Raw genomic sequence first — 60,948 nt, forward strand, 5'->3', positions numbered from 1 at the left:
ATATTCTCCCATACTGCAGGATGTCTTTTTGTTCTGTTGATGGTGTTCTTTGCTGTACAGAAGCTTTTAAGTTTGATGTAGTCCCATGTGATCATTTTTGCTTTTGTTTCCCTTGCTTGAGGAGATGCATTCAGAGAAAAGTTATTCAGGAGATTTTTGCCTATGTTGTCTTCTACAAGTTTTATGGTTTCATGACTTACATTCAGGTCTTTGATCCATTTTGAGTTTACTTTTGTGTATGGGGATAGACAATAATCTGGTTTCATTCTCTTGCCTGTAGCTGTCAAGTTTTGCCAACACCAGTTGTTGAAGAGGCTGTCATTTCCCCATTGTATATCTGTGGCTCCTTTATCATATACTAATTGACCATATATGCTTGGGTTTATATCTGGGCTCCCTACTCTGTTCCATTGGTCCATGGGTCTGTTCTTGTGCCAGTACCAAATTGTCTTGATTACTGTGGCTTTGTAGTAGAGCTTGAAGTCGGGGAGCATAATCCCTCCAGCTTTATTCTTCCTTCTCAGGATTGCTTTGGCTATTTGGGGTCTTTTGTAGTTCCATATATTTAGAATTATTTTCTCTAGTTCCTTGAAGAATGCTGTTGGTATTTTGATAGGGATTGCATTGAATCTGTAGATTGCTTTAGGTAGGATGGCCATTTTGACAATATTAATTCTTCCTATCCGTGAGCATGGGATGTGTTTCCATTATTGGTATCTCCTTTTATTTCTCTCATGAGTGTCTTGTAGTTTCCAGTGCATAGGTCTTTCACTTCCTTCATTAGGTTTATTTCTAGGTATTTTATTCTTTTTGATACAATTGTTTTCCTGATTTCTCTTTCTGTTAGTTCATCATTAGTGTATAGGAGTGCAACAGATTTCTGTGTATTAATTTTGTATCCTGCAACATTGTTGAATTCGGATATTAGATCTAGTAGTTTTGGAGTGAATTCTTTAGGGTTCTTTATGTACAATATCATGTCATCTGCGAACAGTGACAGTTTAACTTCTTTTTTACCAATCTGGATGCCTTTTATTTCTTTGTGTTGTCTAATTGCCATGGCTAGGGCCTCCAGAACTATGTTGAATAAAAGTGGAGAGAGTGGGCATACTTGTCTTGTTCCCAATTTTAAAGGAATAGCTTTCAGCTTCTTGCTGTAAAGTATGATGTTGGCTATGGGTTTGTCATATATGGCCTTTATTATGTTAAGGTACTTGCCCTTTATACCCATTTTGTTGAAAGTTTTTGTCATGAATGGATGTTGAATTTTGTCGAATGCTTTTTCGGCATCTATGGAGATGATCATGTGGTTTAGGTCCTTCTTTTTGTTGATGTAGTGGATGATGTTGATGGATTTTCTAATATTGTGCTATCCTTCCATCCTTGGAATAAATCCTACTTGATCATGATGGATGATCTTTTTGAATTCGGTTTGCCAATATTTTGTTGTTATTTTTGCATCTATGTTCATTAGGGATATTGGTCTGTCATTTTCTTTTCTTTTTGTGATGTCTTTGCCTGGTTTTGGTATTAGGGCAATGCTGGCTTCACAGAAAGAGTTTAGAAGTATTCCCTCCTCTTCTACTTTTTGGAAAACATTAAGGAGGATGGGAATTAGATCTTCACTAAATGTTTGATAAAATTCAGCAGTGAAGCCATATGGTCCAGCGGTTTTGTTCTTAGGTAGTTTTTTGATTACCAATTCAATTTCATTGCTAGTGATTGGTGTGTTCAGCTTTTCTGTATCTTTCTGGGTCAGCCTTGGAAGGTTGTATTTTTCTAGAAAGTTATCCATTTCTTCTAGGTTATTCAGTTTGTTAGCATATAATTTTTCATCGTATTCTCTCATAATTATTTGTATTTCTGTGGTGTCTGTAGTGACATCCCTTTCTCATTTCTGATTCTGTTTATGTGTGCAGACTCTCTTTTTTTCTTGATAAGTCTGGCTAGGGGTTTATCTATTTTGTTTATTTTCTCAAAGAACCAGCTCCTGCTTTCATTGATTCTTTCTATTGTTTTATTCTTCTCCATTTCATTTATTCTGCTCTAATCTTTATTATGTCCCTCCTTCTACTAACTCTGGGCCTCATTTGTTCTTCTTTTTCTAGTTTTGTTAATTGTGAGTTTAGACTGTTCATGTGGGATTGTTCTTCTTTCCTGAGGTAGGCCTATATTACAATATACTTCCCTCTTAGCATCACCTTTGCTTCATCCCACAGATTTTTTCATTGTTGAATTATTGTCATTTGTCTCCATATATTGTTTGATCTCTGTTTTATTTGGTCATTGATCCACTGGTTATTTAAGAGCATGTTGTTAAACCTTCATGTTTTGTAGGCTTTTTCATTTTCTTTGCGTAATTTATTTCTAGTTTCATACCCTTGTGGTCTGAGAAGCTGGTTGGTACAATTTCAACAATTTTGAATTTACTGAGGCTCTTTTTGTGGCCTAGTATAAGACCTATTCTTGAAAATGTTCCATGTGCACTTGAGAAGAATGTGTATCCTGCTGCTTTTGGGTGGAGGGTTCTGTAGATGTCCGTTAGGTCCATCTGTTCTAATATGTAGTTCAACACAGTAGTAGGAGCCTCTGTCTCCCTACTTATTTTCTGCCTGGTTGACGTGTCCTTCAGAGTGAGTGGAGTGTTGAAGTCTCCTAAAATGAATGCATTGCATTCTATTTCCCCTTTTAATTCTGTCAGTATTTGTTTCACATATGTATATACTCCTGTGTTGGGTGCATAGATATTTATAATGGTTATATCCTCTTCTTGGATTGACCCCTTTATCATTATGTAATGTCCATCTTTGTCTCTTGTGGCTTTGTTTTAAAGTCTATTTTGTTTGATACAAGTACTGCAACACCTGCTTTTTTCTCCCTATTAGTTGCATGAAATATCTTTTTCCAACCCTTCACTTTTAGTCTGTATATTGAGTTTGAAGTGAGTCTCTTGTAGGCAGCATATAGTTGGGTCTTGTATTTTTATCCATTCAGTGACTCTACATCTTTTGATTGGTGCATTCAGATCATTTACATTTAGGGTGATTATCGATAGGTATGTACTTATTGCCATTGCAGGCTTTAGATTAGTGGTTACCAAAGGTTCAAGGCTAACTTCCTTACTATCTAAGAGTCTAATTTATCTCACTTAGTATGCTATTACAGACACAATCTAAAGGTTATTTTTTCCCCTCCTTTTTTTCCTCCTCCATTCTTTATATATTAGGTATCATATTCTGTACTCTTTGTCTATCCCTTTTTATTACCTCTGGTGACAGCTATTTAACCTTAGGCACACTTCCATCTATAGCAGTCCCTCCAAAATACACTGTAGAGATGGTTTCTGGGAGCTGAAATTCTCTCAGCTTTTGCTTATCTGGAAATTGTTTAATCCCTCCTTCAAATTTAAATGGTAATCTTGCCAGATAAAGTATTCTTGGCTCAAGGCCCTTCTGCTTCATTGCATTAAATATATCATGCCACTCCCTTCTGGCCTGTAAGGTTTCTCTAGAGAAGTCTGATGATAGCCTGATGGGTTTTCCTTTGTAGGTGATCTTATTTGTCTCTCTGGCTGCTTTTAATAGTCTGTCCTTATCCTTGATCTTTGCCATTTTAATAATTATATGTCTTGGTGTTGCCCTCCTTGAGTCTCTTGTGTTGGGAGATCTGTGCACTTCCATGGCCTGAGAGATTATCTCCTTCCCCAGATAGGGGAAGTTTTCAGCAATTACTTCCTCAAAGATATTTTCTATCCCTTTTTCTCTCTCTTCTTCTTCTGGTACCCTTGTAATATGACTATTGTTCTATTTGGATTGATTACACAGTTCTCTCAGTATTCTTTCATTCCTAGAGATCCTTTTTTCTCTCTGTGTCTCAGCTTCTTTGTATTCCTCTTCCCTCATTTCTATTTCATTTATCATCTCCTTCACTGTATCTAATCTGCTTTTAATACCCTCCATTGTGCTCTTCAATGATTGGACCTCCATCCTAAATTCATTCCTGAGTTCTTGAATATTTTTCTGTACCTCCATGAGTATGTTTATGATTTTTATTTTGAAATCTCTTTCAGGAAGATTTATTAATTCAGTCTCACTTGGTCCTTTCTCTGGTGTTGAGATTTTGCTTTGAACCAGGTTCCTTTGATGTTTCATATTTGAATGTGGTGCCTCTAGTGCCCAGAAGCTCTACTCTCTGGAGCTGCTCAGACCCTGGAGTGATGTCAGGGGTCGTAGGGAGTGGTGCTGGTGCCTGGGGGGAGTAAAGACCTGTTTCCTGTTTCCCAGCTGTTATGCCTGTCTCCACTGCCAGAACCAGTGGGCGGAACACATAGGTGTAAGCCTCTATGCTTTGTGTTTGTAGCTGCCATAGGTGGAGCTTCCCTCCAGCTGGCCTGACACCAGGGCAGGGGCTGCCAGTTTGCAAGCCAGGTGCAGGATAGCATGGAAGAAGACACAGTGGACTCTGTATCACGGTGGGGGGCCTTGGAGCTGTGTAGCTATCCATGGGGATGAAGTGCCTGAAGATCATTTAAGTTCCCAACTTGCTGGGCAGAGTGCACCTGGATAATTTTGTCTACCTGTCCTTTCTCCTGAGCAGTAAGCTCTGTGAAATCCTTGCCCCTTTAGCAGCCCTCCCCCTATTAGGAGGTCTCTCAGACTGCCCACCCAGCTCATCTGGATATGAATTCCTGTTTTCCACAAGCAGCTGGAACCTCTGTCTCTCCAGGTATTCCCCCAACTTAGCTTTCCAACCTCACTAATCACTAGAGCACCATGCAATGTAGGTTTGTGCTCTCAGAGCAGATCTCCAGGGCTAGGTGTTCAGCAGTCCCAGGCCTCCACTCCCTCCCTGCTCTGTTTCTCTTCCTTCTGCCAGTGAGCTGGGGTGGGGGAAGGGCTTGGGTCCTGCCAGGTCACAGCTTTGGTATGTTACCCTGTTCCGTGAGTCCACTCTTTTCTCCAGGTGTATGCAGTCTGGTGCAGCCCTCTTTCCTGTTGCTCTTTCAGGACTAGTTGTATTAATTATATTTTCGTATTATATGTGGTATTAGGAGGAGGTCTCTGTCTCACCTCTCATGCCACCGTCTTTAATTCAATCCCTGATCATAAGTTTTGTTTAGATTTTTTTTATGTCTTCATTTACATTGTTTTGATTTATTTGTTTCTCAAAACTAGGATCTTACAGCATCTACTACTTTGTAGCCTAGCTTTTCCATCTAATGCTGTTTGGTAAACTACCCCCTTCACTGAATAGTCTGTTACATGTGGTGGTGGATGGCCACACTGTGGTCATCTTGGGCAGTGGATCGCAGTGGCATCGGGAGCAGAGGTGCTTGATGGTCAAGCCCCACCCCCTGCACACCCGTGGCAGCTGGTCAGGCCAGGCCAGGGAGGGTGACCCAGGGTACTGTACCTCATGGTGATGGGACAGATGTGAGCTGGGCCCAAGTCAGGTCCTTCCCTTGATCTCCCTTGAGATCACAGAGGACATGACCTTTCCAGAGGCTGCCCCTTCCTAAGCAGCCCTCCACAGCCTGGCTTTCCTGAAAGCCTGCTCTCCATCATGGTACAAGGTCCAGGCTACTGGGGAAGATGTCCCTGAGGGCCTTTCCTCCAGGGCTACTTGGGAAACGGTGGAGGGTGAATTCAGACCCCTGCACTCCCTGGATGAGGGGTGGGGCACAGACTGAAGAGGAAAGAGGAGGAGGCATGTCTGGGAGTCCCCCAGTGGGTCCAAGGCTGGAGAGAGGCAGAAACAAGTGTGCAGAGGTGGGGGGAGGGGTGCTAGGAAACATCTAGAGTGATTCTCTGCTGTATGGACAGTTAGGAAAAGGTAGGAGAAAGAGGCCTGAGCACTGCCTTTGAATTCCGGGGTTTGGGAGACTGAGGCACTCAGGATGAGTTAGGATGAGCAGGGGTGGGCCTGTGGTTCCAATCCCAGTCTCCCAGCCCCAGGCAGGGAGCAGTTTCCAGGAGCACCTAAGGCCCATCCTTCTAGCTTGACTACTGAAGCCTATGACACCACACTGGCCCTTCAAGTCACCCTCCCCCAGCCTCCTCCTGCTGCAAGACTGTCTTTCCTCTGCCTGTGTAGAAACCAGGCCAGAGGCAGTGGGTCTCTTGTCTCCCAGCGAGGCCAGCCCTCCCTCTGTACTCTGGACCCCATTCTCCGGCACCTTCTCAAAGTCTCACTCTTCCAGGATCTCTGAGGTCTCACCAGCAACTTATTTCCACTAGCAGATATGCTATAATGTCTCCCATCCTCAACACATTTGAACCAGGTTTCATACCTCACCCCTGACCCCACCATCCCATTCCCAGCAAAGTCTCTTGCACCTACTGTCTACACTCACCATCTACACTCAGGGCCCACCTCCTCAGCCCCTTTCATCCCTCTCTGGTCCGCCAGGCTCCACTGCTCCAGGGACTGTCTTCACCAGGGCCATCCGCAACCTCCACGTGGACAATCACACATGCACTTTTCTCTCTCGGCATCTCCTCCTCCACCTCTGAGCAGCACTTGACCAGCGGTCCACTTCCTTCTAGAAACACTCTCCTGTCCTGGTTGTCCTGTAGCTCAGGGACTGCCCCTCGGTCTCCTTAGCAGGTTCCTCTTCACCTTCCCAGTCGCTCAGTATCGGGGTGCCTGGGCTCAGCCTACAGTCACGTCTCTTCATCTACCCTCATTGCCCATGGGGCTTCCCCACACCCAGGCCTCCGGATTATTTGTATGCTTTCAACTTCCAAGTACTGACCACTCTGTGACCTGCCTTTTCCATCTGATGCCACATCTGATCCCCACATCGCTGCATGGTCTTCTGTGCAGTTTTGAATGGCTGCAGCTCACCCCACCAAGCTACCAAGTCCAAGCTCCTCCTGCCTTCCCGATACCTCCACACAGAGGCTGAAGAAGCCTCTCAGACTGAAGCCACCTGAATGGACCTGAAACTCCTCATTCCTCCCCAGTTCCCATGCCTTCTTCTCTTCCAGTCTTCCTTCACCTCACTGAGGGTCTCCATGACTCACCCAGGTGTCCAAGCCCATCCCCTACAACCTCCTGATGTCCTCCCTCCCCTCACCCACTTCTGATCCTCAGTGCATCCCACCCACTCCACCTGCTCCCCAAGCCTCTGTGCTCCCTGCCTTCCCGTCCACGTCACTGCTGCAGCTGCTCCTCCATCTCCCCGCATCCACCCACAATTGCTACAACTCTTTCCCCCATCCCAGCGGAGGGATGTGTCTAAAACACAAATCAGATAATACCACTCCTCTGTTTAACTCTCCTCAGTGTCTTCCAGTTGCCCTTGGAATAAAAGTGGGACTCCTGGCTATGGCCTGCAGAGCTGGGGTGCTATGGCCCGTGCCCGTTCCTGCCTGTGGCAGTTGGGCTGCCTCTCCCCAACTCCAGCAGCCCTGGCTCTCCTCCCAGCTTCGGGACCTTTGTTTTGCTGCCCCCCTTCTGTGGGAGCTTCACACACCTGGCTCCTTCCACCCTTTCATCTCCTCTCCGCAGAGAGGTCTTCTTGGATTATGGGCACCCAAAGTCTCCTCCCACCCCTGTGCTCTCAATCACACCCTGGTGGTTTCCTTCCTGCCACTTATCAGGGCTTTGATTACCTTTGTCTTTACATTTGTTTGTTTCTTCTACCTCTGGAATATAAACTCCAAGAGCAGGGACCCCATCTCTCTTGTTTACTCCTTTGCCTGGCTCATAGAAGCAACTTGCCAGGACTGAGGACAGCCACAGGTCTGTTTCTGTGATTCCCCGGCAGCCCCAAAGCCAGGCATCTGCCCCTGCCCGTGACATCATGACTCAGGCCCCAGGCCCCCATCTGGCACGGAGGCCACACCTTGTCCCTCTCCGGCTGGACTCTGCTCCATCCAGTTCCAGGAGCCTGAGGTGCTCCTAGCTGGCACCCCATCCCTCGACACCTTTCAGCCACAAGCAGGCCTCTCTCCCCAAATACCAGAGTCCTGCCCTGCCTCCCTTGCTGCCCTTCATGGAAGCAGAGCTCTCCTTCCCCAGAGTTCCTGACTAGGGCCTTGCTCTAGAGTTTCCAAGAGACCCAGGCCCACTTCCTGAGCCACGCTAGAGTAGCCTGGCTCCTTCAGCCTAAAACCTGTGTACCTGGATCCAGGCTTACACCCCACTCCTCAGAAGTCACTCTCAATGCCCTGAGAGCAAGCAAGTGGTAGGGCCTTCCCAAGAGACAGAAGAGCAGCAACCTCCTTGCCATACCTTTATGCAAAACCATCCAGTGACTCCACTCACCACCAGCTGATGTAGACACACATATCCTATTCCTTGCCACCACCACCTCCCCACCACACACACACACACACACACACACAGTTCATGCTCTGGCCATACCTAACTACTCACCATGCCATTTCACCCATGCACCCAGCAAGATTGCTGCTCCCTCCACCTGGCATTCCCTTCCCACTTCATCTCTTAGCCAGACTCCTATGTGATTTTAAGAATCGGCTGCACGTTGCCTCCTCTGGGTGATCTTCCCTGAGCAGTGTGTGACCCTTTATGCCTGAGATGTCACAGTACATGTATTTTCCCAGAGGTCCTTCTCTCCTCTAGGCTGGGGAAAAAAACAATCCTGGTCTTCAGAGATCCTAGTCCGATGGGGACATGCCCCTCAATGTGACAAGGGCAGTAATGGAAGGATGTGCATACAGGGAATCTGGGAGCCAAGGACCAGAATCCCCACCAGTCCTGGGCAATGGGGAGGCTTCTGGAGGAGGCAGAACTCCTGTGCAGACACAAAGGCAGAGCAGGTGTTTCCCACGGACAAGGAAGGAACGGGGGCGTCCAAGACAGGCAGAACAGCAGGTAGCCTGCCACCAGGGTATGACTCGGCCAGAAATCACAAGTCATTCTCTAAACTGAGTGTAAGTACAAGGGGCAGGACGTGGGGGAAGATAAGGCCAGACTCACAGGCAGGAGCCACACGTGTATGAAGTTCCTATGCCATTAAATGGGAAATATGGTGCTATTTGCTCCACTTGGATAAAAGTACAGGATGAGCCTCTCACCTCTCCACACTTTCATGTGCCCCAGCCAGGATTACTTTGCCAAAGAATTGTTTGGCACCTGGAGCTTTCTTTGTGCAGAAGCATCAGTTATGGCCCCCAGATCCCTTGAGGGTGGGGGTGGCCCAGCCTCTCCATCACCCCTAACGCCCCTCTTCCCTGGAGCGGCCCCACTTGTGAGGGCACTGCAGGGTGCAAGCTGACAAGGACGCCAGGGGCTGCGCCTTGTTTCCCTGCCCAAATATGTCACATGGATCTCTGTAGCAGGATGTGCCCTTCCCCAGCCCTGGCCTCCAGCCCTGCACAAGAGTGTCTGCTGTGCTCACACTGAGGGGGGAAGAGGCCCTGGGAAGGACAGGGCCTGGACTGAGCTGGGTGGGGACTCCATCTTGGCTGGGCATCGGGGCCAGGGCTTGGGATAGGATGTGGCTACAGCCTTGATGAAGCTGGGGCTGGGACTGGGGGAGGCAACCAAGGGACAGTCTGTCCTAGGCTGAAAGAAACCGAAAGACAAAGGGGCTGAGATCCAGGGAACACGACAGCCAGGGAAGGCAGGAGGTTTCCATGAGGCCATGGCTGGGGGCTGGCCCAGCGGGCACCTGATCCCTGGGCCCCTAAAGCTGGCTGCCCTGTGGACTCCCACAGGTGGGGAAGGCCCAAGCAAGGACCTAATCTCTGGACTCCAGGCCATCCAGGGCAATGTTGGCTGGGGTGGGGGCAGGGGACTAGGTCAAGATCCCCTGGGATGGCCTTATGGAAGCCAAGGATTGGGGTACAGGATGCTGGCTCTGCTCTTAGACCACAGGACTCTCCACCACAGATCCTAACCCCTCCAGGCTGCCTGGTCCTCTACCCATGGCCACCACAACACTGGTACTTCCCCATCCCCCTCTCCACCCCTGCCTTATTCCCTTGGTTCCTTTTACACCCCACTTCCCTTGTTAGCCTTGAGCTTTCAGAGGGCAGGCAGACGGGCCTATCATGGGTGCCAGGGAAGGTTTTTAAGTGAAATGCAGCACAAGGACTGGGCAGCTTCATGAACGGGGACAGAGGCAGGCCTCAGTTTCCCATCTTTGCTGAAGACAGCCAGGCATTGACCAGAGGTCTGAGGGCATGGGGTGGGGTGGGGCGGGAAGGAAAGATCAAAAATAGGGAATGAGAGGGCCTCTTGCTGGGTGGGAGGGGACAGAAGAAAGGACAGAATGAGGCAGGCCCTGCCAGCAAGAAACCTCAGCCCTCCATGTAATGCTCATGGTGGGCCCAGGCCCCGTCTGTTCTTACAAGATCCATGTGCTGCTCCCAGGCAGCAGCTGGGCACACATGTTCATGTGCCCACATGTACAGTACACGTGAGGCACGCATGGCAGCCCCCAGCTCCTCTGAAGCCTGGGCCTCCCTCCCACCTTCCGTTCCTTGCCCACAGAAGCCAGAATCTCCGGGGCCCTGGGTACCCTCTCCTTCTTGTCCCAGGCCCAGTGGTAATGCTGACCTGGGGCCTCTGAGCAGGTGCCCAAAAGACAGAGGGAAAAGGGGCCCACACCTCAATGCCAGAGGCAAGAAGAGGAGGGAGTGGGAAGCAGGGCTCTCTGACTAAGCTTGGGGCACCTGCTGGTGCTGGCACTGCAATGGCCCCGGGCTTCCTATTGGGTAGCTGTTGGCCTAGGAGACCTCCCACCCACCAGAGTCCAAAGAGCACAGGTGTGGCTGCCTCTTGGCCTCATCACCATAGGGCCTGTCTCTAATCACAGGGCCTCTGCCTGTGGCCACAGCAGAGAAGCCACTGTCCTGTGAGCACCAGCAACTGACCACCAGCCCTAAACTAACATCAGCCCCCTCGGGGGACCAGCTGCCAGACCTTATTGGAACCCAGGTAAGGTCCTGACCCTCAGGAAGATCCCAGAGCAGTGGTGGCAACTCGGTGGTTTGGCAGGCCAGGGTCTCCAGCCCTCTCCCAGATACAGCCAGAAACACTGCCAAGAAGGACTTGGGACTCGGCTGTGAGCCAGCTGATAGGAAGCAGGGCAGGGGAGCCGGGACGCCAGCAGCATCTTGGGTTGCTTTTCCCAGTGTCTGTGATGTAGACACCCCTTCCCTGCTCCAAGCCCCTAAGTTTGGGGGATAAATGGTGGAAACTCAACCTGCTACAGCCCTACCCCAGCCCACCCCTCCCCAGGAGCAAGGCTAGCCAGTACCAGCCTCACCCATTCCTGCTGTGGGGATCTTCTGTAGCAAATACTTCCTTTGACTTGCCCCAGGGGCCCACAGGGACCCAGAGGGAGCTCCCCGCATGGAGCGGGGGAGCAGGGAGCAGCACTGTTCAGGCAGAGCTTGTTTTCTCTCCCCTTTCTTTATACCTAGAAGCAGGAAGTATTGCCTCCTGGGGATGGAGCTGGGGGAAAGGCAAGCAGGCTTCTAACACCCCTACCTCTGAGGAGGAAAGGGGTCCTCCAAAACAAGGAAAACAAAGGTCCAGCACCTCCTCCACAATCCCTTGTTTACTAGCAACTCATTTTCCCAACACTGAGTCATATTATCAGATCCTTTGTTATTTTTGTAACAGTCCCAATAAACAGGGGCGTGGGCTGCTCTCTTACACTTTGCCCAGGATATTGCAGGGTTCCTGCATAATGCAGGCTCATCACATGGATGCATGGTCACCCACAAACCCGACACCCATTCATGATGCATACATACAAACCTCATTCAAATAACACATACCCTTGACCCACACACTCAACTATCTCCCGCTCACCCGCGACTCCACCCCCACTCCCCTCCCTCCCCGCCTGTACGCATTCACCACATTTACCTTCATTCCATTTCAACATGTATGGCTTCTAGACACCCTCTGTGCCAGGAAGGTGCTGGGAAGACAGTGGTGGCAAGACAAGTTTGTCCTCAGGAGGTCACAGTCCAGTGCCAGGCATTTTCAAACAATTAAGGCACAGGGTTTGCAGGAGGAAGGGCTGGTTTCATTCTCTATGAAATACTCACTTGTGACCTCAGGCCCGTTATCCTCTTTGAGCCTCAGCATCCTCATCTGGTAAATGGGATAATAACAGTACCCACCTGGAGAGGTTATTTTGAGGATTAAATGAGTTGATGAAGGTAAAGTCCAAAGAACAGTGCTCAGAACACAGGCACAAGGAGCTATAAACAACGGTAGTGAAAATTAATATAACATTCACCAGAGGCTTAGCACCAGGCTTGCAGCAGTAGCCAGGGTGGCTGTCATTGTTCAAAAGGAACGTATAAGGTTGGGTGTGGCATTTAGATGGCACTCTGGGCAGGGTGGAGTGTGGGGGTCAAAGAGGGCTTCACTGAGGACATGAACCTTGCGTTGGAATTTAAATGGTTGGGTGAGGAGGTGCTCTGGGCAGAGGGTTCAGGGTATGGAAAGTCAGAGACAGGAGACTTGGTAAGACATTCAGGGAAGTAAAGCTCATTGACAGCTCCCACAGAAAGCCCTGATAAATGCACATACACACGTATGAGCACAAACACCCATGCACACCTCCTGAGCGGGCCCCTAGCTTAAGAGCCAACACTGGCCTCTTCCAAACATGCAGAATTGAAACAAACTTGGACTATAGGCTTGCTTTGCATTTGGCTGCTGAACCTAATGCCTTCCCTCCAGAAGCTAGGTGCAGCCCACCCATCTGGCATCTTTCACACTGAGACCCAGGGTGGGCGGGATATAGTCCCAGGTGCTTTCCACATAGCTTTCCTGGGCCCATTGGAATGAGCTTTATTGACCAAATAATGGGAGGCCAGGGCTGCCTCAGGGCCTCCCAGGCCTAGGCAATATGGAGGGCTCCTCAGATCAGTGGAGGGCATGGCTGGAGAAGGCTCCAGAAAGTCCCCTGGAGCCAGGGGCTTTGGGCCTGGTCCTGGAGGCCCCAGGTCAGAGCGTGGCCCAAGCCTCAGGCCTGGATCAGGGACAAGCAGCAACCTCTCCTGCCCTGGAATTCCTCTCCTGGCCTGAAGACTGTCTTTTTGGTTCAGTTTGGGCTCTAGGGAGTCATTTCAGCAGTGTCAACATGTCCCGGCCCAGCAGCAGAGCCATTTACAGTAAGTGCTCCCTCCTGTCCCCTCTCCCTTCCCTCCCTCAACCTCTTGCCCTCCAGTCTCTCCCTCCCCACACTGACACCCCTCCCTGGTTGTATTTGTCTCTCCTTCTTCTGCCCCCATCCCCTTGCTCTGCACCCCTGCAGTGCAACGGAAGGAGTACTCGCAGAGCATCTCCTTGGAGCCCACTCACCTGCAGTACAGGGTGGAGGTTAGTAACCCTGGGGGCCCAGTTTTCTGATTCAACCCAAGTTTTCATATGCGCTCACAGCCCTGCCAAAAGCAGACATCTCAGACGAGTGTCTGCCACAGAAACCGACTGCCTGAGCCAGCCAGATTGGGGTGGGGAAGGTGGGGGTGGGGGTTGGTCTTTGGGTCTAAAAAGCCTAAATGAGTACCTGCTCAATCTGGGGGAGAAGGGGCAGCTGGGCAGGGGAAACTGGGGGAGAAGGCCAAGGGAAGCTGGCCTAGAGGTTGAGCAGGTGGAGAGGTTGAGCAGGTCCCAAGGCAGGAACAAGAAGCAGGGGGATAGATCAGGAGGTACAGGCAACCACCACAGCCCACCCCTGCCTGCCTCTGGACCCACCCCCTGCTGCACTGGTCCCCAGGGAACTGTTCTTTGCCCAGCTGGAGGCAGGAATGTGTGAGGTCAGCAGTCCCTGTGAGGATTTGAAAGAACCAGGGTTTGAGAGGAGAGATGTCTGGGCTTGAGCTCCCAAGGCAGGCCTGAGCCGCTCGGAGGCTAGAACGGAAGCTCTGGACCAGCCTGGGAGGATGACGCTGGCATTGCGGATTCTAGCTGAAGGGCTGTTAGCAGCATGGTGAAAATGCAGACTAGAAGGGTGGGGTAGGAAAGCACACACTTGGTCAGGCTGAAGCACCTGGGCTAGAAACTGCCCTGGGCAGCAGCAGATTGAGGGCTCTCACAGAGAAGAAGCAGGGAGGGACACCTTGGCGATGGCCTGGAGGCTCCACAGGGCAGGTAGGTCTTTCCGAGCTACTGGGTTGGAGCCAGGGGTTCATGGCAAGGGTGGGGGCTGGGAAGTGCTTCATTTTGGCCCAGCAGGCAAGAGCCAGAGAACTGGGGCTTTCTCCAGGATGTTGGGCATTTGCTCCTGCTGCCAGGTGGCCCTGAACATCAGGCAGTGGGAACTCCGGGAGAGGAGCTGGGAGCTGTGCAGGGAGCTGGGTGGTAGGATCCAGGGCAAAAGGCAGATAGCTTCCCCTCAACAAAGCTCTGGAGGGGAGGCCGAGGAGCAGGACTGTAACTTGTGAACGCAGCATTTGGTTGGGAGAAAGCAGAGGTCTCCTCCAGGAGACAGAATAACAGCAAAAACCTGCTGGAATGATCAGACTAGCATTGGATAAGGGCCTGAGTGGAGACCAAGACCACCTCACTAGGCAAGGTCGGGAAGAAGGAGGGGCTTGATCTTCTTCCTGAGAGTCTGGGAGGTGATGGACTAGCAGAAGAGCAAAAGGCATTCTGGGTATGGGGAACAACATGAGCAACACATGGCAACAGGAACACTAGGTCAGTGCAGAGAAGGACCAGGCTGGGATGGTGGATTCCCACAGGGGGCAAAGAAGCCAAACCCTCTATAATTGTTTATTTTTTGGGTGATTGAGCCTACATCTACCAACATCCAGCATCCTTAGCTAGCCTAGACTGTTAAAATCCATCACCATCCTATCTCCAGAGTCCTAACCCCCCTCATGCAACCCTTTAGACCCCAGGTTGAGAGCCCTATCCTAGCCCAATTATTACCACTGCCCCTCCCCACATTGGCCCTCAAAGGCTGCTCTATGGGCACTGCCTGGGACCTCCCTCACAGGGTGGCCAGGGACATGTCTTCCCCCTCTGCTGCCTTTTCTCCACCCCACCCCTGCCCATCCCCACCTGTAATCCCCATTTCCAAACCATCTCACTGTCCTGGGCCTCCCCCTTTCTCCCCAGCACCTGATGACCTGTAAGCTGGGGACTCATGGAGTCCAGGAGCCCAAGGACGCCATGCAAAAGCTGCAGGAGATGGACACTCAGGGCCGGGTGTGGAGCCAGGACTTGCTCCTGCAGGTCAGAGATGGCTGGCTCCAGCTGCTGGACATCGAGTCAAAGGTCAGCCCTCCCATTACACCCCACAGTAAGTTATAGCCAACTTAGGCTACGGAAACACAAGCACTGGCCATGAACCCCACCTTTCCAAGCGCCAAACAGCAGCCACTCCTCCCCATAGAGTACACACCCAAGCCTAGGAAGAGACCAGGGACAGAGGCACAGGGGTCAGGGGAGATGATGTCCCAGCCACAGACTACTAGGAAGGCTGGGGTGGCCCAGGTTTTGAGCTCCCAGGAGCCACCCTGGCTTTCAGTGACCTCACATCACAGCTGACTTATCTGCTTGGCCCAGGAGGAGCTGGACTCTTACCGCCTGGACAATATCCAGGCCATGGATGTAGTGCTCAACACCTGCTCCTACAACTCTGTCCTGTCCATCACTGTGCGGGAGTCAGGCCTGCCAGGCACCAGCACTCTGCTCTTCCAGTGCCAGGAAGTAGGGGTGAGTGGCCAGGAGCAGGGCTGGGAACTGAGCAGGCATGGGATCCAGCAACCATCACTACCCACTCCCCCAGCTCCAAAAAACAGTCTGCCTGATTGTTGGCTCCTCCAGGCAGAGCGATTGAGGACAAGCCTGCAGAAGGCCTTGGAAGAGGAGCTGCAGCAAAGGTAGGCAGCTGCTGCCCTAGCCCACCTGTAGCACCACAGAGCTCAGGCCTAGGTGGGCCAGGCCGGGACCCCACATGCGGAGTTGCCCAGGAGCCTGTGGCCCAACCAACCTAGGTCCGGAGCTGCGGAAGGGCCAGGCTGGATCAGAGAGCAGATGGGCAGAGGGAAGGGTTTGGAGTAGGCCCAGCAAACACTGGAGACTGGCTCTGGGGACTGACATGGGACCAAGAGGGCCCAGAGCGCAGGCAGATGAGGCAAGGTGGAGTTAAGAAAGGATCCAGATGGGAGACCAGGGAGCAGGACGGGTGGGGGTCCTGGAGAGAGGTGGTGCTGTCCCTGGGTCCAGAGGCAAATGTGTGGGCAGAGCCTTTGTCCCAAGAACCTGTCAGAGCTGTGTGCCCACCATGTGCTCAGCAGACCCCAATTTGGAGCCCTTCACCCAGGCCAGGACAGATGGAGGGGGCCACCTCTGGAAAGGCCACTCCTTAAGGAGCAGGTCCCCCCTCTGGAGCACAGGCCAGCTCCAGAACAGCCCTACGGGATGACCCCAGAGCACAGTAAGTTTGGGGCACACGGGCAAGTGAGAAGAGAAGGTTCAGAGTAAAGGTCAAAAAGGCTCTGGCCCACACTCTCCTCACCTTGCAGGCGTACCGCCATCCCCAAGGCCCTTGTTGCGCCACTCCAGCACCAGAGAACCCAGCGCCTCGGCTCTGCCTCCCCCAGCGCAGCCGCCATCCCCTGAGGACCCAGAGCGGGAGGAGGTAACTACAGGTTCTCTTGGGCTCGTTGAGGCCTCTGGGCCTGAGCCCTGCCCCTCCCCCCAGGAGGCCAGGTCTTGGGGTGGCCAAGGCAGGCCTGGGGCTGAGGAGGGTCAGGGGGGCTTGGTCAGACCCTGGGCTGGGTCCGAGGCTCAGGCTTGTGGTGGGGAGGGGGCAAGGGCAGGCTTGGGAGTTCCATGTGGGCCTAACTGCCCACTCAAGGCCACGGTTGTTTGGAGTCCAGGAGGTACTGAACTATGTCCTAAGGGACATTGAGCTGTTTGTACAAAAGCTGAAGGAGGCCCAGGCAAAGTCCGGTCGTAAGAAGAAGAAACTGGGAAAGAAAAAGTACAAGTATCCACGGGGTGAGTGCTGGGGGCTAGGGGAGAGGAGTTGGGGGGGTCTTGGGATGATCTGTGACCCCCTGCCTTACCCCCTCCCCCACAGGGATGACACAGGCACAGTACATCGATTGCTTCCAGAAGGTCAAGTACAGCATCAACCTCCTGGTGTGTTGCTGTGCCCAAGGTTCCCAGCCCTCCGCCCTCAGTAGGCCCTCCCTCTCCAGTCTCAAGACATCCCAAGCCTTTTTCCTTCTCTAGCTTGTCCCCTGAAACTCTCTGCCCACTCTGGGGACTTTTGGAGAATACCAGGCTCCCAAACAAGGCCCCCAGAATAACTATGGGGCCCTGGAGTCCTGGTGAAGGTGGGGTGGGAGGAAGGGTGGTGACAGGCATCACCCTGTGTTCCCCAGGGGAACCTGGCCAACAGGCTGCAGCAGACAACTGCCCCTGAGTTTGTGTACATCCTCTTCCAAACTCTGGACTTTGTGAGTTGGGGGAAGATATTGCAGTGAAGAGGGACAAATGGAGGTTAAGATGGAGCAGAGACCAGGGTGGAGAGCAGGCAGCAGAGGGCGGCTGTGGGTGTGCCCCTTGCTAACCCAACTCCACCTCCTCCTTGACCCAAGACAAGGAGGGTACTGTGTACAGCACCCCTCAGCAGACGAGGTGGGCTGGGGTTGGAGTCAAGGACACCAGTGCTTGGAGGGAGACGGGAAGGAGCAGCAGGCCGGAGGCAATATGACACTGCAGAAATGGGAAGCCGGGGGCTCCACCACCTTCCCACTCCTGTAGGGCCCTGTGGGAGCCCAGGGGCTTCCTGACACCTTTCATCCCTCCCCTAGATCCTGGCCCAGTGCCCTGAGCCTGGCCTAGCAGCCCAAGTGATCTCACCCCTCCTTACCCCAAAAGCCATCGACCTGCTGCAGTCCTGTCTTAGTCCACCTGACAGTAACCTCTGGAAGGGGCTGGGTGTGGCCTGGACCACCAGCCGGTGAGTGAAGACAAGGCCTGAATTAAATCAAGGGCAAGGGGCATGGGGGCACAGGGCAAGACATCAGAGGGGGCAGGTTCCACATCATCACAGACCAGAAATATCTCAAGACACACTGAGGGACTACATGGGAAAAGTTTCAACTTTTTATTAGACTAAGTATGAATGATTTTTTTAAAGCCTCTGCATACCCACCACAGAAGAAAGGCATTAGCTCAGAAAAAAAGAATAATTCTTCCCAAGAAAGGAGAGTTGGCAACCTTCAAGTAAAATAATTTCTCATTTTTGTGAAGGACAAAGTGAAAACTTTGTCTAATCCAGTCAAAATCTAAGAATTACTGATGTAAGAAATGCTGCAAATGCAACATCAGTAAGACCTGGCAACCAGCTGGCCAAGGAGTTAAGGGAGAAAGAAAAGCTGACAACCAGGAAAGGGGCAGCCAGACAGTAAGGTCAAACTGATGAAAGCTCGGGCAGCGGAAATGAAACCCCGTTTGGATCTGCTGAGTGGGGGTGTTGGTGGAACATTCTACAGACAGGAGGACCTCACCCAGAAGGGGTCCTAACTATGTGGGACCCACCTAACTATGTGGGAGCAGCCTCTGTGGGTCTGGAAACAGTGAGCCTGGACCCCTAGAGGTAAGCAGTCTGGGGGTGGGGGTTTGGGTGGGGGCAGAACTCACTGTCCCAAGCACATTGACTCCATCCCAGAAGACAAGAAGGGAAACTTCTACATGTAGGTGTGAAAGGAAAAGGGTTGAGGAGGCAAAGAGAAATTCCAGAGAGTTAAAAGGAGAAACATAGTTCATAATGCGTGATCAAAACTGAAAGTTTCTGTGATGACTGCCCTTGTACTGTTCACCATGTAAGAATTTATTCACTATGTAAGAATTTTGTTCACCATGTAAGAACTTGTTCGTTATGCTTCAGAAGATTGGAGACTGACAAGAATTAGGCTTAGGGTGGATTAATGATTGTGCATTGAGCATTGACTCCCCTATACAGAATTTTATTGTTGTTAACAACCATTTGATCAATAAATATGAGAGATGCCCTCTCAAAAAATATATATATTTTTATCTGTTAATTTTTAGGAAATTAATCACCAAATGTTGACATTAGCATCTATGTAATATAGCGAGTGACCAAAGAGTATCTGATTCATATTCTACAAATATTTATAAACAAAAGGAATAATAGCTTAAAATAAAAACAAATTAGTTTTTGGCTTTAAGACAGAATAAAAATTTACTTTGACCAAAAAAAAAAAAAATACCATGTGAAACCCCAAGGGGGTCTTCTAGCCCCTAACACTGTGTGGTTCCATCACTTTCATTCAAGCCCCCAATCAGTGCAATACAGGACCCAGCGTGTTCTTATGGAGCTGATACATCTGCATGACATGGACAGAGGAGAGGCTGGCCCACAGATTCGTGCACCTTGGGATTTGTTCACGCTTAACTGTTTGCTCCTTTGTGCACGTTCTGGGGCCTTTCATCTGTGAGCTTGGGCCGTGTCCTCCATTACAGAAGATCTCCAAGGCTATGCTCTGTCCTCTCCTTCCTCTCCACATTCCCCAGCCCAGCACAGAGAGGACTCAGCTTTGTTCTCTTCCCAGGGCTGACTGGACAGGCTCTGAGCCCCCACCCTACCAACCCACATTCTCTGATGGTTGGCAACTTCCAGAATCTTCCAGTCAGGTAAGGGTTGCTTAGCACAGATCCCTACTCAAAGCCCTGGTCTCTGGATAATTTCTGCCCTTTCAGTCTAAACCACTGGGGTCACATGACAACTAAGTGGTAGGTGGGTTCCTGTGGGTACCCATATCTGTGGGGTGGACAGGCAGGGAAGGGGATATAAGGAGCTGTGTGAGTAGATGTGTGGTCTGATAACCCAGCTCCCCACCTCCACACTGGCTGACTCTCACTCTGTTTGGCCCCTACAGGCATCCTTAAAATACCAGGACTCTACTTCCCTCCGGTATGCCCTGGGCTTAATAGGGACTAATGGTTCTGCGGAGGGAGGGCTGGGGTTTATCCTGTGGATCTGTGGATTCTATGCTTCAGAGATGCTCTGGGCTCTCCTTTAGCCAGAAACATATGTGTACAAACATGTCCCTCCCCTACCTTGGGTGAAAAAGCGAATTTTTACCTCTCCAGGCTCCAGTACCTTCTTTATATACTATTCGCATATGCCTCCAGTTTCTCAGAGCTTAGGTATAAAGTGCTCAGAGGAGAGCTCAGATATAGAAAAGTCCACTTCTGGAAGAGTCTTCAGAAATCCACATTTCAGACCCCTCCTGCCTGCAGAAACCCCCACCCCAAACCCCACCTAACACTGCCTGCCATTAAACTCTGTGGAAACCCAAAAGTCACCACCAGACTCCAGGTGGGAGATATCTGGGGCTTTGGGGCTGGACAGGGACTCAATTTCTGAGGCTCTATTCTCCAGCCATGCTGACTCTGTCTCTGGGGGCAAAAGCCCTAGGTTAGGGAGCACCTCACGCTTTGCTCAAGAGGAGACATACCACCATGGCCCTCAGCCTGGGGACCCCAACCTCGTGCTCTCCAGCCCCAGACCTGTCAAGTCAGCCTTGAAAATGCAAGTCCTATATGAGTTTGAAGCTAGGAACACGCAGGAACTGACTGTGGCCCAGGGAGAGGTGCTAGAGGTGAGGTGTGGGCTTGAGCCTAGAAAAGGAGGTGGTGGTTGGTGGGAGCTACAGGCAGCCTGGGGTGGGTAGGGGCTGTTGGGGTGGATGGCCTGGAGAGGGAAAGGAAAGTGGGGAAGGGCCAGGAGAAAAGTCTTATGTGTGCTTGGTGACTGAGGCAGTAACTCTTGACAGGTTCTGGACCAGAGCAAGCGGTGGTGGCTGGTGAAGAAGGAGACGGGGCAGAGCGGCTACATTCCCAGCAACATCCTGGAACCCCTAGAGTTGGGGGACCTGGGGAACCAGAGCTGGTCACCCCCTTGGGTACTACCCAGCCTAGACTGTCCAGAAGCTATAAGGCCTGAATCATTGGTGGGGGCAAGAAGAATTCAGTGACAAGTGGAGGAGATGGTTCTGGTTTGATTTAATCAGCATTATGGCACACTTAACTATGTGCCAAGTTTATCAGGGGGCCAGAGCAGAGAACAAGTCTTGTCCCTGCCAGACAAGCAAACCATGGAGGAAGATAAATGATGTCACAGGAGCCCACAGAAGGGACGCTGATAATGGGGGCTGTGGGTGGCTCTGAGATGGCACAGCCTCTTACCCACAGTTCCCCCTGTTTCTAGGCTCCAATGCTTCGACTTAGCTCAAGGCCGGAGGAGGTCAGGGCCTGGCTGAAGGCAGAGAACTTCTCCACTTTGTGAGTGCCTAGCCCCATGGGGTGTGTTGGGAGATAATAAAAGACTCAGATAATAACCAAGGAGACCCAGATTCAGAACATACAACCTGACCTACACGGTGCAAAACAGACCCCTGTCGCTGTGTGGCCTCTGCTGAGAGCAGAAGAGAGGGCAGTGTTAGAGTACTGAATGAGGAACCCCTGCCGTAGGGAAGGCAGCAAGATCAGAGGGAATGCAGGAACTGCCAAGCACCCCTCTGCACCCCAAGATTCTCTTCTAGGGCACTTCTCCCTTCAAACCCAGGAGTTCCAGAATTGGCTTAAGCCAATATGCATGTCCTATTCCTTCACCTCCAGATACCCTTGTCCATGAATTTTCCTGCAACCCCAGCCTCTAAGCCCAAACAGCTCCTTCTCTACCCAAATGCTCAGACCCAAGTCCTTCTACCCACCACTGACAGCTTCTGCTGTTTTTGCTCCCAGCACGGTAAGGACCCTCGGATCCCTGATGGGAAGCCAGCTGATTCACATGAGAGCCGGGGAGCTACAGATGCTGTGTCCACAGGAGGCCCCACGAATCCTGGCAAGGCTAGAGGCAGTCAGAAGGATGCTGGGGGTGAGGACACCCTGCAGTCCTGACCCCCACTTGAAATTCAGGGTGCTCCCAGGGTAAGAGTAAGAGCGCCAAATGGACAAGCCAGCAGCCCAGCCCTGAGGAGGAAGTGAGTGTAGGAAGGAGCGGGCCACCAGATATTCTCCCAGGGGCTTGACCTCATGGGTCAAACATGCTGGGAGGCTCCAAGCTGATCCATGGCATGGGCTTTTGGGGCTTCCTCACCCACACCAACTGAATCTCAATCCTTTTCTTTCCTTAAGATGAGCCCTTAGGATTCAGACACCTCCAAGACCAAGGCCCTCTCACAAGCAAGACAGTGGATCGGATACTCTTCAGAGCCCTGAGAATTCCTCTTTCAGGTTTCCAGTTTGCAGAGAACCCCACACCCCAGCTCACACAGTACAGGATGAGCAAGCCCAGAGATTGAGACAAATGATGCCTCTACTTGCTGTGTTGACAGCCCTCCTCAGCCCAACTATTTATTGTATCTCTTTCCTAAACCAGGACCACTTATGCCTAGATTTGTTAGGACTCTTTTTGTCCCTCTCCTCCTTAATAAAGCATATTCAAGCTTGTACGTCTCCCCACCACCACCTTGCAACTTCTTCTGGGTCTGGCGGGGGCCAAAGGCAGAGAGGCAGGAAGAGCTGGGATGCTGGGCGTGAGACAGCAGCAGCCCTACGTCCGTCCCTGGGCCACACTGTTTAAATACAAGGGGGATTTCCTACGACAGTCAAACGAGCTCAGACAGAATCTGAGAATTAGGGTCCAAGCTCTCCTTTCTTTCTAAACAAACACCAAAGTAAGGCCTTGCTCACTATCCTTATCCTTCTGTGTATACTTCTCCCAGAATATTACAAGGCACTGGCACAGCTGCAGGCACACCTCACAGGAGCAGAGTATGGGAGCTGACAGGGGTGGGTTTCCATTAGCCACACTGGCTGGAAATCCCCAGAAGTACCAGCATGTGTGTCAGGTGCTCCAGGCTCAAGTTAGCAACTTTCTCCCTTAGTATAACTTTTTTTCCCTCCTGTTGGGTAAACCAACCTTGAACTTCCTCCCCAGCTTGTCTCTTTAGTAACAGCTCATAGGCAACACTGGACTGGAAGTCAAAGGTCTACCAACTGGCTGTGTAAACTCTGGCAAGACATTTCACTCTCTGGGTCCTAAGAAGAGTTTGGGTCATTTTGGTTTCTAATACCTAGTATACACAGCCTTCTTTAATTTCATTACTGTCAGACTCTCCTCCCAGCATAATAGAGGTTGTACTTCTTTGATTTGGTGTATAGATAAGTGTATAGATGACTATGGTTCAAGGGCCTTTTGAGGGTTTTTTAGATGTTCCCTTAAGTTTCTCTTAGCTGAATTTGTGCATGACTCTAGCATTGTTTGGGCCCCAGATTACCCTGTTTTTAGACTGCCTAGGTCATTCCCTAAAGTTGCTGGCCTCAGAAAATCATCTCTCTCAGCTGGTAACACTGAATAGGAAAGCAAACTTTTTCCCTCACAAAAGAAAAAAAGGTGAGACCCTTGAGGTCTAACTATCAAGGGCAAAAGTTAAAGAAAAGTTAATTTCTTGGGAAGGGGAGAAAAAAATAGCACCATTGCACACTGGGTTTTATGGAGTTGATGAAGTCCTAGAAGCCGAGAACACCTCCAGGAGCAGGAAAAAAATGTTTTTTAGCCCTGTGCTCCCTAGATCTCCCAGCAAAGAAAGAGATGAGGTGAGGGGCTGTCTGGATATCCAAGAGCAGTAGAACTAGCCCAAGGCGTGCTATTACATAGACCTAGGTTTGTGTCCCAGGTCACACGTGGGAACTTGGGCTTAGAAAGGAAACTCACTCAGCCTCTCTAGGCCTTGCTTATCTTCTCTCAAATGGGCACAAAACCCACTTCACCAAGTTGTGATGAGGCTTAAGTTGGAATAAATCAGCTGACAAATATGAAATACCTATACTACAGCCTGGCATATGATAGGTGTTCAATAAATGTTAGTCTTTTACCTCAAGTTCATTGTAACTGGCCTTTTGTTATATTGGGAGGAGAAATCGAGGCATTATAAATTCATCTATCCCTATGTGTTTTCACTTTTTTCCTTTCTTCTTTGTGGTGAAACGTCCTTTTAAAAAGTCCCTACCTTGCTTCAAGTGAACTAAGGGGTAAATGTGATTTTTTGCACCCAGGCTAGAGGGTGGAGGGGCGGGCTAGGGGCTCAGTGTCCTAAGTGGCCATGCTGTGAAGCCAGGCCAGCAACTTTCCCAGTAACTCTGGATTCCTCCCCGCCCACCTTCAATGCACACGCCAGAGACAGCCATTCCCTGGTGGTCAGCCTCAGTCCATCTTAGTGCTTGCCCAGCTTCCCCCACGCCACCCCCATCTCGATAAGTATTTGTGGCAAGAACTCACCCTCCCGGGGTAACCAGCTCCCTCACTGCCTGGGCAGTTGGCGCTCATCCTGCCCAGACTGGCACTACTAACTGAGCAGGGCTTCACCCTTGGGGAGCGCACAGCCCCAACCCCAGGCCACCCAGGCCAGTGGCTGCGCCCCTCGTTTCTCTCCGCGGGGTCGCCCGGGGTCGCCCGTCCCCCAACCCTTGGGCCAGCAGAAGTGGTGCCCGCGCGGCCCCGTGGAGACGCGGAGAGAGGGGACGAGGACGCGTGGGGGCGGAGTCGGGACGCTCGTGTTGGCCCCGCCTACTTACGCGGCGTATAAAGTCGCGCCCGCTTGCCGTCTACCTCCAGTCCTCGAAGGCTCGGCAAGCAGCGTCTTTATGTCGTCGTCCAAGTCGTCTGTGGTGCTGGGTTACTGGGATATTCGCGGGGTGAGTGCTAAATTAACCGCCGAGCCGCTGGGCAGGGAGACGGAGGCAGAGGCGGCAGCTCTGTATCCGAAAGAATGACTCGACTCAGGAGCCAAGCCTCCTTCGCCCCTGCACGGCAGGCCGCACAGAGCTCCTGGGCCACGGAGGCCGACCCCTGCCCCGCCTCCGGGATCGCTGGGCCCCGTGGAGTGGAGCTGAGGGCAGAGAGCCGTCGGGGCGGATCCCTGGGGGCGTTTAACGACAGCCTCGTTGGGTTACAAGGTCTCGGCAGTCCCGGGCGGGGGAACGTTGGGGAGCGGGGGTGGGGGGTGGGGGTGGGGGGTGGGGGTGGCTCCTGTAGGAGCCGCGCAGGCCTGAACGGGGGCTTTTCTCCCCCAGCTGGCGCACGCCATCCGCTTGCTCCTGGAGTTCACTGATACATGCTATGAGGAGAAACGGTACACTTGCGGGGAAGGTAATGCAGCCGTGGGTGCACATGCGCCGCCGCGCTAAGCCTAGCTGGCCGTCCGACTATCGCGCCCGAGTCGGTGGGACTGCTGCCGCAATCACCTGGGAGCTCTCAGCTGTATCCCGTGTGGGGAGAGGCTGCTCATCTTTTATGTGGAGTGGGAGTTTCTCCCTCTGCCATAGCCCAGCCTTGTCCGAACGCTTAACCAAATAAGACTCCAGAGGTCAAATGGTTTAAGTTTTTAGGGCCTGGGAATGTGAGGTATCTGGACTAGGTTATCTCTTTAGATCTTTCCACTCTCTTCTCCTTCATCCTTTAGGTACTAAGGCTGTTGGGACCCACTTCATTCTCTCTCTTACAGCTCCTGACTATGATAGAAGCCAATGGCTGGATGTGAAATTCAAGCTAGACCTGGACTTCCCTAACGTAGGTGGTTTTAGAAAAAGAGTGGGTAGAAGGGAAGGTTGTCAAGTATATCCTTGTTTCTTTCCTTTCTGGTCTAGGGGATTCTAGAATAGGGCTTCTTAACCTAGATAGAATAAATAGAATTCAGGAGTCCTTGAACTTGGATGGAGAAAAAGTCACATTTTCATTTCCACCACTGACTAAAAGTTAACAATTCTTTCTGTTGTGAGTATTGGCAATAAGTTACACTGGTTATTAGCCATATCTGTGACTTTGTCACTAATCAAAATTGGGCATTTTCATATTATATTACATATGTTGCAGATATTGTAAATATTTACATTCATCATACTTGAAATTACAGTAGTTCTTACACCTGCTTGTTAATGCAAATTATACACATATTACTCTATTACGATTTTGGTTTTTCAATGTTCTATAAATTGTGTAAATATATATAATTTGCTTTACTGCATTTAAAAACATTCTGAGAAAGGGTCCATGGCATGTGCACGTGCACACACACACATATGTGTGGCAGTGGGGGAAGGGTGGGAGATGTTAAGAATCCCTGGTCTAGAATCAGGTGAGGACTTGATTGTTACCTTCTGCTTATTTTCTCCTTTGTCCTACTTCCCTCACTTCCTTCACTTTCCTGCAAGTCACATCTTCCCCTGGAGAGAAACAGGGAGGCAAGAAACAGGTGGTTCACTGAGCTGTCCATTTCCTTCCAGCTGCCCTATCTCATGGATGGTAAGAACAAGATCACCCAGAGCAATGCCATCTTGCGCTACATCGCTCGCAAGCACAATATGTGTGAGTGGGGCTCAGCTGGCGAGGGAGACCAGGCTGGTTGCTCACCTGGGAGTGGATAATCAAGGGTGATTTCTTCTACAGGTGGTGAGACTGAAGAAGAAAAGATTCGAGTCGACATAATGAAAAACCAAATAATGGATTTCCGCATGCAGCTGGCACAACTCTGCTACAGCCCTGACCACGTAAGTTTCCTTAGCAGGTAGACATCAAGGAGAAGGAGCATTTAGGAACCCAATGGTAATTCTGCTCCATTATGCTGCTACCTTCGCACCAGCTCAGTCCATCAAAATAGGGAAGGGAGGAGAATTCTTTTGGGGGAGGATGTTGGTCATATAACTCTGGTGTTGCTCCCTCTTCCTTTCCAAATCCCTGCCCTCTATCCTCTCACCCTGTCCTGAAAGCAATGAGAGGAGGGCCCCTGGAGAAAGGGCCACTAAGTGTCCACCACTGGCCCACGTCCTGATTAGCTAGGAAGATGATGACAGCTCTTCTCTCTCTTTTTCCTTCTCTCCCAGGAAAAACTAAAGCCGCAGTACTTGGAACAGCTACCTGAACAACTGAAACAATTCTCCTTGTTCCTGGGGAAATTCTCATGGTTTGCAGGGGAAAAGGTAGGAAGAGAGGAAAGGGAGTGAACACCTTTATGTCTCTGCAGGTGTTAATGAATTGCCCAGAGCTGACCATCTTACTTTCCCTCTAGCTCACCTTTGTGGATTTCGTCACCTATGATGTCTTAGATCAGAACCATATGTTTGAGCCCAAGTGCCTGGATGAATTTCCAAATCTGAAGGCTTTCATGTGCCGTTTTGAGGTGATGTCCCCTGCACTTGCCTCTTAACAAAAACTCGCACAGGCTTCCCTGGGCCCTAAAGGACCCCACTGTTATAGATTTCTTGCCAACACCAGTAATAGTTGGACATCTCTAACCCTGTAAGTCTTGGGAAGGGCCTGGCTTCTACAGCCAGAAGGTACCGTCTACAGGAAACAGCAGAGGCCGGGGATATGGGTGGCGGAGGCAGGCGAATGTCACCATATTGGAAGGGCTCTGTCGGACTGGGCTAGAGTCATTTTCTGTGGCATTGTGTGCTTCTCCTTCAGGCTTTGGAGAAAATAGCTGCCTACATGCAGTCTAACCGCTTCTTCAAGATGCCCATCAACAACAAGATGGCCCAGTGGGGCAACAAGAGAATATGCTGAGCAGGAGGCCGACTTACACTGCTTGTGTTATTCCCTCCTGTCCATAGGGGGCCTGTACTCTCTTCTCTGCTCTTTTCAATAAATAGATTTAGGCTACTGGTGTCCAGCTGGAGTTCTCTTGGGAATAAAGGCTGGAGGAGAGTGAGGATGTGTGAAAAATTACTAAGATGTGAATTCAGTCACTGCAACATTGACATTTTCCCCACCCAAAACTGTTCAGCCACTAGAGTTCTTGCCCAAGCCTTGAGAGTGGAAGCTAGAAATAAAGGCACAGTTGTAGAGAACAGGTATGTTAAATGGGGCTGGAGCCCCTGTGAAGACCTGGTGAGGATCTCAAGTACAACTGTGTGTTACTGTAGACATAACAACTGGAGTTCCAAACCAGACCCTTAAATGTGGGGATTCAGTGTGATGAAAACAGTACTTCCAACTGGTGAGCTAGCCAATAAATAAGATTAGGAAAATTACTTACAAATTGAAAATAATAAAACCCTGCCTCACACTTCACTAAAATCACTTCATCTGGAAGTTATGGCCCAATATTAAACACAAAGCTGTAGAAGTAATAATGAAAAGAATGTGATCATAGGGTAGGAAAGTTTCTCTTAAGTAAGACATAAAAAGAAAGCCATAAAAGGAAAGAGTTGCAAATTGGACAGTATCCCATTCTAAAACTTCTCTGATAAAGCACAAATAAGCAAAAATAAGCCAAAACAAGACGGTATAAACACTAAAGAACTATAAATCATTAAGATAACTTAGTTATTTAAATTGGACAAAAATCTATAAACAATTTACAGAAATAGAAGTATGGATGGCCAAAAAAAGTTTAAATGATGTTTATAATCCAAGGAATTGTAATTTACAACACTGAGAGATTGTTTTTCTATGGGATGAACAAAATTAAGAAGTTTATAAAGTATTGGCAGGATTGAGAAAGTGAACGCATTTCCTGCTGGTGGACTTGGAAGTTGGTATAACCACTTTGGAGGACAATTTGTCAATATCTTTTAAAATTCAAATCATAGCCTGTTAGCCAACAATTCTGTAAGAACTCACCTGTACACTTAAGGTATGTGCTAAGACTGTGGCATTGTTTGTAGGGAGTGGGAGTCATATAAATGCTCACCAATACTGTGGAATACAGTAAGGCAGTTAAAGATTAAACTATTCAAACTAACAGATTCTGAAGACACGTTGAATTTTTTAAATTAGTTTGCAGGTCAAGATGTATAGTATGATACCTAGTATGGTTAGAAAAAGAGAAACCATGAGATAAGCACGTCTACAGATATACTTACGTAGATAAGTGCATAGAGAAAGCTCTGGAAGGATGCCAAACTGATAACAAAGCCTTCCTCAGGTAAATGGGAGAAAAGCCTACGCTCCAGGATGAAAATTACAAGAGACTTTAGAGATAGGATAAGGGTTTCTTTTTATTTTTGTAACTAGGGGAATGCATTCACGTATTACCATGTAATAGAAGCTAGTTTTGGGAAATGAAAGCAAACGAGAAACATGACTCCTGTGGACACTGAGTTGGCACCACTCTCCTTTTGGAGGGCAGTCTTTGAATAGTGTTCAACCTAAGGCAGTGATCTGAGGGTCAGATTGCTGTCTCCTGTGGATCAGAAGCCAAGGATCTCTCTAGGGAGGGTGGGACAGAGGGATTGAATGGCCAGATGGTACCAGAAGGGCTGCTCAGGAAGGATTAGTACAGACACAAGGTGCTAAGCAGACAGTTCAACCTCCACCTTTTGCCACCCCTGGTAGCAGTAATTAGATGGATATTCAGGCTAATATCTTGGGTATGGGGAGCCTTTGGCCAGAAAGCCTTTGGCCTTTACCTTTGTAAAGCAAGGAGCTTCTTTGCATTCCAATAACAGTTGACATGGATGTACATGGTGTGAGTGAGTGAAGTGTGCCCTTTGGGAAGGCTTCGTGGGTTTAGGAGAGAGCAGAGAAGTTGAGGATGTCTCCATAACTAGATAGATGATATGACCAGAAATCGAAAAGGGAATGTATCATTTATTGCTGTATAACAATATTACCACTAATTTGGCAGCTTAAAACAACACACATTTATCTCACAGTTTTTGTGCTTTAGGTGTCTGAGCACAGCTTTAGAGGGTCCTTTGCTTCAGGGTCTCATCCAAAAGCTGCAGCCAGTGTGTTAGCCAGGACTATGATCTCAAGTCTCAATAAGGACAGGATCTAAGTTCCTGTGATTGTTGATAGAATTCATTTCCTTATGGTCTGTTGGGCAGAGGGCTTTAGGTTCTTGCTGGCTGTCAGCTGGGGACCACCCTTGGTTCTGGGGGCAAAGGGGACCTCTTGCTTCCTCAAAAGCAGTAAGGAGGAGAGTCTCCTGGGAAGAGGAACACTATAGTCCTATGTAATATAATCATGGAAATGACATCCCATCACCTTTGCTGTCTTCTGTGAGAAGTAAATCACAGGTTCTGCCCACATTCAAAGGGAGAGGATCTCACAAGGGTATGAATACCAGAAAGTGGGATTATGGGGGGCCATCCCAGAGTCTGGTTGCCACAGGGAAGCAGGCAAGGAAACAGGAAATTGACCCTGCAGTCCTCTGAGACAAGAATCCTGGAAAAGGCAGATGACATCAAGGCAGTTGGAAGGAGGAGGTTCAAAAAGCATAGGTCTGCAGGTGAAAAGTATTTCACATGAATTCCAGATAGACAAAAGACAAATCACATGTTCCACCTTTTTCTAGTTATTCTGTTTGTTAGAGGAAATCCACTTAACAATTACCCAAAGCCAATGAACTTGTTCACCTGGAAAGCAGGGAAGGCTGCTGAGAGGAACAGATCAGTTCCACAGGAGGTGTGGCTGCTCAGGTCCCAACCTGCCCTGACTCTTAACAGGAGCCAAGAGAGCATGCTGTCACAATAGCTGCCTTCAAGCCAGGGAGGGGAGTGGATGCCCTGCCATCCCAGAGGCATAGAGGCCACACAGATGTTGAGAAATTAGTGTATGAGGCGTAGGTTTGTGCAAATAGCATCAAAAAGAGCTTAAAAAGCAACAACAAATTAAATCAAGTATAAAAATCAAATGAATAATCATATCTGACCTGATTGTGTATAGTTCATGATGCGTGATCAAAACCAAAAGTTTCTGTGATATGACTGCCCTTGCCCTGTTCACCATGTAAGAACTTATTCACTATGTAAGAACTTGTTCACCATGTAAGAACTTGTTCGTTATGCTTCAGAAGATTGGAGACTGTTGAGAATTAGGCTTGGGGTTGATTAATGATTATGCATTGAGTCCCCTATACAGAATTTTATTGTTGTTAACAACCATTTGATCAATAAATATGAGAGATGCCCTCTCAAAAAAAAAAAGGCAACAACAACTTGTGACAGGTACACTAAGTTTGATGGAGCAGTTCCCAAAAAGTATCAGGGAAACTCATTTGTATTCATTGTTAAGGTCGAGCAACCTGATTGAAGCATTTCCAGTTCAGAAAGAAACAGTTTACGTGATTCAAGAAAAATACACGGTAGAATTACTGAGGGCGTGGCCAGATTGGGAGACACTGATGTGTTAGACATGCATCTGCCTTTTAGCCAGCTTAAAGGCTTATGAGAACACCTGGACTTCATACAGGTATTGCACATTCCTTATTCTTCAGCTACAGGACTCGATAGGGCAATGAAGCATCTGATAAGGGATTTAGGGAGTTCAGATGGATGGTAGGGGAGAGGGAAAGAAGTGCCCTTTAGCCAGTGATTTTTATAATGTGCAAATTTGCTTATGTCATTCCCATGCTTAAATAAAATTAATGGCTTCTTAGGCCTCAGGAAAAAGACAATCTCCTTTGCTTTACACAATCCATAATCTGACCTCTGCTTCCCTTCCAGCTACATCTCTTGGCCTGTGCCAGCCCCTCCCCCGTCCCTGGGACGCTAGGTTCCAGCCTTCCTGAATTCCCCAGGACCAGCACAGCTTTAGTGAGGCTGCCTGGGTTCAGACCCTGGCTTTCTGTGCCACAGCAAACTCTGCCTCCCGTGTCTCCCCTAACTGCATTGTTACCACAAATAAACCAATGTTTTTAGAACACTTGGAACACACCCATGTTTTATAAATTTATAGTTAAAAATTATCCCAAAGCACCATGTTCCCTTTTATCTTCACACTTCTGTACTTGCTGTTCCTCTGCCTGCAATGCTTTTGCTCCAGCCCTTCAGCCCCCTCAGCCCCCTAATGCCTGTTCATCTTCTAAGGTGAGCTTAGAGGTTATTACTCGGGGAAGCCACAGCTGATAACCCCTGTGGAGATTCACTAGTGATAGTTGAAGATTTCTTACTGTTTTCCTTTTGAGAAAACTTCACTACCCTCTCAAATTAAGTGTGGCCTTGTGACTTACTTTGGCCAATTAAATGAGAGTAGGAATTACATTTTCCAGACAGAAGCTTTAAAAGAGCCAGTGTGTGAGTCATCATATCAGCTTCTGACCACTGGGAGGATTCTGAGAGCAAAGCCAAGTTGAAGCCTCCATCAGTCTTGGTCTGTGACAAACTATGAAAAGCAGAGCCCCTGTTTACCACATCGGACATGAAGTGTGAGTAAGAAATAAACACGTTATTAAGCCACTGAAATTTAGTATCCTGACCAACAATCTTCCACCTCAAGCTGATTTAATGTACTTATTTTAAATCTTTGTTCCCATAAGATTTCATGTTTTCCTCTATCAGCACTTCCCACACTGAACTCTAATTGCTTTTTTAAATGTCTGTCTCTGCACTAAACTATAAGTTGCCTGAGAGCAGGGACTGTGTCTCATGAAAATTTTCATATCTAGTGCTTGTATAGAGCCTCACACAAAGTAGGCACTCACAGAAATGCATGGATTCTCTTCATTCTAATGAAAACTAGGAGAAAAACAGAAGAGCTTTCTTCAAATAGGTGCTTAATGCTCTTAAGGAAATTTTAAAAATTATTCTCTTTTCTGGTTGGTAGATAGAACACAGAAGAATGGAATGTCCTGTTCTTACAACAGGCAGAAGTACTTGGAGCCAGGACAGAAGTTCAGGTTCAGGGAGGTGCCGAGGCCTGACAAAGTCCTCTGAGGCTGGGGAGTATGTTACATGGCTTTATGGTCCGGCTTGCTCCTTGCTTAACCAGAGTGACACATTTCTGAAAGCCAACAGATAGGCTTTTGGTGTTCTGTGGGGATTTTCATTGGAAGTAATTATAGGCGACTCATGCGTGGGATTTAAATTCAAGAGAAAGATTAAATGGCTGTGTGTGTATGTGAATTTCAAATGCATAGATGCTGTTTAGTGGCCCACAGAGCAATAGAGGGCCTACCAAAGGTTACCAGAAGAGAGCACTTTCAGTGGGGAGGGAGGATGGGATTAGAACAAATAGCATATTGTTCTTGTGTTAGAAGTTTTAAGAAAAATTAGAATAGGCTATATTTTATCTTCTATGGTGTAATGTTGCCAATTGTATTAACAGATATTTTTTTGAACTGTGACTGAATCCCTATCTGCTTCCTTCCAAAACTACGTTCTAAATGCGAAGAGGACTAGAAAAGAATGTAGCAAGGGCAGAGTGGCTGTTGGCCTTCTGGACAGAGCTGTGCTTTATTGGGGGATTGTTAGGGCTACCTCACAAAGTGGAGTCTGTCAGGAAAAGCCAGATCTGATTACCTAGGAATGATAATTAGCGTTTATAGGAAGAGTTGTTCTGGAACCCATCAGGATTGTGCCCTCTATTCTCTGTTTGTGAGTTTTGTGTTATGTGTAGCAGTAGGCTGGTCTCCGTGTATCTGTCAATAATAAGGTTTCACTCATCATGCCACACTAGCTAGGAAAACGTTGGCTAAGGAGGTAGGATGACAATGACCTTGAAAGTGTGGTCACTGGAGGGATAGAGACAGGAGCTAATCCAGGGAGTGACTTGAGTTGCTGATATCAATATTTAGTATAAAAGTCTTATGCAACATCCTCTTGAGGCAGGTGTTAGTCAGACACAGGCAGATAGAACTCAAGGCTCCAGACAGAGGCAGATAGAACTCAAGGTCCCGGTAAGGTACAGGAAGAAGGAAACTAGGGTAAAGGCTTCTCAGTGAACAAGAAGCCTCATCCTAGACATCTGGGAAAATTCAGCCTGAGAAAAAATGGAGTTTTCCTTTGATCCTAGCTGGGCCATAGCAACAGGCCCCAGCAACAACTCCCAGCCCCTTGCGTGATTTACTCCCTGTTTGTACTTATAAACCCTAGATGCAGTTCTAACAGCATCCTCCCTTGGTACCCCTCCCAATAAGTGGGAGCTGTTCTTTCTTCTTTCACTCTTTCATTAAACTTTGCTGGTTGCTCCATACTCTTTTGTCTTCTGGCTTCATTCTTTATTGCCTTCAAGACACGGTCCTGGGTACAACAGCATCTCAGCCGGTAACACTCTCACCAAAGAATGGCATCATACAAGCATTGTAAATAAATGCAAAACAACTTATCTGCAAATCTTAGTGCAGGCTGTGTTCTATTACTTTACAGAGTTCACCTGATTTTTCCTTTTTCCACCTCCCATTCCCTTACTATTTTATATAGGGGCAATCGGGGGTTATTGATATTACACTTTCCACTGTCATTTTCAAAATACCAATATGAATGTTACCCAGAGATCCCAAACTTGGAATTAGATGCAGTTGATGTAGTTGATGACATTTTGAGTTGTCCTGTTCTGGGTAAAAGAGGGTAAATGTGTTTTTGTTTGTACAAGGGATGGCTGCATTTTGATAGGCAGGAGCATTTTATGGTGGTGGTTATAGTCATGATTGTCTGGAAGTATACATTATGTTAGACATCTATGCTCTGCATCTCTGAAACATCCTTCTTATAGATGGGGAACTCCTCACATGTTAAGTCCCACCTCCCCAAGGTTGAAGACTGCTAGTTGACTCCTGACATCCATCTCCCCATCTTCTGTTGGTACAGCATCTCCATATCTACCAGGCATCTTACTTCTCAGGCAAAAGAAAATGTCATTTTCAGTATGAGCAAGTTCCAGCCAAGGAGCTATAAGTAAAGTGTTATATGTTACTTCCAGGAAGTTTCCCTAAGAGGGAAAGAGCCACCCCATTCCTCTTTCTTCCTTCTGTTAGTTGGAGCACAGATGTGATGGGACTCTGGCAACCATTTCAGACTAGCAGGTGCCATTGAGAACAGAAACCACATGCTGAGGATGATGGAGCATAAAGCTGTCATTAAGACAACTAGGGAACCAGCACTATCAGTGCTTAACTGTCCACCTGGACATCTTTACATGAGAAATAAACTTTGGTCCCATTTCAGGCACTGGTATTATTTAGTTATATACAGCAGAACTTAATCCTAATTAAATTCACTTGCTCTTCCAAGTGGCTGAGGCACAGGTCTGTGACCCAGGCTCTGTTAATTACACACAGTGGTGCAGGACTTGAGTTCTAAAGAAAATTGTGGAAGGATCAGGATTCTAGAGGCAGCAGTGGTGAGACACTTGCATCTGGTGTGACAGGTCAGGGGTAGAAGCTCCAATGTCTGTGCACAGCAATTGCTGCGGGGCTTTCTCTAGAACAATCGCACATGTGATTAGGCATACTTCCAGGTTACCCAGCTTCCAAGGCCAACTCCCTAGCCACGCACACCCAGGTATTCAAGAGGCTAACCTGATACCTAATAAACCCCCCATTTCAACAAGAAGGAACCCTAAGTGATACATCACTCCCCTTAGGTCTATCTGAAAATTAGGTTCTGTTCTTTAATACCTTAGCCTCTATCCTAACTGTTTTAAACCACTGGCTTAAACCCAAAGTTTCTCCTGGACTTGGATTTAACTTCAATCTCTACTTTTCTGGGTATGGGTGTGACTGCAGTTGGCCCCCAAAATCCATTCTGTCAAAATACAGGTCTACCCTTGTGACTAGGTGTAGCCACACAACTGAGCCTTACAAATGTAATGTGAAAGATGGTGATGTATGCAACTTCTGCCTCACTTACATAACAGGGTGTTGCTTCCTTGAGTTTTCTTTATTTCCTTCCCATACTCATGATACAGCTTTAACCAAGGAGATGAGGACGCACCCTAGGGGATGGCAGAGTCGCAGATGGAAGGAGCCTGAGTCCCCAAATAACTTCATGAAAAAGGACTTCCTCAGCCTGGACTATTCCCCACAGAACAGGAAAAGAATAAACTTCGATTTTCTATAAACGGCTGCCTTGGGATCTCTATCAGCTTTTTTCTTTGCTAATACAAAGATAATGGAGGAATGCTAGGCAGGGAATTTGTAATTAACAACAGGTGATTCCAGAGCTGTGCAGGAGCCACGGATGCAGGCAGACAGGCTCGCAGAGTGTGACTTGTTTTTCCATTCTAGAAGGGGAAGACAGTACAAGCACTGTCATGAGATGCCAGTGAACCCCAAGACAGGGCCTCTGTTAGTCCCTAGGCACAGTGACACCATCTTTTATGGTTGCCTCAGCTTGACATACATACATTCTCCTACTTCCACCCCAGACTTTAAAATAGATGTTTTTACCTCTTATAATTTTGACCACTATGTTTAGAAAATCATTTTCATTTGCAGCTATCTTCATGATCACATCTTCCCACTTTTTTAAGGATTGAGTCATTTTGTTCATTTTGTCTTTGATGATCACCTTTTTCATTTCAAATCTAATATTAAAGATTTACTACAGCCATGCCCTTTTAATTTGAGCTTCTAGATACAGGAGCTCAGAAACAGTGGCCACCTGTTTTTGAAGTTCTGCTGGAATACAGCCCACCACCCTTTGATTTATCTATCGTCTGTGGCTGCTGTTACACTGCATTGGGCATGGGGGTGGGGGTGAGTCACCGAGAGGACATACCAGCTGGTTGGCCCGCAGCAGGAGGCTCATCTCCAGCCTTGCCCCTGGAATGTGCATTCTGCTTGCCTTCCCCATGCCCAGAAGCTGCCCCAAGTATGGCTGAGTTGGCGACATGGTATGTCAACCAAGGAAAAGGGCAGAACTGAAATAAAACAGAAGTATTTATTGGGATCCAAGAATTTCAAGGTGGGGAGCACAGACTCAGGTAGTGTGGGTAAAATTGTAACATTTCCAGAGTATCTCTCCTGGCTTTAGTGCACTTGCATATCCTCAGGGATAGGGAGAAGTTCATCTCCATGTCAATGGGTAACTACCTGGGCAACAGAGAGGGCTGTCTAAACCTAGTTTAAAGGGAGGGGCTGGCTTGCTTGCTTGCTTGCTTGCTTTTTCGGGAGCAGGGGAGAGAGAGATGGTGCTGGAGTACAGTTTGTGAGCAATAAACGGGTTTTAAACTTTATTTCTCCCTTTGACTGATTTCAGTTTTTAGAGGTATTTTTCCCCAGGATTTCCTCTCCCCGGACTTACAGGTAGCAATACAGCCTGTGCCCCACCAGGGAACAAAGTCAGGGTTTAAAGACAAAGGGATGCTTATGCACTCTGTTCCTGATGTTAAAGACAGAAAACTAATCTTGACTGAATGAAGTTGGTTGCTAAGACTATCGCTAAGTTAAGTCCCTTTCTGTAGCAAGTTGCAGGTGTTCGGGCTGAGTCCTTGGAATATTTGCAGTTTGACCCAGTTCAGAAACCCAATAAGAACATGAATAAAGCCCATCTCCTTAATGGCCTCTAACCTCCATTTAAAACCCCTTGACATAAGTTACTCCATTTTTATTTCACCTTCCACAGGTGATAGGACCACCTGGATGGCATATATGACTAAAACACAGTTAAAGCCACCATTGAACTATTAAGATGTTGGGGGTAGATGCAGAGATCTCTTTATTTTTCAGCTGCCCAAGACATGCCACATATGTAAGTTCTCTTGCTCATTAAACTTGCCACCTACAAATCTGGAGTGGCCTCCTTCTTTGGTCTCACCCTGCTCTCTGAGTACAGGGGCCAGTTTCAGATTTCACCTGGGAAGCTCCCAAGGAGGTTGTGAACCAAGACACTGCAAAGATAGAGGTGACTGTGGCAGAGACCAAACACATGGTCACAGGAACACTTAACGTGCAGCCCTTGACAGAGAACATTTGCCAGTCCTTGTTCTCAAGCTAGATCTACTCTTTTTATTCTCTCTCCCTATCTTTATCATAGTGTCACTCCTAATTTCTATTACTTCTTTTCTTTTTATTCTTATCCCATCTGTCTTTAATAAGTTTTTGACTTAACTTTTATCTTACCAGCTTCAAAACTTTCAGCTTTGCTTAACTTTCATTTAACCAGTTCTATGTTTTTAAATTAAGCATTTATTTCTTAATAACCCTTAACATTCTTCCTATTACTTCCTTTTTATTTAGTAACTGTATGAAGCACAGTTGCAGGCAGTGACAAATGCCCAACAGGAATATTCTCCTGTTATGAACTAAGTCTCAAGGCTGTGTCTTAATGAGGCTTAACTCCACTATCCAACCACTGTGTGAGGAACCTGATCATCAGATGGTTATCCTTTGCACCTTTGCAAGCATCCTAACATCAAATGCCCACGCCACCTCCTGACTGCACAGATGGGCTAACACTTCGGCCCAGCACAGTGGGCCTGCCCATGTCAGGTTATTAAAGGGCAGCTACAACCTCCTAAAAGCTTAAGTCAGAGAGAGCTAAAGGTTCATTCTCCCAGATCTGAAGATTTAAAATCTTCTGAACTTTATTCTATATACCAATGGCTGAGGTGAACTATATCCAGAGCTCTAAATCCCAATACTGCCTGTAGAGGTTGCCAGGGTCTTACCTGGAGATAATTGTTTCAAATTTCCAACTTTCATTGAACATTTACTGTGTGACAGGCAATATGACAGATACCAGAGATAAAAGTCAAGAAAAAAACAAGGATTCTCTCCTCAATGAATTTATAATGAAGTTAAGGCAGAAAACAAGTAAAAATTAATTACAGCACAGTGGGCTATGTTTTCCTGAGGTATGTTGTAAGAACACAGAGGAAGGGTGTCCAAAGCAGGGGCGCTTCCTGATCATCCACTGGGACCCACACGATCAGTGGACTGCTGGACACCCAGAGACCCTGACCCATACCACAGAGTACTGCAAGCTTACAAGAGGCCCCCGTGACTGCTGAATTAAGAAGGGACCAGGCCCAGAAAGACCCATTTCTGTGGAGAACCCATGCTGGGGCATAGACTCAGGGGAGTAGAGAAAGAAATGAGCCAGAAAGCTTATAATTTGACCTGTCCTCCTACCTGTCACCATGCACGCACAGCCTCATCTACTGAGCCCCTGCAATGGATGAGAGAAGGGAAACTGGCCGTGACAACCCCAACACAGTCTCCTAAGTCCAGATGACCAGCCGTGAATTATAAAATGCACAGGAGCAGTGATAAAAGTCTCCTGGGGACCAGTCAGGCTGGGTGGGGCTGTGCTGGTGAGCGGGGCCTGCACACCAGCCTGTACTGGTCTCCAGGGGTCCAGTCGGCCCTCAGAGCAGAGGCAGCCACTAAAGTGGGGATGGGCTGGTTGGCTTTAGCACAGGAAGGTTAATGTCAAGGGAGGATTTTGAAGAAGAAAACCAGGGAGTTATACAGGTTTAAAGGGCCTCTATGAAAGGGGGGTTGGGAGGGAAATATGGGGGCACACTAAGTTATCTGGGAAGAGAAAGGACTGAATGAAGGAGAAAGAAGCAAGAGAGCTGGTTCTGGGGGTGCAAGGAGCACACACTGTCTCTGGGGTCCCGGTGCAACATGGACACCACGGGCTCCTCCACCCTGTCTCCTGGCCATCCTGGGTCCAGCTTCTTGCCCCACAGTGCGTACTTTACAACAGCGGGCCTAGGAGGAAGCGGCTGGACTTCATACAGGCAGAGATCTTCTTCAGGCCCTGAGTATGGGAAAAACAAGGCTAGTTCTCAGGGACTGCTGCCTCACAGGGGTTCAAGCAGCCCCTCCTCAGAGGGGACCCCACTACAGCCCTTCCTCGGGGGGTCACGTCCTGGGACATCAGACAGTCTTCCTGGGGTCCCCAGCTCTCATAATTTAGCTTTCCAATTTCTTGTAACCCGTGTGATGTCTTATTAAGAGTCTCCATGTGTGGAGACTCTACACTGTGCCAGGTGCTTAATCCACATGAGATTATAAATTCAAAACCTCCAGCAACCAGGCTACAAGAGAGGTTCTACTGACACCATTTGTCAGAAGGAAAACTGAGGCACCAAGGGCTTTAGCAGGGGAACAGCAGGAATGCAGCCCATCTCTCTCTCCAGCCTGTGCTCTCTGCTGGGCTCCCTCCCCACCTCACCCACAGGAGGCCTTGTTCCTCCCAGTCTGCACACACATTCCCCTTTCCACAGGGAGGAGCCTGCCTCCCAGGGTGGCCCACACAGGGACCCCTCGCTGACCTCAGGGACTCAGAATGGGCCTATGCAGCTTGCAGGACAGCCCAGCCCTCACTCAGTGACTCAGCAAAACTTGGATGAAAGCTGAGAGGAGGTTGTGGAGCAGGAAAGCCAGGCCAGGCCACACTTTAATTCTTCCTCTTAAGGGAGAAAGTCCACTGCTTGGCCTGGTACCTGAGCCCAGTCTCCTGGGCCCCAGCCTTCCTCATGCCCAGTCCTGCTGCACATGATACCCAGGTGTGTTAGAGCACCAGCTTCCCAAGATAGACAGTGCCTGAGCCCTCCAGAGGATTCAAAGATCCTGGGACTGCCAGACCCAAGGGGCTGCACAGCGCAGCCTCAGCGGTCCTCCAGCCCTCCCTTCCAGGCAGTGTCCCAGGTCCCTGCACAGTCCCAGGGCCGGCCAGCCAGGGCCAGAACCAGAGGTGCTGAGAAGGGGCTGAGAAAGCAGACCTCTCAATGGGGAGTGGGAATGGAGAAGAGACTGCAGGCTGCGCACCCTGCTGGACGAATGCCTCCAACTCCTGAGTCTGTAACAGCCTGGACTGCGTTGCTCTCCAGTGAGTTGACTAAGGCAGGTGGATGAAGAGCTGGTTACTTGGTTCTACACCAGCCGGTGTTGGGCAGATTCAGAACACATGGAGACTCTACACTGTGCCAGATGCTTAGATCCACACTAGATTATAAGTTCAAAACCTCCAGCAACCAGGCTACAAGAAATGTTCTACTGACACAATTTGTCAGAAGGAAAACTGAGGCACCAAGGGTGCCAACACAGTCAGGATGCTATTACCATCCCCTATTGTGTATTTCTTCTCCTCATAGCTTGAGTCTGTGTACTCCAGGAGCAGGCAGACAGGTGAGCCATCTGCAAAGAAGCCTTGGCAGTCAGAGGTGTAAAGTCTGCCTGCTTGCCCTTCTCTGCTACAGGTGAGTTCCCACACTCCCCAGTGGCCTCCACCAACCACACACGCACCCACCTTGGAAGGACAGGCAGGGGCAGGGGCTGAGCTCCACAAGCTCTGAAGAAGAACCTTCTGGGAGAACCAGATTGCCGATACTCCTCACCAGGCAGACCCCTCACTCACCCAGCAGATGTCACAGTAACCCAAGGTCATGTCCATGGTCAGTGCTTTATGGACATAAGGCATGACCTCAGGTCAGCTGAAGTTCATCCCGTGGCTGTGCCAGGAAGCGATGTTGGGCAGATGTGATGTTAAAGCCCCATGGCCCCGCCTGTGCTCCACCAGGGCCCCACCAACTACTCAATCACCTGGGCTGCTTTCAATCTGCCACAATGGGAGGCCCAGAATCCAGTTTCCCAAAAACAAGAACTTTACATCACCCAGCAGCGAGTTTCAGGGCCCAGGTCTGGGCACAGAGGTGTCCACGGCACCCTGGGCTCATCTTGTCTGGCTCTACACTCCACGCCCACATTTGGACCTCTGCTCATCAGAGGAAATTGGCAGTGCACTTGGGACACTAGCCTGGGTCATAAAAAGAGCAATGACCTTTCCCTTCTCCTCCCGCCAGCCACCCCTCAGCTTCGCCCCTGGGCACCGAGTTCTGAGTTCCGCAGGCTCTGGGAGGCTCTGGCTGCCAAGTTAAGGACAAAGGTGCCCCTCAAATGCAGAGTCTGAAGCCGCACCTGTCCTGGCAACACCAGAACTCTGGTCTTTCTGCAACTTCCGCCAGGCCTCCCCATCCTGACAGCCACACGTCTTCGAGAACAGACGAGCAGAGGGATGGGAACTCCCATCCAGCACAAGGACAGAAATAGGAAACGTGGTCTCCGAGATCTTTTAAGGACTGTGGAGGACGCAGCCCTCTGTGCTGTGGCTAGGAACGATCACAGTCAAATGTAAATTAATCAGTTAGAACTAAGCCCTGAGCTGTGAATCTAAATCCAGAGTCAGACCCAGCAAAGAGGCAGGACGTGGAGGTGCAGCCCTAGAGCTGTCCTGCCACCAGTGAGATGTCCCTCACACTGAACAAGAGAGTGACCAGAGCGTGGTGGTCAGAGGGAATGTGAGCGAGGGGGAAGAGCTGCCCTGGGGGTGCCCGGCACCTATCCTGCTGCAGACTGTGGAGTGAGGATGGTGGCCTGAAGATCCTGGCCACCAGGACGTGGAGGACCCCATGGGACCACAGTCAGGGTGGGCCCTGAAGACCCTCAGCTGCCTAGGCCCTCAGATTCCAGCCCTGATGCCAGCTCCTAACCTGTGTGTGGTATCTTGTATGAGACTGTGACTCAGGTGTCTTTGTTTAAACGATATTACAAGGTTCAGTGGATATTTCAAAACATGTGAGTGGAAGTTTTTTTAAAAATGGGTTACAAGTTGAAGGGTGAATTTGGTGCACTACAGAAAAATAAGTTTAAAATTAGGTAACACTTTGCTAGGATAGCAAGGTATGAATCCAGTATCCAATAAAGGTTTTGGGCAACGGGGGTAGAAGAGGACACAGAGACCTTTCCCAATGCCCATGATATCATCCGAGTCAGACGTCTGCACTTCCTGCTAAGCTGGGGAGCAGGGACAGTGTGCCACCCGAGCTAGCAGACTCAGTCCTTGTTGCACACGCTCCCCGGCCGCTCACACCTTGCCAGCCGTCCAGGCTCTCCTGTTGGGTGCAGGCTCCTCTTGCAGCCTCTGGGGTCAGGGGGGTTCCAGTTGCCCAGAAGGATGCTGCCCACTTCATACTTATATTTTGCTAACACATTGAGGAGTTGTCATTCTTAGTTTATACATCTTGGGCTTAGAACAGAAAAAATACTAGATTCCCCTGACAAAATGATTTTGTTAAGCTGACATTGGAAAGAAGAACAATGAAAGTAAGTAGAACTGATATTGTTCCATTTGTGTTCATCCATCCAGTCTTTCCTTTACTGGAAAAACAATCACCGAGATCCTGCGATGCAGTGAGCACAGTGATTAGGACAAACCTGGCTATTAATGACGGACTCAGCGGGGCACTGCAAGGGAATGCTCTGCTAAAATATGGGACAGTGTCAGTGTGCTCCACTGAGGGGCAGCTGTAGGGAGACAGCTGGGTGCAGAAGAAAGAGGCAGTGTCTGGGAGGACAGGGACACTGAGGGGACAGGAGACCGTCCCAGAGCACAGTGGCTCCCTGCAGCGGGAAGTGGACGAGTCTCAGGAGGAGGAGGAGGGTGGCCTCACAGGATGTCAAACACAGTCCCGGAGGGCCCAGAGGATCATACCAGTGGCCACAGTGGGACCGGGAAAGGCACCAGGAGCCTCGGGGATTCGGGACCCGAGCAAGTGGTCTGAGGGCAGTGACTGCAGCCAGTTGTTGCCTTGCAGAAATTCAGTCCCAGTGTTGCCAGATCTTCTGGATTCACGTGTTCTCTCTCTCTAGCTTAAAGTGTTGACAAGTTTTTGTCTTTTACAGAGGCCTGTGCGGGACAGCAATACACACTGTGTCACATATCGAGTCCCAGTCCCGACCTCTAGTCTTGCTTCCGGACTGCTCGTCATACCTTCCAGCTCCCCTGCTCACATGCTGAACTTGCGAGGTTAATTCACAAAAATTCTATGTAAAGTGGCCTCAGAATGCAAAACTGCCTATGACAAATGAAAACCAACAGTAGAATTAAAGTATGTCCTATTTCATGACAATTTTCTAAAGCCTCTGAAATTGTGTAAACCTTAGCATATCCAGGACATAAAGAATATCTTTTTGATCTAAGATAAGATTTTCAGGGAGATTCATAGTTACCAAGGGAATTCACTTCTGCTAGGAAAGAATTAGCAAAAAGTAGACTTCAGGGTCCTACTAAGAGCCTGTAGCCCTAGCATAAGATGAAATTGTGGAACCCACATGCTGATGGTACTGGAAAAGAGGCCCTCAGGCCTTGCTGGTGGCACCATAAAATAAATGACTGTCTCTGTAGAGCAATAAAATAACCTATTATAAATCATAAACCTGTTCTTGCCCTTTGACTTCTAGTATCTGCTTGGGGATCTATTGAATAAAGTAACCAAAATCAGAGGAAAATATTAGCATATAGATGATCGTAATGTTGCAACTAATGGCAAAAAATGAAGATATCCACATACCCAACATTTTATCTATAGGAAGATACAAGGCACACTTTATAGGAAGGAATGCCACATAGCTGTTGCATATTCATAAGTATGTGCACATGTGGACTGCAAATATGTACAGATTTTTAAGTGAAATATTAAGAGAAAACAGAACAAAACCTAACAATGTGTGTACCCCCATCTCACCTTCCAAAGAAGTAGCCATGAATATAAATCAAAAAAATATTTGAAGTAACCCCACTAACCTTAGAATCAAAGTAGCTTAATAAGTAGTCATTGAGCACCTGCTTCTGTTCCAGGTGCTGTTAGAGGTGAGGTGTTAACACTAATAACACCAGTGAATAAGAAGAGATAAAAGTCATGCCATCTCCATACTGAGGAGAGAAATGTCTGTTACAAAAAATGGACAAATAGTGTAATACACAAGACAATATATATTACAGGCAGTAAAGTGCACAAGTATAAATCATACACAGTAAAGTATACAAATCTGAAGTGTATAGCTCTATGGGGTTTTATGAATGTAAACTCTTATGGAATCTACACCCAGATCAACATAGAGACATCTCCAGCACTGCACAAGGTCTTCTTAGTGAGCACCCCACACACAAGGCCACCAGGCACCTGACCTCTGTCACCTTGAGTTCACTCTGCCTGTTGACTTTGATTTAAATGGTATGATACAGGATGCACTTTTTTGTGTCTGCATCCTTCTGCTCGACACTCTGAGAGAATCACCCATAGGGCTTCGTGTAGGAGGAGCACACTTATTCTCACTGTAGTATACATTGCACCATATGAATACTGGAATTATATTAATAAACTGCAGTTTATCTGACCATTCTCCCACTGATATACATTTAGGTTATTGCCAGTTATTGGCTATTTCAAATAAAGCTGCTTGAACATCATTGTACATGTCTTCTGGGAGACATAACCACACACCCCAGTTGGTAAAAGGAGTGGGATTCCAGGGATATAGAGTAGGTGTGTGTTTAGTTCTATTAGACGCTGCTAGTGTTCCTAAGTGGCTGTCCCACCAGCAATGGATGACAGCTGCAGTTACTCCATAAATTCAAGAACTATTTTCAGTCCTTTCAATTTTAGTCTAGGTGGGTATGTAATAGGATCTAACTGTGTTCATAACTTCTCCAATATCTAACGATGTTGAGCACCTTTTCACATGTTCATTAGCCATTTGGATTCTCTTTGAGAAAGGCCTGTTCAAGATGTAGTCCTTCTTTCATGGAATTGTCTGTTTGGATATTAGATAAATGCCTGTGCTGATTTGCAGTATTTTCTCCCAGCTGAGCCTGGCCTGAATACCAGACCCAAAAAAACAGCATTTTTTGGAATAGTTTGGACTCTTGTGCTACCACGAACTTCCCCTTAAGCAACCCACTCAACAGTGTGATTTAAAATGACATCCAGAGGGGGCACTGCAGATGGATCAATGCTGACTGGGGAATCAGGGTAGAGGAAACCTGTGCTTAGAAAAGAACAAGAATGTTCACAGGAGGTGAGAGGTGGGAAAACATCAGCTCCCTATCCCCATACAGACTCTGGGCGTGGATACCATGGAATGGCAAGAACCAAAAGGCCTCTTACACTTAAAAAGGGCCAGCCACAAAGGAATGGAAGTCTGACTAGCATTACCCTTCTCATCAACAATGCTGAATTATAGAAGTTGTGCATAATTCCATCAGATGTCTTAAGTCTTCAGCCCAGAAATGTATTCTGAACCACAGTGCTAGTTCAGTGTACAACACGATATATATTTTCAGATATGCAAGGAGTGTGGAAATCTATTGCATGGGGACCCAGCAAAATGAGGAAGTAAACCAAGGAGGCTCTGAATGACCTGAGAGGGTGCCCAGAGACCTGAGGAACAGCTCACACAGCATCCTACAGACTGCACAGATGTGATGATGCCAGACATGCACAGGGAGAACGAATGAGTCCTCCCCACTGGGGATTCCACCACCTCTGGGCCCTACCTACACAGACACATGACTTTACAGAGCTATGAGCCCTCAATCATGCAGGATGAATGAATGCAGATCCAGGCGTAGAAAGAGGCCTCCATCTGCAGACAGCCCAATGCAGTGTCTGTGCTAAGGGTGTCAGAAACAGTCTCGACCAGCCTCATTAACCCCACCACACAGGATCCCCATGCACCCAGCCACTGCCAGCATCACCAGTCAGACCCTGGGAACAGGGCCACTTTGAAAGTACAGGTGACCAGGAGGGATTAAGACAAGACACAGCAGGGGTGATAAGCCTTTATTTGGGATCAGGAGGCTGGGAAGGGAGCACGCTGGTGGGATAGGACCTGTACACAAGGCCTATACTGGGCTTCAGGGCTGTGCTGGGGGCTCAGTGCTGAGCTCTACAGACCAAGGTCCAGTCAGGCTCCTCAAAGCAGAGGCAGTCCCTGAAGGGAAGAAGGTCTGGTAGGTGTCAGCACAAGATGGACAAGGTCAGGGGAAGACTTTGCTGAGAATAGAGGGAGTTGTAGAGGTCTAAGGGGCTAGGTGGATGGAGCTGGGGGAGGGAAAGGAGTCAAATAAGGACTATGTGGAGATAAAGGGAAAGAAAAGAAGAATGGAGACAGCAGCTCCTGGGATACATGGAGGTCCTGTCTCAGATTTCGAGCAGAGCAGGTCACCACAGGCTCCTCCATGCCATCTCAGTTAGATTTCCTGGCCCTACTTATTGCCCCACAGGGCAAGTTTTGAGTACACTGGGGCATGGAGGAAGCGGCTGGACTTCATATAAGCAGAGATCTTCTTCAGGCCCTGAGTATGGGAAAAACAAGGCCATTCTCAGGGACTGCCACCTCACAGGGGTTCAAGCAGCCCCTCCTCAGAGGGGACCCCACTACAGCCCTTCCTCGGGGGGTCACGTCCTGGGGCATCAGTCTTCCTGGGGTCCCCAGCTCTCATAACTTAGCTTTCCAATTTCTTGTAACCCGTGTGATGTCTTATTAAGAGTCTCCATGTGTGGAGACTCTACACTGTGCCAGGTGCTTAGATCCACGTGAGATTATAAGTTCAAAACCTCCAGCAACCAGGCTACAAGAGAGGTTCTACTGACACCATTTGTCAGAAGGAAAACTGAGGCACCAAGGGCTTTAGCAGGGGAACAGCAGGAATGCAGCCCATCTCTCTCTCCAGCCTGTGCTCTCTGCTGGGCTCCCTCCCCACCTCACCCACAGGAGGCCTTGTTCCTCCCAGTCTGCACACACATTCCCCTTTCCACAGGGAGGAGCCTGCCTCCCAGGGTGGCCCACACAGGGACCCCTCGCTGACCTCAGGGACTCAGAATGGGCCTATGCAGCTTGCAGGACAGCCCAGCCCTCACTCAGTGACTCAGCAAAACTTGGATGAAAGCTGAGAGGAGGTTGTGGAGCAGGAAAGCCAGGCCAGGCCACACTTTAATTCTTCCTCTTAAGGGAGAAAGTCCACTGCTTGGCCTGGTACCTGAGCCCAGTCTCCTGGGCCCCAACCTTCCTCATGCCCAGTCCTGCTGCACATGATACCCAGGTGTGTTAGAGCACCAGCTTCCCAAGATAGACAGTGCCTGAGCCCTCCAGAGGATTCAAAGATCCTGGGACTGCCAGACCCAAGGGGCTGCACAGCGCAGCCTCAGCGTCCTCCAGCCCTCCCTTCCAGGCAGTGTCCCAGGTCCCTGCACAGTCCCAGGGCCGGCCAGCCAGGGCCAGAACCAGAGGTGCTGAGAAGGGGCTGAGAAAGCAGACCTCTCAATGGGGAGTGGGAATGGAGAAGAGACTGCAGGCTGCGCACCCTGCTGGACGAATGCCTCCAACTCCTGAGTCTGTAACAGCCTGGACTGCGTTGCTCTCCAGTGAGTTGACGAAGGCAGGCGGATGAAGAGCTGGGAGGTAAGGCCCAAGCTATGCTCCTCCAACACCCAGCTGGGACCGTGTGTTTCTGTGGTTTTCCCACTGCATGAGCCCCAGGAGGAGGGGGCCCAGGCTAGGTCACCTCTGCAGCCCCACTGTGCCAGACACAGTGCCTCATGCAGTTATCAGTGAAAATGCATTAAAATAAATGTACCAGCCCATTCCCAACAGAACCTTGGGCCATTGGCAGGAAGAAAGAAAGGGAGAGAGGCAGGGAAGGAAGGTGGTGAAGCTATCATGTCAACTCATTCCGCAGGGGCCCCCACATAGGTACTCACATCCCACTGCCAGCTAAGTCCCTGAGAATCCAGGGCTACCCCCAGATGGGCATCTGATTGCTGCAAAGCTGTCCAGATATGAAGAGTAAATATTGTCTGTTTCTTCATATTTAATACAAATCCTACTGGGTCTCAACTCCCCTAATGCTACCTATACAAACTCCTGAACCTTCTCCTTCAACCCACGGCCTACGGCTCTGAGAGTCTGGCTGGAGAGGGACTAGGACCTGAGATTTCCCTCTTAGTACAGGAAAGGGAGAGCTGCTAACTGCTGCGCTTAGCAACCAGAAGCTGACGGCCAGCACAGCCTGCACTGGCTCAGTGACCTTGAGCAAATTACTTATCATTACTTATCAATTACTGCCTTACTTCCCTCATCTGCAACCTAGAGGTGGTAACTCTCCTATCTTGTAGGACTGTTGTAAGGAGCAAATCATGCCCTATATGTAACATGCGAACACACGCTCTGGCATAAAGCAAGTCCTCAATAAATGCTGGTTATTCTACAATTTAGCTCCAGGACAAGGAAAGCATCAGGAAGATGGAACAAAGGAATATAAATAGTAAGGAGGATGAGGGGACTCACCTCAATGCGGGCTATGAAGTCTTTCAGGTTTGGGAAAGCATCCAGGCACCTAGGCTCAAATATGCGGTGCATTTCAAGGATGTCATAAGCCAGGAAATCCACATAGGTGAGCTGCAGAAAGGCAGTTAATGTGTGGGCACCGAAGTCCTAACCTCATTAAACGTACAATTCTCTGTTCCCCAAATCCTTTTGCCTTACCTTGTTCCCTGCAAACCAAGGCCTCTTCCCCAGAAACTGTGAGTAGAGCTTCATTTTTTCAGGGATCTCTTTCAAGTATTCAAGCTTCAGTTTCTCCTGAGGCACCAAACAACTGTCAACACTTTCACCAGGGACAACCAGGCAAGAGGCAGCCCTCCTCAGGGCACTGCCTGACCCCCAGCTGCCCGGGGCAAGTAGCCATGTTCTCCCACTTAGGCTGGGTCTGTATGCAGGCTACCATTTAATCCACCTGTGCTCAGGAGGCGCCTACTGGCCACCACCTCCCATCTGTGAGAGGCAATGGGAAGGCGGAGAGCAATGCCACACTGTCCCTGAGGCTGTCACCACCCATCTCCAAACATCCTGCAAGTAGCAGACCCAGAAGGGCTATGGGAACCTGGCAGAGTGCAGGACTCATTTCATCAGACAGAAGTCAAGACAAAAATGAGTGAGGGAAGGAAGTCACAAGCTCAAGTTGGTGAGTGAGAGAGGAGTGGACCCTTGCCTAGTTTCCTGACAGAGGAGGAGAACTGAGAGGCTGAAAGGAAGAGGGACATGCACCAAGGCCCTGTGGCTGACCTAGCACTGGCTGCTGGGTCAATGTGCTGATGCCTGTGGGTGCTGAAGAGAGGGTGTTGGACTAACAAGGTGAACACACTGTCTAGGATCTGAACTGCCACCCTGGGGACCTGACTCCATCCTAAGATTGGTGGGAACTGAGTTAGAGTTGTCATTTAATGCAGGAGGGTTTTGAGGGTCACTCTCCTGACAGTATAGTTACTGGCTTGCAGGATTACTAGCTCTGAAGAAGTCAAATGGCAAACAGACCAGAGTGGGGCAGACATAAGAGTCCCCTTCTGTAAAACCCAGTAAATCCCACACCAGTGGGAGGGAACTCACAAAGTCAGGGCTGTAACAGACCCTGGCCTGGTGCAGGCGGGTGTCCATAACCTGGTTCTCCAAAATGTCCATGCGAATTTTCTCCTCTTCTGTTTCCCCACCTACAGTCCACACAACAGTGATTCGCCCACCCCAGCCAAGCTGGAAGCATTGGTCACCTGCTCTCCCACCCCCACCCCCAGCCCCACTTACAAAGGTTGTGCTTGCGAGCAATGTAGCGCAGGATGGCGTTGCTCTGGGTGATCTTGTGAGCCCCGTCAATTAAGTAAGGCAGCTGGAAGGGCAACAGGGGCAGGGCGGTCAGCACCAGGCTCCCCTGAGTCCCCCTCTTTCAGCAAGGACAGAGGTGGAAACTGGCACCACACTTCCTGGCTCATGGTAAACATTACATTCCATTGTAAAATAGCTTAAGTGAGCTGGAGCACAGAGCTTCCAGGAAGCCAGTGAAGACAGCCTGGAAGCTGAGAGGCTGAGCACAAAGCACCAGATCCTGAAACCAGTGAGCAGAGGAAGGAGCTGGAGTAGACTCCCCTCACTCCCCACATCACCCCAAGCCCCTGCACCTACATTGGGGAAGTCCAGGCCCAGCGTGAATTTTTCATTCAGCCACTGGCTTCTGTCATAGTCAGGAGCTATGGTGGAGAAGACGGAGTGAAACAAACCTCCCAGAGTCCAACCCTCCTTCCCCGGGGAACCTAACAAAGGGGTGGGTGGCAAGACCCCGTGAACACGTGGATCTGCAATCTGAACCACTATGTCTCACATTCCAGACAGGGGGGGGGGAAAGAAAGCTTACAGGGCTCTGGAACCTACATGCATAAGGCTCACAAAAGTTCAGGCGAGCCCTAAGGGGAACCCACCCCAATTTCTGACTCACGGGGCCCAGGAACGCCCTCTCCTGTCCTGCCTTGGAAGGCCAGCGGCAGCCTCCCAGGGTTAGAGGGGGGCCAGGTGGCTGCGCTCCCGCCGCAGCGGGACTGCAGCGGTGAGCAATGGGAGGGGAGGGGTCGGGTTACTTAGTTCTACATCAGCCAGTGCTGGGCAGATTGGGAACACGACAAGGATGCCATTACCGTCCCCCATCGTGTACTTCTTCTCCTCATAGTTTGAGTCTGTGTACTCCAGGAGCAGGCGGATGGAGTGAGCCAGCTGCGAGAAGCCACGGCAGAGTCAGGGGCGAAAAGTCAGCCTGCCTGCCTTTCTCTGCTCCAGGTAAGCACCCACACTCCCCAGCAGCCCCCACCAGCCACACACATGCCCACCTTGGAAGGCGAGGCGGGGGCGGGGGCTGAACTCCACAAGCCCGGAGGGGAACCTTTTGGGGGAACCAGATCGCAGCTGCACAGCATTTCCTCCCCTCCTCCCACCGCCGCGCCCCCATCCCCTCGGCCAGGCGGACCCCTCGCTCACTCCGCGGATATCCCAGTAACCCAAGGTCATGGCCATGGTGCTGGTTCTTTGATCTCGTTGGTTTACAGAAGCTGTGTTTAGAATTTATTCTCCGATCCCGGAAAGGGCGGGGCCTGCAGCACGCGTCACCCTCTCGTCCCCGCCCTCCAGCTTTTAAAGCGAAGGGATACCCCTGTGTACCCACTGAGGGAGGGCAGATATGAGACCCATTTGCGCCGCTACTCACAAGGTTCTATAGGCCAGACCTGGGAGCAGAGCTGCCCTGGGCTCGGCTCGCTAGTCTACGCAGCTGGCTCTGCGCTCCCCGCCCGCATTTGAACCTCTGCTAGTCAGAGGGAATTTGGCAGTGCACTTGGGACACTAGCCTGGGTCATAAAAAGAGCAATGACCTTTCCCTTCTCCTCCCGCCAGCCACCCCTCAGCTTCGCCCCTGGGCACCGAGTTCTGAGTTCCGCAGGCTCTGGGAGGCTCTGGCTGCCAAGTTAAGGACAAAGGTGCCCCTCAAATGCAGAGTCTGAAGCCGCACCTGTCCTGGCAACACCAGAACTCTGGTCTTTCTGCAACTTCCGCCAGGCCTCCCCATCCTGACAGCCACACGTCTTCGAGAACAGACGAGCAGAGGGATGGGAACTCCCATCCAGCACAAGGACAGAAATAGGAAACGTGGTCTCCGAGATCTTTTAAGGACTGTGGAGGACGCAGCCCTCTGTGCTGTGGCTAGGAACGATCACAGTCAAATGTAAATTAATCAGTTAGAACTAAGCCCTGAGCTGTGAATCTAAATCCAGAGTCAGACCCAGCAAAGAGGCAGGACGTGGAGGTGCAGCCCTAGAGCTGTCCTGCCACCAGTGAGATGTCCCTCACACTGAACAAGAGAGTGACCAGAGCGTGGTGGTCAGAGGGAATGTGAGCGAGGGGGAAGAGCTGCCCTGGGGGTGCCCGGCACCTATCCTGCTGCAGACTGTGGAGTGAGGATGGTGGCCTGAAGATCCTGGCCACCAGGACGTGGAGGACCCCATGGGACCACAGTCAGGGTGGGCCCTGAAGACCCTCAGCTGCCTAGGCCCTCAGATTCCAGCCCTGATGCCAGCTCCTAACCTGTGTGTGGTATCTTGTATGAGACTGTGACTCAGGTGTCTTTGTTTAAACGATATTACAAGGTTCAGTGGATATTTCAAAACATGTGAGTGGAAGTTTTTTTAAAAATGGGTTACAAGTTGAAGGGTGAATTTGGTGCACTACAGAAAAATAAGTTTAAAATTAGGTAACACTTTGCTAGGATAGCAAGGTATGAATCCAGTATCCAATAAAGGTTTTGGGCAACGGGGGTAGAAGAGGACACAGAGACCTTTCCCAATGCCCATGATATCATCCGAGTCAGACGTCTGCACTTCCTGCTAAGCTGGGGAGCAGGGACAGTGTGCCACCCGAGCTAGCAGACTCAGTCCTTGTTGCACACGCTCCCCGGCCGCTCACACCTTGCCAGCCGCCCAGGCTCTCCTGTTGGGTGCAGGCTCCTCTTGCAGCCTCTGGGGTCGGGGGGTTCCAGTTGCCCAGAAGGATGCTGCCCACTTCATACTTATATTTTGCTAACACATTGAGGAGTTGTCATTCTTAGTTTATACATCTTGGGCTTAGAACAGAAAAAATACTAGATTCCCCTGACAAAATGATTTTGTTAAGCTGACACTGGAAAGAAGAACAATGAAAGTAAGTAGAACTGATATTGTTCCATTTGTGTTCATCCATCCAGTCTTTCCTTTACTGGAAAAACAATCACCGAGATCCTGCGATGCAGTGAGCACAGTGATTAGGACAAACCTGGCTATTAATGACGGACTCAGCGGGGCACTACAAGGGAATGCTCTGCTAAAATATGGGACAGTGTCAGTGTGCTCCACTGAGGGGCAGCTGTAGGGAGACAGCTGGGTGCAGAAGAAAGAGGCAGTGTCTGGGAGGACAGGGACACTGAGGGGACAGGAGACCGTCCCAGAGCACAGTGGCTCCCTGCAGCGGGAAGTGGACGAGTCTCAGGAGGAGGAGGAGGGTGGCCTCACAGGATGTCAAACACAGTCCCGGAGGGCCCAGAGGATCATACCAGTGGCCGCAGTGGGACCGGGAAAGGCACCAGGAGCCTCAGGGATTCGGGACCCGAGCAAGTGGTCTGAGGGCAGTGACTGCAGAAATTCAGTCCCAGTGTTGCCAGATCTTCTGGATTCACGTGTTCTCTCTCTCTAGTTTAAAGTGTTGACAAGTTTTTGTCTTTTACAGAGGCCTGTGCGGGACAGCAATACACACTGTGTCACATATCGAGTCCCAGTCCCGACCTCTAGTCTTGCTTCCGGACTGCTCGCCATACCTTCCAGCTCCCCTGCTCACATGCTGAACTTGCGAGGTTAATTCACAAAAATTCTATGTAAAGTGGCCTCAGAATGCAAAGCTGCCTATGACAAATGAAAACCAACAGTAGAATTAAAATGTGTCCTACTCATGGTAATTTGTTTAGTTTATCATATTGTCTGAATAAACTTCAGAGATCCAGGATATAAAGGATATTTTTTAATCTGAGAGGAAGAAAAAAATCACAGTATCAAATTCTGCAATAGTAAAATTCAGAAAAAAATGTCCTTAATACTTCAGAATAAAGAAAAACAAACTAAGGGTCAAGAATTTAGAATGGTATGAAGTTCAGAATAAGAAATAGGTGGATTTCTATTTCTTCATGTTTCAGCTCGTAAGTTTCGTGTATCTAGGAACATCTAATCTATTTCCTCTTTTGGCTTACAGGTGTGGATAGCATTCTGTTAAAATTACTTTTTATTCTGTAAAATCAGTAGTCCTATCCCATCTTTCACTTCTGATTTTAATAATTTGCAGCTTCTCCTTTTTTCTTTGTCAATTTAGCTCAAAGTTTTTCAATTTTATTAAGGTTTTCAGAGAAGTTTTATTAATCTTTTCATTGATTTTTCTATATTGTTTTTCCATTCTCTATTTTTTCTCATCTCTGCTGTAATCTGTATTATTTGCTTTCTTTAGCTATATTTGGGTTTAGTTTGTTCTTTTTCTAGTTCCTTAAGTTAAGCTATTGATTTGAGATCCTTCTTGTTTTAAAAGAAGCATTTAAATTTCCTTCTTAGTACTGCTTCACTAGAGCTCATAAATTTTGTTAATTTGTGTTTTCATTTTCATTTATCTCTAAGTATTTTCTGATTTCCCTTGTGATTTATTTGACCTATTTTTGTTTAAAATATGTTGTCTGATTTCCACAAATCTGCAAATTTTCCAATTTCTTTCTTCTGTTATTATTTCTAACTTCACCCCATTGTGGTTGAGATATTTGGTATAATATCCATTTTTTTTTAATTCTTCAGACTTAATTTGTGGCCTCACATATCCTGGAGATTGTCCCAAGTGCACTTGAGAAGAATACATATACTGTTGTTGGGCTGAGTATTCTAATATGTCTGTGAGATCTAGCTGGTTTTTTCTTTTGTTCAAGTCCTCTGTTTCCTTACTTATCTTCCTTCTGATTGTCCTATCCATTATTGAGACTGTAACATTTAAGTCTCCAACTGTTATTGTAGAACCATTTCTCTCTTCAAGTCTGTCAGATTTTGTATATGTATATTATATGTATATAGTATATGTAGTCTGTTATTAGGTATATAAATGTATAATTTTTATATCTTCTTGCTTTATTGAACACTTTCTAATACATAATTCCCCTCTTTGTCTTAGTCTCTTATGATCTCTTCTGATTTAAAGTTTATTTTGTCTGATTAGTATAGCCATTCCTGCTCTCTTTCGCTTACTATTTATTTGTATGGAATATCCTTTTCCATCCTTTCACTTTCAACCTATTTGTGTCTTTGATCCAAACTGTCTTTTGTAGACTGTATATTGTTCAATCATATCTTTTTATACATTCTGCCAATTTCTTCTGTCTTTTGATTAGAGAGTTTAATTCATTTACTTTAAATAAAGTATTGATAAGGAGAAACTTAGTTCTGTCATTTCACTACTTCTTTTCTATGTACCTTGTAGTTTACCCCTCATTTCCTGCATTACTGTCTCCTTTTGTATATAGTGATTCTTTTTGTCCTGAAACTGTTTATTTCCCTTCTCATTTCTATTTGTGTATACTCTGTAGTTTTTTTCTTTGTAGTTACTATAGGGATTATACTTAACATCCTAAAGTATAACACTCTAGCATTCAAACACTCTGCTCTTATACATCTGTCCCCTCTTTAATTACTGATACCACAGGTTACATACTTAACGCTTGTGTGTCCAAATACAAATTGTTCTTTTAATGAACTAGTCTCTTAAATTATGTAGAAAACAAAGAGAGTTACAAACCAAAGTTATAATAGTACTAGCTTACATCATTGTCCATGGATTTTTCTTTACCAGAAGTCTTCATTTCTTCATATGGTTTTAAGTAACTGTCTGTTTCCTTTCATTGCAACCTGAAGGACTCCTTATAGCATTTCTTGCAAGGCAGGCCTAATGGTAATACACTCCCTCAGCTTTCATTTATCTGGGAATTTCTTGATTTTTACCTATTTTTTGAAGAATATTTGGCCAGGAATAGGATGACAGGTTTTAGATAAGGAAAAATTCCGAGATACCCTAAAATTAAGTCATATAAAGGCTGGAGAATTAAGGAGAGAGATAAGGAAGGGTCATCAGTCAATAGCTGTGGATCATAGCCAACCAAAGACTCCCATGTTCCTGAATGAGGTCATTTCAACAATTATCTAGAAGGTCCCTAGAACCACTACATCCCTCTTACATGTGACCAATCCCTGAGTCATCTGACAACCAACCACACATCTTCTCATGGACAAACCACCTCTCTGAAGACTTCCCCACTTTCTGTTAGCCCACCTTCCTTATCTAGCCACTGTGAATTTAAAGAACTTTCTTTCCTGGAGACCCCTCACAAATGTGCCCTGTTTCCTGAGTCTGGTGCAGAAGTTGTTTATACTAACTGGCCTTGCTTCTAGTGAAGCAAAAACTTCCTGTCCCAGGACTCAGTCTGGCTAGTATTTCTGATGGCTTGATAATCCTTTTGTATCAGCGATTTCTTGGTCTCAAAAGTTTTTGATTTGTCAAGTGTATCAACCCACTGCCTTCCAATATCAAAGGTTTCTGAGAGAAATCTGATGATTCTTATAAATTACAAGTTGCTTCTTTCTTGATGCTCTTAAGATTTTCTTTTGTCTTTGTCTTTTAATAGTTTGATTATGTGTCTTGGAGTGAGTCTGAATTTATCCTCTTTGTAGTTAGATAAGGTTCCCGGATGTTTATATTCTTGTCCTTCATCACACTTCGGACGTTTTCAGTCATTATTTCTTAAAAAATCTTCCTGCCCCTTTCTTCCTCTCTTTCCCTTCTGGGATCCCCACCGTGTGCATGTTGGTTCACTCAGTGGACCTCCTTAGGCTCCGCTCACGTCTCTTCTTTTTTCTTTCTGTTGCTTAGATTTGGTAATCTCAACTATCCTATCTTCAAATTTCCTGATTCTTCTTTCTCTCTGCTTGAATCTTCTTTTGAATTCTTCTAGTGAATTTTTCATTTCAGTTATTGTATTTTTCAGCTCTGGAATTTATTTTTGGTTCCTTTTTATGTTTTCTCTATCTCTTTTGATCTTTCCGCTTTGTTCATATGTTGTTTTCTTGGCTTTGTCTAGGTCTTCTTTCAGCAATTTGAACGTCTTAAAGACTGTTGGCTTAAAGTCTTTGCCTAGTAAGTCCACCATCTGGTCTATCTCAGGGATGGTTTCCATTGCTTTTTCTTTTTTTTCCTTTGAATGGGACATACTTTGTTTCTTTATATGCCTTGTGAATCTTATAATGTGGTAATTCTGGAAATGAGAATCACTCTTTTCTCCAGGATTTGCTGGTATGTGTGTGTGTGTGTGTTAATTATTATATTGTGTCTCTGTGCCAGGGATCAGTCTGAAGTGTATGCTGAAGGTCTATGTGGTACCTTTCTAAATTCCCCCATATAAATTCTAAAAGTGGTTGCTTTTGAATCACCTAGGCCTTAAATGTCTAGCTTACAAAAGGAAAAGATATGAAATATGAAGGGGGGTGTAAGGGAACCCTGGCACTGGCTCTTTAAATCTCCTGGAAGCAGCAGGTTCAGTTGGTGAGTCTAGGTAAGCAGGAGGGGAAAAGACATGACCCAACAGGTATGGTTTAGCCTTTACCTGGACACCAGACATGTCTGGGATTGGGACCAGGCCAGCTGCTGCAGTCAAACACAGTGAGGGGCCCAGTTGGCTATGGGACCTCCAACACCAGGCTGGTACTTGCCTGGCAAGACAATGGAGAGCGACCTCAAAGCTAAATACAGCACATTAGAGGTCCAGATGAGCTCTTCAAAGAAGAGACAACCACAGATTTGCATCAGCCCCCATTCCTAATGAGACAGGGACCATGGGTGTAGTCAGAGTGGGGCGAGGGCCTCTGGAAAAAGACTCCTACCAAAACTCCATATTAAACAATTAAGCAAAGTCAGTCACATTAATTCTCTAAGGTAAAATATCAAACTAGAAATATAAATAAGCATTCTTCAGTGAAGATTAGTTAAAACTAAAAAGCCAGGAATAACCTGGCCTGGAATGTTTGAACATCCCCCAGATAAAAAAAATACCTCAGCATAGCCCATGTCTTGTTTGTGTCAATTAAATGAAGCTATTGTAAAATTTACTTCAGCCTGCTAAAAAGCCCAGTTTATCTCTAACTTTACCCAGATGCTGCTTTTCCTCCTCCAGACCTAATCAAGTCAACAACTCAGCTCATCTTGAAAGCAAAACAAGTAGCCTTGACTGATATGCTCCCAAACCAAGAAACTACTACTCTGAGAAAGGATCAAAGCAGTAAATTTCTTATGTTAACTCTGCAAAATAGTCCCGAAAACTGATAAAACTTAGTGTCTTTTTAAAAATAAACATTTAGAGACCATCTGGTGGGTCTGCATCCCTAGCTCTTTGTCTTGCAACAGCCTGTAAATCCCCTAGACAACGCACCACCACGGGCTCTCTTGTCCCCTCCTGGCTCACCCCAGGAGCTCTGTCTGTCCTCTCACTGTATCTCTCAATAAAAGTCTCCCTGGCTCTCCTACCTTGACTGTTTGCTAAGTTCATTCTTCAAGTCCGCAAACAAGAACCCCAGCATCACTAAGTCAGGGACGTCTTCACTGGAAAAGGTCACTACCGCTCACCTCACTTCAGTGACCCTGACAGCAGAAGAGAACATCCAACTGTTACAAGTGCAGGGAAATTTATTAAAGGGAAATTGTGGATAAAATGAGAGTGCCTGTGGCCAGGATTCTCACCTGGCCCTGGTTGACTAGCTCACTGCACACCTGTGGGTTATGCATGGCTGTTGACTCTATATAAAGTGCTCCGCCCAGTGCTTTGGGCAAGACATGGTGGCATGGCTGCAAGGCTGAAGGAGAGCAGAGCAGAGGACAGAGACCCAGAGGATGGCTGTGCGGGACAACTGTGCAGAGAGGTCCAGAGGATGGCTCTGTGGGACAGCTGTGCAGGCAGAGAGGCCCAGAGGCAGAGACCAGCTTGCTGCATGCAGACTCGCTCTGAGTGAATGGGATTTTAGTGACTGACCTGCCACCTGGAAATAAAGTTGGGTACAACCCTTTCACCTCAAGAACGTTTTGCTGTCAATTTCTTTGGTCACATTGAATCCATGGTGAACTTGCCTGGGGCTGAAACCCACTGGCAAGACAGAAGTGGATAGCTTAAGCTTTTAAGGATACCTGCATTCTCCAGGGCTCCATAATGAGTTCGGCTCTGGGATGAAGGGAGCAGCTGGCTTTGTAAAGGAAGGAAATCTTCAGGCTCTAAAATGGGTAAGGAGAAGAGCCTGACTCAAGATCTGGAACTCATCAGAGGGCCAGCACTGAAGGCCCAGAGAGCCAGGGAAGCTGGTGGCAGCTCTGCTCTCTGGGGTTAACAGTGACAAAGAAGGAAGCATCTGTGAACTCAATCTGGGCTTTTCATCCAACCTCCTTGAAACGAAAAGGGAAACTCAAATAACACAGGGGTTAACCAACTTCCTTATGCTCACTTAGCTAGTAAGTGGGAAGGCTGGATTGCAGACTGGCCCTGACTCCTGAGCCTGTGCTTTTTTTCTAAACTCCTCTTACTGCCCCCACCCACCCTCGACACCTGAAGAGGACTCAGTATTCTGTTTCAGGTGGAGACTCAGATTCTCAAGGGCTGCAAACTTGAGCAGAGCAAAGGGGCTCAGAACACGCCTGCACAACTTGCAAGAGAGGCTGAATGAGTCAGCAAAGCCTGCAGGTAGGTGGATGGGAGACGCAGATCAGCAAAGCTGGGTGTGCCAGCCTCTCATTATTCCTCTCAGAGGAGACGTTGAAACTTCTCAGCTTGATTTTGGGACTGTCTCCAACTTCCCAGTGTGCTCTGGTAACTCTGTCTCCTGATACCCTGAGGCAGGACAGTCTTGGTATAATGTGAGCTGGGGATTCAAGGACTAATAGTTTCCCCAGAACCTGGAAAGGATTACTGTGACCTCATTTTCTAATACTAAAACCTTCACACCACTTCCTTCCACACTGCCTTTGATGGAGTCAACAATCCCTCCCCAGCTATAGCTGTTCTCCACACCTCTTCCAAGAAGAACCATCTGGCTTGGGAGAAAGACCTAAACACCCACTGGGCATCCCTCTGCAGAGCCTGACCTGGAAGACGTGTCCCCCTGGTCTTCCATGCCTCCTTGTCCCTGAGGGGCCAGCTCGGACAGGATTGAAGTTTCCACTGGCCTCAGCTGTGGATGGAGCACAGAACTCTTCCTGGACAGCACTGTGAAGGGCTAACAGGCTGGTTCCACCCACTCCTGCCCACCTGGCCTGCCAGGTGCTCTGAGACCTGGGAAATGGGAGGCCTGCAACTAGAAACATCTGGGTGATAGAATCCGGACCTGAGTGCCACCTTTCAAAGAAGCCCACCCACCATCAGAGAGAGACTTAGGTGTCATCTTACCTCGGCTACAAGCATCCTCCAGAGGACACATCAGCAAGCCACAAGCCCACCTTTCCCCTGATCCCTCCCCTCAAAGAGCCTGCCAAAGCCCTGGCCATAAAAAGCCTCTTGACCTGCTAGCGACCCTCTCCTTTGTTCTGCTGGCCAGGACAGAGGGGTCCCTCTCAGGTTCAGCAATAAACCTGCTTGGACTGTTGAGTTCACATCCCCTCTCTTCTTTCACGGAAGAAAAAGTGAGGTCGGTTTCTACCTTTCAACACCAGGAATCTGAAAACCTAAGCTCTAGAAGTTTTTAAAAGCCAAATGAGAGGGTGGAAACAAGAGCTGGGTTGCGGTTGGGTAGGAGAGTTCTTTGAAATTTAAAGGGATTTAGGTGAGGGACGCATATACCAGAGAAGGGCCCTGTTGAGCTACGCTGTTCCAGGCTGCCTGTGATTTGTAAACTTGTTATATTCTTGCTTTTCCTTTTTTTAAGCCCAACTCTGCTAGACTATCTTGCCAATGGGTTTCAGCCCCGGGCAAGTTCACTATGGATTCAATGTAACCAAAGAAATTGACAGCAAAACGTTCTTTGGGGTGAAAGGGTTTATTACCCGGCTTGTT

General features: G+C 48.4%; 3 protein-coding genes and 2 long non-coding RNA genes across 11 annotated transcripts; 4 read left to right on the plus strand and 1 right to left on the minus strand.

Moving 5' to 3' along the window:
* Positions 1-10,749: 10,749 nt before the first annotated feature.
* On the plus strand, positions 10,750-22,451 carry EPS8L3 (EPS8 signaling adaptor L3). Of its 6 annotated transcripts, none has more exons than XM_037004852.2 (19): positions 10,752-10,914; positions 13,050-13,115; positions 13,259-13,323; positions 15,067-15,225; positions 15,517-15,666; positions 15,778-15,833; positions 16,248-16,390; positions 16,479-16,594; positions 16,836-16,956; positions 17,039-17,100; positions 17,346-17,420; positions 17,778-17,926; positions 19,545-19,626; positions 19,872-19,906; positions 20,408-20,597; positions 20,772-20,900; positions 21,206-21,279; positions 21,742-21,980; positions 22,135-22,451. In XM_037004852.2, the coding sequence occupies exons 2-18, from the start codon at positions 13,085-13,087 to the stop codon at positions 21,929-21,931; spliced, it is 1,827 nt and encodes a 608-aa protein (XP_036860747.1). In that variant the 5' UTR covers positions 10,752-10,914; positions 13,050-13,084; the 3' UTR covers positions 21,932-21,980; positions 22,135-22,451. The 6 variants fall into 6 exon arrangements, with proteins under 6 accessions (XP_036860749.1, XP_036860747.1, XP_036860748.1 ...); XM_037004853.2 differs by having other exon boundaries at positions 16,251-16,390; XM_017666609.3 differs by having other exon boundaries at positions 10,754-10,914; positions 21,742-21,874.
* A 2,087-nt stretch (positions 22,452-24,538) lies between these two features.
* On the plus strand, positions 24,539-27,658 carry LOC108400995 (glutathione S-transferase Mu 3). Its single transcript, XM_017666652.3, has 8 exons — positions 24,539-24,696; positions 25,075-25,150; positions 25,506-25,570; positions 26,284-26,365; positions 26,447-26,547; positions 26,881-26,976; positions 27,066-27,176; positions 27,464-27,658. The coding sequence occupies exons 1-8, from the start codon at positions 24,646-24,648 to the stop codon at positions 27,560-27,562; spliced, it is 681 nt and encodes a 226-aa protein (XP_017522141.2). The 5' UTR covers positions 24,539-24,645; the 3' UTR covers positions 27,563-27,658.
* Positions 27,659-31,166: 3,508 nt separating this feature from the next.
* On the plus strand, positions 31,167-43,887 carry LOC140848949 (uncharacterized). Its single transcript, XR_012130284.1, has 4 exons — positions 31,167-31,195; positions 31,995-32,150; positions 40,769-40,873; positions 43,356-43,887. It is a non-coding gene; the product is annotated as an uncharacterized lncRNA (long non-coding RNA).
* Positions 43,888-46,277: 2,390 nt separating this feature from the next.
* On the minus strand, positions 46,278-51,455 carry LOC108400994 (glutathione S-transferase Mu 1). The gene is made up of 8 exons (XM_017666650.3): positions 51,309-51,455; positions 50,972-51,047; positions 50,466-50,530; positions 50,091-50,172; positions 49,899-49,999; positions 48,999-49,094; positions 48,801-48,911; positions 46,278-46,809 (listed from the first exon to the last, which is right to left on the minus strand). Exons 1-8 carry the CDS (start codon positions 51,342-51,344, stop codon positions 46,720-46,722), a joined length of 657 nt encoding a protein of 218 aa, XP_017522139.1. The 5' UTR covers positions 51,345-51,455; the 3' UTR covers positions 46,278-46,719.
* Positions 50,974-60,541, plus strand: LOC118969875 (uncharacterized). Of its 2 annotated transcripts, none has more exons than XR_005057703.2 (3): positions 50,974-51,110; positions 53,580-53,801; positions 58,093-60,541. It is a non-coding gene; the product is annotated as an uncharacterized lncRNA (long non-coding RNA). The 2 variants fall into 2 exon arrangements; XR_005057704.2 differs by having other exon boundaries at positions 53,580-53,703.
* Positions 60,542-60,948: the final 407 nt, after the last annotated feature.

This window comes from Manis javanica, chromosome 4, assembly GCF_040802235.1.
Source record: "Manis javanica isolate MJ-LG chromosome 4, MJ_LKY, whole genome shotgun sequence".
NCBI classification, from domain to species: Eukaryota; Metazoa; Chordata; class Mammalia; order Pholidota; family Manidae; genus Manis; species Manis javanica.

Excerpts from the sequence above, each read along its gene's own strand:
- EPS8L3 (XM_037004852.2), top strand. The coding sequence starts at position 13,085 with ATGTCCCGGCCCAGCAGCAGAGCCATTTACA. Across the intron at positions 13,116-13,258 it reads CAGCAGCAGAGCCATTTACA|TGCAACGGAAGGAGTACTCG; the intron begins GTAAGTGCTCCC and ends GCACCCCTGCAG. Across the intron at positions 17,927-19,544 it reads GTGGCCTGGACCACCAGCCG|GGCTGACTGGACAGGCTCTG; the intron begins GTGAGTGAAGAC and ends TTCTCTTCCCAG.
- LOC108400995 (XM_017666652.3), top strand. The coding sequence starts at position 24,646 with ATGTCGTCGTCCAAGTCGTCTGTGGTGCTGGGTTACTGGGATATTCGC. Across the intron at positions 25,151-25,505 it reads ACGGTACACTTGCGGGGAAG|CTCCTGACTATGATAGAAGC; the intron begins GTAATGCAGCCG and ends TCTCTCTTACAG. Across the intron at positions 26,548-26,880 it reads TCTGCTACAGCCCTGACCAC|GAAAAACTAAAGCCGCAGTA; the intron begins GTAAGTTTCCTT and ends CTTCTCTCCCAG.
- LOC108400994 (XM_017666650.3), bottom strand. The coding sequence starts at position 51,344 with ATGGCCATGACCTTGGGTTACTGGGATATCCGCGGA. Across the intron at positions 49,095-49,898 it reads TCTGTTACAGCCCTGACTTT|GAGAAACTGAAGCTTGAATA; the intron begins GTGAGTTCCCTC and ends TTGGTGCCTCAG. Across the intron at positions 48,912-48,998 it reads CTTGGTTTGCAGGGAACAAG|CTCACCTATGTGGATTTCCT; the intron begins GTAAGGCAAAAG and ends GCCTTTCTGCAG.